At 36.2% G+C, this 67,027-nt stretch overlaps 6 protein-coding genes across 6 annotated transcripts; 4 read left to right on the forward strand and 2 right to left on the reverse strand.

Annotated features, from left to right (window-relative positions):
- Window positions 1-11,399: 11,399 nt before the first annotated feature.
- On the forward strand, window positions 11,400-13,754 carry LOC113286236 (origin of replication complex subunit 2-like). The gene is made up of 6 exons (XM_026534901.1): window positions 11,400-11,553; window positions 11,666-11,772; window positions 12,049-12,181; window positions 12,270-12,564; window positions 13,037-13,264; window positions 13,395-13,754. Exons 1-6 carry the CDS (start codon window positions 11,419-11,421, stop codon window positions 13,589-13,591), a joined length of 1,095 nt encoding a protein of 364 aa, XP_026390686.1. The 5' UTR covers window positions 11,400-11,418; the 3' UTR covers window positions 13,592-13,754.
- A 921-nt stretch (window positions 13,755-14,675) lies between these two features.
- Window positions 14,676-16,058, forward strand: LOC113289488 (probable carboxylesterase 2). The gene has a single exon (XM_026538751.1). It carries the CDS (start codon window positions 14,724-14,726, stop codon window positions 15,765-15,767), a length of 1,044 nt encoding a protein of 347 aa, XP_026394536.1. The 5' UTR covers window positions 14,676-14,723; the 3' UTR covers window positions 15,768-16,058.
- Window positions 16,059-21,272: 5,214 nt separating this feature from the next.
- On the forward strand, window positions 21,273-22,481 carry LOC113289490 (probable carboxylesterase 2). Its single transcript, XM_026538754.1, has one exon. It carries the CDS (start codon window positions 21,407-21,409, stop codon window positions 22,403-22,405), a length of 999 nt encoding a protein of 332 aa, XP_026394539.1. The 5' UTR covers window positions 21,273-21,406; the 3' UTR covers window positions 22,406-22,481.
- Window positions 22,482-22,568: 87 nt separating this feature from the next.
- Window positions 22,569-26,246, reverse strand: LOC113289489 (uncharacterized membrane protein At3g27390-like). The gene is made up of 9 exons (XM_026538753.1): window positions 25,801-26,246; window positions 25,511-25,619; window positions 25,237-25,420; window positions 25,008-25,141; window positions 24,054-24,342; window positions 23,859-23,965; window positions 23,608-23,773; window positions 22,994-23,442; window positions 22,569-22,901 (listed from the first exon to the last, which is right to left on the reverse strand). Exons 1-9 carry the CDS (start codon window positions 25,883-25,885, stop codon window positions 22,748-22,750), a joined length of 1,677 nt encoding a protein of 558 aa, XP_026394538.1. The 5' UTR covers window positions 25,886-26,246; the 3' UTR covers window positions 22,569-22,747.
- A 23,928-nt stretch (window positions 26,247-50,174) lies between these two features.
- Window positions 50,175-52,877, forward strand: LOC113291560 (B3 domain-containing protein Os01g0234100-like). The gene is made up of 7 exons (XM_026541082.1): window positions 50,175-50,273; window positions 50,394-50,428; window positions 50,540-50,690; window positions 50,784-51,008; window positions 51,403-51,493; window positions 51,596-51,748; window positions 51,837-52,877. Exons 1-7 carry the CDS (start codon window positions 50,175-50,177, stop codon window positions 52,583-52,585), a joined length of 1,503 nt encoding a protein of 500 aa, XP_026396867.1. The 3' UTR covers window positions 52,586-52,877.
- A 116-nt stretch (window positions 52,878-52,993) lies between these two features.
- Window positions 52,994-58,170, reverse strand: LOC113289491 (probable quinone oxidoreductase). The gene is made up of 18 exons (XM_026538755.1): window positions 57,909-58,170; window positions 57,456-57,629; window positions 57,189-57,370; window positions 56,984-57,089; window positions 56,778-56,854; window positions 56,535-56,622; window positions 55,996-56,182; window positions 55,726-55,852; window positions 55,545-55,622; window positions 55,302-55,403; window positions 55,063-55,158; window positions 54,860-54,934; window positions 54,614-54,733; window positions 54,344-54,472; window positions 54,116-54,193; window positions 53,932-54,018; window positions 53,628-53,714; window positions 52,994-53,494 (listed from the first exon to the last, which is right to left on the reverse strand). Exons 1-18 carry the CDS (start codon window positions 57,961-57,963, stop codon window positions 53,444-53,446), a joined length of 1,899 nt encoding a protein of 632 aa, XP_026394540.1. The 5' UTR covers window positions 57,964-58,170; the 3' UTR covers window positions 52,994-53,443.
- Window positions 58,171-67,027: the final 8,857 nt, after the last annotated feature.

Below are 67,027 nucleotides of genomic sequence, written 5' to 3' on the forward strand. Positions count from 1 at the left end.
TTCTTCTAGGCAGAGGAAACGTTAATAGGGTAGAAGGAAGCTTTGAATCAGATGCCAAAATTGCTGCTATAGCGAAAAGGTTAGAAGCTTTAGAAGTGGGTCACACTAGTGGTAGATTGGAGCCTTTTTGGGAAGGCCAGAATAATGAAGAGCAAGCCAATGCTCTCTATAATAACACTAGGTATGATAACCGTCAGAAGTTTGACCCATATTCAGAAACCTATAATCCTGGTTGGAGAAACCATCCGAACCTTTCATGGTCTAAGGGCCAGAGTCAAGGTCAGTTTAGTAATTCTAATGCTCCCCCAGGTTTTGGTTACACTAAGAATTCATCAGGCCCAAAAAAAAACGACTAGCTTAGAGGAATCTATTAAGATGTTAGCAAAAACTCAGGATATGTTAGCACAGAGCCAAATTAGTTTTCAACAGGAAACCAAGCAGAACTTTCAAACTAATGCTCAGAGCCTTGCTAAGCTAGAACTTCAAGTCGGCCAAATAGCTAAGACCTTAAGTGAGAGAGATAACGGAAGGCTCCCTAGTCAGACTACCCCCAACCCTAGAGGAGTTCATGAAGTAGGTGCAAAACCATCGAATCAATTGAATGCTATTAGAACCCTTAGGAGTGGTAGAGTAGTAGACAATCAGGTAACCATGCCCGATAGTGAACATACTGTAGTTCACCCCTCAGGATCTCATCCCTCAGGACCACTAACTGAGGGGACTGATAAAATTTCCGATGATGCCAATTCGGTTCCTGAGAGGTCTGATTCTGTGCCTAGAGCCCCATTTCCCCAGCTATTAGCATCAACAAAGAAGGAATCGAACTTTAATGACATATTGGAGGTTTTTAAGCAAGTTACCATAAACCTTCCTTTATTAGATGCAATTAGGCAAATTCCTGCTTATGCCAAGTTCCTTAAGGATATGTGTACGCGAAAGCGAAAACTTAGCGTCCATAAGAAAGCCTTTTTAGCTAGTCATGTAAGTTCAATCATTCAGAACACTACCACTCCAAAGTACAAAGACCCAGGTTCCCCAACCATTGCTTGTACAATAGGTAAACACCGGGTAGAAAAAGCTTTACTTGACTTAGGAGCCAGTGTGAACTTACTGCCGTACCATGTGTACTTACAGCTAGGACTTGGTGAAATGAAACCTACTCAGATAACACTGCAGTTAGCTGATAGGTCTGTCAAAATTCCTCGAGGTGTTATCGAGGATGTTCTTATTGAGGTCGACAAGTTTATTTATCCAGTGGATTTCGTGGTCCTAGATACCCAACCTGTCCCTGACCCAGAGAACCAGATACCTGTGATTTTAGGTCGCCCATTCTTAGCTACGTCTAATGCGATCATAAACTGTCGAAATGGTGTGATGAATTTATCCTTTGGTAATATGACTATCGAAATGAACATTTTTAATGTCAGTAAGCTACCTTATGAGCTAGATGACACATGTGTTAAAGAGGTGAATATGATAGAATCCTTAGTTCAGGAGTCATTACCAAACATCTTGTCTGAAGACCCATTAGAGAGTTGTCTATCCCATTTTGGTTTAGATTTTGACGATGATAGTACCATTGAACAAGTGAATGCTCTATTAGATTCTACCCCTGTGTTAGACACTGATAGATGGAAAGCTAGGTTCGAACCATTACCAGCTTCTGAGACTACCTCAGTTCCTTCCTTAGAAGAGCCCCCTAAGTTGGACCTCAAACCACTACCAGATAACCTGAAGTATGTGTTCTTAGGCCCATCTGAGACTTTACCTGTGATTATTGCTGCCGACTTGGATAGTGATCAGGAAAGTAGGCTAGTAAAAGTACTTCAAGATAATAAGGAAGCTTTAGGGTGGTCTATAGCAGACATTAAGGGTATTAGTCCTACCGTTTGTATGCATCAGATTCATTTAGAGGAAGACTCCAAACCGTCTAGGGAGATGCAACGTCGACTGAACCCTAACATGAAAGAAGTAGTTCGAAAAGAGGTGCTTAAGTTGTTAGATGCGGGTATTATCTACCCAATTTCAGACAGTAAGTGGGTCAGCCCCGTTCAGGTTGTTCCCAAGAAATCAGGTATCACTGTAGTCCAGAATGAGGATAATGAGTTAATCCCAACCCGAGTGACCACGGGATGGCGTGTCTGTATCGACTATAGGAAATTGAACAAGGTCACAAGGAAGGATCACTTTCCCCTTCCTTTTATCGACCAAATGCTAGAGAGATTAGCTGGATATAGTTTTATTGCTTTTTAGATGGCTTTTCCGGATATAATCAGATCGTTATTGCCCAGAAGACCAAGAGAAAACCACTTTTACCTGTCCCTTTGGTACATTCGCGTATAGACGCATGCCTTTCGGGCTTGTAATGCCCCTGCGACTTTTCAGCGTTGTATGATGAGCATATTTTCTGATATGGTAGAACGGTTTTTAGAGGTCTTTATGGATGATTTTTCAGTGTTTGGTTCATCTTTTGATGAGTGCTTGCATCATTTGACATTAGTGTTGACTAGGTGTAAGGAAAAATTTAGTGCTTAATTGGGAAAAATGCCATTTCATGGTTAAATCAGGAATTGTTTTAGGGCACATCATTTCTTCAAAGGGTATAGAGGTAGACAAAGCCAAAGTTGACCTTATTAAGACTTTACAGGTCCCAAAAACCGTAAAAGACATTAGGTCATTCCTAGGGCATGCAGGTTTTTACCGTCGATTCATTAAGGATTTTAGCTTGATTTCTAGACCTCTTTGCAATTTGCTTGCAAAAGATGTTAAGTTTGTCTTTGATGATGCTTGTTTAGAGGCTTTTGAGAAGCTTAAAAATTTACTCACTACCGCTCCCATAGTCCAGGCACCCAACTGGAACCTACCCTTTGAGATTATGTGTGATGCTTCAGATTATGCTATAGGCGTTGTGTTAGGTCAACGAGTAGATAAATTACTTCATGTGATTTACTATGCTAGCAAAACTCTGAATGATGCCCAATTGAACTATAAAACTACCGAGAAGGAACTGCTAGCCATCGTGTTTGCCTTGGATAAGTTTAGATCCTACCTATTAGGTTATAAGATCGTAATCTATACCGATCATGCTGCTTTGAAATACCTTTTGTCTAAGAAGGACACCAAACCTAGATTGATTAGGTGGATCCTATTGTTACAAGAATTTTCTCCAGACATTAGAGACAAAAAGGGTGCTGAAAATGTAGTAGCAGACCACTTATCCAGGTTAGTTGTTAGTTCCCCTAGTGATGCCCTTCCTATAAGGGATAGCTTTCCTGACGAAAATTTGTTCTCTGTTTCCCAATCACCTTGGTATGCAAATATAATGAATTATCTTGTTACTGGCCGTACCCCTCAACATTGGGGTCAAAAAGATCGTTCTAGGTTTTTAGCCGAGGTTAAGCATTTCTTTTGGGACGATCCTTATTTGTTTAAGTATTGTCCCGACCAGATTATTAGGAGATGTGTACCTGAGAGTGACCAGTCCAGTATTCTCTCCTTTTGTCATGAACATGCTTGTGGGGGTCATTTTAGTGCTAAGAAGACTGCTGCTAAGATATTGCAGTGTGGATTTTACTGGCCTTCACTGTTTAAAGACTCCCATAGTCACTGTGTTTCTTGTGATCGTTGCCAGAGGTTAGGAACCATTTCCCGTAGAAATATGATGCCTTTGAACCCTATTTTAGTGATTGAGGTCTTTGATGTGTGGGGCATTGATTTTATGGGTCCATTTCCTAATTCTTTAGGTTATATTTACATACTTGTCGCTGTAGACTATGTGTCTAAGTGGGTTGAGGCGGTTCCGTGTAAAACAAATGACCATAGGGTCGTAATTAAGTTTTTGAAAGAGAATATACTTACACGTTTTGGTACACCGCGAGCTATAATTAGTGATGAGGGTTCACACTTTTGTAATAGATCGTTTGCTCTATTAATGAAACAATATGGTATTACCCACAAAGTAGCTACCCCGTATCACCCACAGACTAATGGTCAGGTAGAGGTTTCCAATGGGGAAATTAAGCATATTTTAGAGAAAACAGTTAATCCTAATAGGAAAGATTGGTCGTCGAGGCTTACTGATGCCTTATGGGCTTACCGTACCGCGTTTAAGACACCCATTTGAATGTCACCCTACCGTTTAGTATTTGGCAAGGCATGTCACTTGCCTGTTGAGTTAGAGCATAGAGCCTATTGGGCTATGAAGCAGTTAAAATTTTCACTTGACAAGGCAGGAGCTCATAGAAAGATCCAGCTCGATGAATTGGACGAGATTCGTAGAGATGCATACGATAGTGCTAAGGAGTATAAGAACAAAATGAAACTTGTGCATGATAAGAATATTTTACAGAAGTCATTTTCTCCAGGTCAAAAAGTTCTTCTGTATGACACTCGTATGCATCTATTCCCAGGGAAACTACGCTCTCGGTGGACCGGTCCTTTTGTGGTCCGTACTGTTTTTCCTCATGGCGCTATTGAGATTGAGACATCAGATGGTACTAGTTATTCAAAGGTTAACGGTCAGAGATTGAAGCCCTTTTTAGAGACTTTTCCTACATGTGATGTTGAGGAGGTCCCTCTGGAGGACCCTGTTTACCCTTGATTGACCATCGAGGCGATTTGTATGTTGTATAATATTTTTGTCAGTTTTTGGTTTCACTTCACCCAGGTACTATATTTCCAAACTCTCTCTTTACTATTTACTCATGTTACTTATATTTTTGGTACTGTTCTTTCATTCGAAACATTGAGGACAATGTTAGATTTAAGTTTTGGGGTGGGGTAGAAACTTTTTGTTTTAAATAAACTCCAGAGCCTAGAAATTTATGCATATTAAGGATAGCACTAACCAACCTAAGTGGATTGAAGCATTTTGGTTGTAGGAGTTGAGGAACTAATCTGATTAGATGGAAACATCTAGAAGAGTCTATTCATAAAAGCACAGAGCTCAGGTGTTAGAAATAACATGATAGTTTCACCATATCTCGTTGAGTCCTTTTCACTTCTATTTTTATTTTATTTTGTTTTTAAACTATGTTACTCTAAGTGATTAGGTGGGGCTCACGATTCAAGTTGTTACCAATGCTAGGGTGAATTAGAGTGATTGAGATACCATGAAAGAAAAAAAAAGTTGAAAAAGAAAAAGAGAGAAAAAAAAGAGATAAAAAAAAAATTGAGACCAGACCATTTGACCAAAAGGAATAAATTCAATAAAGTCGACCACTGGTACCCTTGTATATGCCAGCTGTGTTGACCTAGAGTTAGAATTATCAATCACTGGTTCCCTTGTATATGCCAGTGTGTTGATATTAGTCAGACTAGTATCTCAATCCATTAGGATAGGTTCATTTTGGCGGAGGCCTTCAGACAGATATGGGAAACGCCGTTCACTTAGTAAACATCAAAACCATCTACGTTTTTCTATATCCATCTCTTAATCTATCCATGTGATTGGTTTGACTCCGAATATTGATGTCCATAGTGCAACTATCTGAGTAGAGCTCTGTCATTTTATATGAATTTTAGTATGCTTGAGTGCAAACTCGTGTACAATAATTGGAATTTCGCATCAGGGTATTTCTTCCTGTAGTCAATAAGTATGCCAACCAAGGAGATTCTTTAGTGCTTTCCAAGGTTCTGCGTAGATAGCTAGGGTCTGGAGTATAAAGGTTTTGTGGGTATACCTCTGGTAAGCCCTCCCGAGACTATAACTCGGACACTAGGGCCACCTAGGGGTTTAAAGGCTTATTGCATACGCTAAATGCAATCGACGATGCCTGCGTCAGTGAGTTAGGATTTTATTTTTCAATTTCATCTTTGCTCGAGGACTAGCAAATAATAAGTTTGGGGGTATTTGATAGACACATTTTTGTGTCTAATTTTTCTCGATTCTATAATTGATAGTGCTCATTTTTGTACTTATTACGGTGTTTTATGTGTGTGTAGGTATTTTTGGCCAATAATCATTTTTGGAAAAATCGGCTCGAAAAGTTGGTAAAAGCGCCCGGAGGACACATGCTATTCGGACTCTCACTATGGATAAGGGGTACCCAAATTACTAAGTGGCACCCTCAGGACACCCTCAAGGCAGATTCTATTCGCAACCCTGCTCTGGATAGGGGGCGCCTCTTCTTCACAATTCAAATGAAGCTTTTTGGCGGGAAGCTGTTGCAGCAGCGAAGCAGATCTGGAGATCGGATTTTGAGCGATTTATAAGGAGATTCAATGGCTTATTTTCGTTGGACTGGACCTGTGATATCATAACAGCGTCGCTGTGATTGATTGGACCCAACCAATTGGGCTAGATAGGCCGGGAGAAGCAAACAGAGGAGGTGAAGTTTATCGGAGTTGTTATCGTCTTTTGGGTGAGATTATGTCGGAGTTTGACGTGGATATGGATTGGGATTATCTTGATTCATCGAAACAGGGTTGGTAATCCCTTTTGATTCGAAAATAGATGAGGAAATCATCGAGTTGGATAAAACAGGGAGTTCCGTGTATTCTCGGATATTTTGGTTTATGTATGGAAGTACCAGAGGATTTTACGTTATGAATTGAGTCCTTATTCAGTCTACAGGGAGTACTTGAGAGTTTGGAGAACCAAGTTGACGCGTAGATAAGCTTGGAAGGGAAAGAAATCCCGAGACTTGAGGTGGATAAAAAGATAAGAATAACTGAGGATTTCTTGAGATTCAATCGACCTGTGGGCTATAAAAGGAGTTCAGATAGGTCATAGAAGGAGTACGAACAGTTTGGGGTAGTTTAGAGAACCAGAGGAGACAAAAATCACGAGTTGCAGGAAAGATGTTCTGCTGGTGCTGCTGAAGAACACGAAGAACATCAACCCACGCCCAACTGTCGCAGAACACTGTCGTTGTTCTACAGCACTTCGCTTCTATCGTTACTGTAGCAGTCTTATTCCTTCTGTTTCTCTTGTAACAGTCGATCTGCAACACATATAAACGTTGTGATTGAACTGTTTTACTCCCTTTGAGTCTCTTCACCTTTGAAAACACCTTTTGAGCAATGGAAAAATATTTTGAACCTGTTTTTGATATGAGGAGATAAACCCCATTGCTGAGGCGATAGAGGAAGCTATTTTCCAATAAAGAGTGGTATTTTCTATTTATCTTATTTATTACAATTATTTATATGATTATTTTCCTTGTTTGAGAATTGTTTTAATGATTTTTATTCAACAATTGTGATTTCCATTGATGGTATATGCTTGGACTTAGGTTTTTGATATCCCATGCTTTTGATTTACACTTGTTATTTTAAAAATCTACTTGTTGCAACATCTTAGAATCAAATTAAACGAAAAAATTGAATAAATATAAATATTGGATTTAAATCACTTTGAACTTGGAAAATAGTGGAATCTTAGCCTCAGTGTTCTTTTAATATTGATAACAACATCATCTTTGTTTGAGTTTTCTATTTTTGTTTTAGAATTTAAGTCTATATTTTATCATTCGCAAGTCTGAGAATCGAACCACTTTTATCACTATCTACAATCACATCAATTGCAGATCCCCATGGAGAAAAGCATTACTCACATCAAGTTGAGTAATGGTCCAGTTGAATTGAACTGCAAGAGAAAGAACAATCCTCACATTTGTTGGTTTGGCAACTGGGCTAAATGTTTTTGTGAAGTCAAGTCCTGGTTGTTGATGAAACCCCTTTGCCACTAGTCTTGCTTTATATTTGTCCAGTGAGCCATCTGCATTATATTTGATCCTGAAGACCCACTTGCAGCCAACTACATTTTGCTCAGGAGAAAAAGGCACATAAGACCAAGTACCAGCATTTAGTAAAGCTTCATGTTCCTGAAAAAGGGCTACCTTCCATTTTGGATTCTTTATTGCTTGAGAAAAGCATGTTGGAACTGGAGATGCTTTATCACTTAAGTAAGCTGCAGGCAATAAATGTTTAGTGGCAATCATAGTTTTTGGTTTAAACACACCTCTCTTAGCCCTAGTAATCATGGAATGATCATTTTGAGGAATGACTTTAGTTGTAGTAGTGGGAGTGGAGGTAGTGAGTATTGGAGGAGGAACTGACTCAGGAATTGAAGGAGCAGTAGAAGCATCACAAGTAGGAATGATGGATGGAACAGTTGCAGAAATAGTATGAGATGAAAAAGTTTTGAAAGGAAAACTAGATTCATTGAATAAGACATGTGTAGAGATATATACTCTGCCAGTGGTGAAATTATATCATTTATAACCTTTGTGATAAAGATTATAGCCTAGAAAGACACAGTGCTTACTTCTAGGTTGTAACTTATTTGATGTATATGGTTTCAGCCATGGAAAGCAGGAGCAACCAAAAACTTTCAAAAAATCATAATTAGGAGACTTATGAAAGAGAAATTCAAAAGGAGATACAAAGTTTAGAGCTTTTGCTGGTAATATATTGATTAGATAATTTGCAGTTTGAAAAGCCTCTACCCAAAACATGGCAGGGAGACCAGGTTGAATCAAAAGAGTTCTACCAATGTCCAAAATATGTTTGTGTTTTACCTAAGCAACACCATTTTGCTCAGGTGTTTTGGGACAAGAAAAATCATGAAGAATTCCTTTTTGAGTAAGATAATCTTTAAGAAGATTGCCAGTAAATTCACCACCATTATCAGTTCTAATACATTTAACAGACAAAGAAAAGAAGTTATTAATGAAGACTTGTCTGAAATCAGATTTATTAACTAGTGGAAAGATCCAACAATACTTAGAGTACTCATCTACAACATTAGCATAGTAGTATGAGCCTGAAAGAGAGCTGACATGACAGGGACCCCATAAGTCCATATGAAGAAGCTCTAAAGGTTGAGCAGCAACAGTACTAGAAAGACTAAAAGGAAGTTTGTGCATTCTTCCCAGTTTACAATCATTACAAAATAAAGGTGTGCTAGAGACTTTAGGTAGTTGTAATTGATGGCACAGTCTTTGCAAGGTTTGAAAAGATGGATGTCCAAGTCTTTTGTGTAGAATATCACTGGTGATGAGAGAACTGGAGTATGCAGCATGAGCAATGTGTGAATTGAATTGAATAGGGTAAAGACCATTTTTATGTGGCCCTTGCAAAAGGATCCTCTGAGAGGTCAAGTCCTTCACATAAAAACCAAAAGAATCAAAAGTTAAAGAGCAGTGGTTGTCTGTGGTGAATTTGTGAACTGACAAAAGGTTTTGAGAGGCTTTTGGCACAACAAAAATGTTACTGAGAGTAAAGGAATGATCATTCACATGTTTTAATGAGTGGCCAATATGAGAGATGTGCATACCTTGGCCACTAGCTGTTGAAATCATCTCAGCACCATCATAAGGAGAAGAAGTAGTCAGATTAGCATCATTAGAAGTGATGTGATTGTTAGCTCCACTATCTGCATACCAGGGAGAATCATCAAAAATATCTGCAGCTGCTAACATTTCCTGAAGATTTGCTGGTGGAGGTTTGCCTTGATAGGAGAAATTAAGCCTTTGGTGACATTCAGTAGCATCATGATTCTTGCCTTTGCAGATTTGACAAGGTTCAATTTCAGAAGTAATGCTTCTTCCATAGAAAGGTCTTGAGAAGAAATTAGGATTTGGATGTCGATCACCTCGACCTCTTGATCCACCTCTATGAAAAACTGATTTTGAGTATGAAGGTCTAGGAGTGTAACTAGAAGTAGGTTTGAACTGTTGATAATGTTGAGCCGCAAAAGCTTTGGCTTCAGAATCAGTTTTGGTATTGGTTACAGCAATTTCTTCATTCATGAGCAGATTGAACAGTTCCTTGCTTGATACTGGAGGATTACGAATTCTAATGGAAGTAGCAAAGGAATGATACTCTAGAGGCAAGCCAGATAAAATAGTTACCACCATTTCAGTGTCTGAAATTTGAGATCCTGCAGCTGCAAGTTGATCTTGAAGGCTTTTAATCTCCATTAGATATTTTGATACAGAACTACTCATTTTGAGAGATTGAAGCTTGGTACGAATATGAATCGCATGAGTTGCAGAAGTATGAGAAAATCTTTCTTGAATGCTAAGCCACAATCCTCTAGAAGTAGCAACACCAGCAACATAACCAACAGTTGAATCAGAAATTGTTGATTGGATCCAAAGAAGAAGAGTTGTATCTTCAGCAATCCAATCTTGATATTCAGCTAGTTGATCTCTTGTGGTTCCTTGATCAGGACATGGAAAAGAACCATCGATGAACTTTTCAACCTGGAATTTCTTGAAAAGTGGTAACATTAAAGCTTTCCAGGTGATGAAATTATCATCCTTGAGTTTCAAAGGGATTATATGAGCAATAATATTGAGCGGAAGTGTGGAAATGCGAACATTAGGTCTTTGATCCATTGAAAGAAATCAAGATTTGAGATAAAATTGAAAAACAGAAATCAAGATTTGAACAAAAAACGAAAGTAAATCAAGATAGAAGCTAGTATGATGAACAAAACAAATCAAGAATTTGAGGAAATCTTGATAGAAGAACGAATTGAAAAGTTTAAAAAAAAATCAAAAGTAGATCTGAGAAAGTTTGCAGGAATTGAAGAAACAAAGAATACCGGAGAAAAAATAATCTTCACCCAAGAGATTATCTGTGAATCACTGTTGCAAGAGAAAAAGAACACAGAGTTTTGTTGAAGATGAAGAAAAAATCACCATTGAAGGATCAAAAAGCTTAAAAAGCTTAACCTGCTCTCGGTACCATAATGACAGGTGAAAGAAAAATGATATTTCATCTTAATGAAAATCAGTGAATTGTACTTACGAGAATTTGTCAGGACATTACATTTATATAGACAAACCAATCTACACTATACACGTGTAGTCACAACAGAGATTGGTTGCAGAAAATATAAGGACACACACTCTAAAGATAAGGGCACCATTAAAATTGACCCATGCATACAGGGAAGCCAATCAGACAACGGACAAACTAGCAAACGAGGCGATCGATCATCAACAACAACCAATTACATCAGCAACAAGAATTTGGGACAACATTTGTCCATCCTTTTTTCCAAATATTGTTCTAGATGATAGAAATGGAGTAACTTATACCCGCACCGTTAGAACTGTACTTCCTAGTTGAAAATAAATAAAAGCTACCTTTCAAAAGAAAATGTAAAAAATGGCATCCGAAAGCACAATTTTATGTAAATCGATGTCTTTAATCAAAAAACTATTGAATGAAAAGTTTAATTTGTTTCGGAACAGAATGACAGGCGTACCCGCATGCGTCTAGACTAGTTTATCACAAGAGCGAGCCCATATTTTAACCCCCGCCCGCATTGTACTGACATTTCAAACGGGTTTACGCTCACCCATCGGGTCTTCAAAAACGCGGGAAAATAAATAGCTAACTAGGGCACATCCCCTCTTTTATCACCACTCGTCGCTGAATCCCTCTTTCTGCTTCACAATCATGGATATCAACGATCTAGACGACGATGAGGAGTTTGGATTCTCCAGGAATTACTTCCTGGCTAAAGAAATGCGCGGATCTGGGAAGAAAAAATCTGCCCAAAAATTATCTGACATTGATGTAGTTGATGAGCAGGTCTTTACCCTCTTTTTAATTTCTGAGCTTTTCTTTTATATGCTAATGTTTTAATTGCTAATATTTATCTGTGGTTATGATTGGTGATTTTGGTCTGGGAACGAATGTGCAGGAACTGAGAGTTGCAGTTTCTAATATTGAGACTAAACATGAGAAAGAGATTGATAAGTTGCTAATTAGTTACAAAAGCTTATACCCAAAATGGGTTTTTGAATTGAGGTATAAAGTTCGATTTTTTTAATTTCAATTTTGTACATTAGATTCAAATTTGAGTTTCAACTGTGTAATTCATCCCCCATTTGCACCTTGCCACCGCGAATGCACAAACAAGAAAAGGCACAGTGCCATCCTAGATTCCTTGGTAAGCGGGGGTAAATTGCACCTGGATTCAGTCTCCTCTCTTGTCTGTTTTGCGATGGTGCACCTGTATTTGTTCGATGTGTTTGGGGGAGTTGTTAACTTATTTTTATGATGAAATTGGTTAAAATGTTTTAGGTGTGGCTTTGGTCTTTTGATGTATGGGTTTGGATCTATGAAGGCTTTGCTTGAAGATTTTGCTTCTACAGAGTTGACAGATTGTGGTGTAATCATTATCAACGGCTATCTTCAGTCAGTCACTGTTAAAAATGTAGTACATTTGAGCATTTAGGAACCAATATTTGTTTGTTTCGTCAAAGGGATTTTTCATTTGACGTCTGCAATTCTTTTAAGTGTAGGTTGTGTCCACCCTAGCTGAAATTCTCTGGGAACAGCTAAAGACCAGACGTAGGTTTTCTGCGGGGAGCACATCTAAAGTTCAACAACCTTCCAGTTCGCAATCCATGGAAGATCTTCTTGCATTTTTAGACAGTTCCAATGCAAAGGAAAATGACTGCTTTGTCTGCATTGTTATACACAATATTGATGGACCTGGGTTGCGAGACAATGAATCACAACAGTATCTTGCACGACTTGCAAGCTGTTCCAATGTTCGTGTGGTTGCATCTATAGATCATGTTAATACAGCACTGTGTAAGAATTCACTTGGCACCACGTTCATGTGTTTTTCCCATTGTTCTATAATTCATTTTATACCAAATCTAACAAGCACTAGGTGTTGGATCCCAGATATATTCACTGTAACATAAAGGTTATGCCTTAGGTACTACCTCCAATCTGACTTTCTAACTCCATAGCATAGATAAATTGGCATCTAGAAATTTGTACATGTAGCATCATTTGTTGGTTTGCATGGCCGTTTATCTCACTGGTACAGTACAGTGGATCTTATCATTATTGGTGGTCAGCGTGTCCTGTTTCAGAATGTTTTAATTGGGTTCTTTTGGTTTCCCGACAAACCAGAACATTTGATTGATGACGTTTGGAGATGTAGTACATGAGGTTAGGGTACAGTCTAACTACCCCCTAGAATTACTGGTTCTTAAAGTATTGATTGTCTCTGTTATTCCTTTGTTAATTGAGTAGATATCTGTTTTGGTTCCAGTATGGGACAAGAAAATGGTCCATACACAGTTCAACTGGTGCTGGTATCATGTCCCGACCTTTGCACCATACAAAATTGAAGGGGTGTTTTTCCCCTTGATTCTTGCCTGCAGCGGAACAGCCCAAAATGCTAAAACGGCTGCAATTGTACTTCAGAGTTTGACACCAAATGCGCAGAGTGTGTTCAAGGTTCTTGCTCAACATCAACTGGCCCATTCCGATGAAGAAGGTAAGCATTTTGATGCATAATACTTCTGTGCTACTAATTTCCCGTAGAAAGGTGAGATTGAGATTTACTGTTTATCGTTCTAATATAGATTTACTGTTTGTCGTTCTAATATACCTGTGTTCTTTCTCAGGAATGCCAATAAACAACTTGTATGCAACCTGCCGTGAACGTTTTCTAGTTAGCAGCCAAATGACGCTGAATTCCCACTTGACGGAGTTTAAAGATCATGAGTTGATTAAGACTAGAAGACACTCCGATGGGCAGGATTGTGTTTACATTCCTTTTACATCTGAAGCAATTACGAAGCTGTTAGAGGAGATTGGCTGAATTTGTTATCTGTGAGTACATTTTACACAACAATATAATCAGGTTCTTCAAGGAACTAGTACTTAATTTGTTTTGTTCTTTGTTTTCAAAACATGGAAAGTGATGACCTGCCTCATAATGTACACTTGAACAAAGTACAATCTGATAGACTAGTGTTTGTCAACTATGCATCTTTAGTGCTTGCTACTGCAATATTTGTTTCAGCCATTTTCTATGTCCCCTTGGTCTTAAAGAGATAAAGATGGTTATATATCATTGCACTTGTTGAGATGGCAGTCACTTGATTTCAGTTGACTTATTTAGTATCGATTGGCATTGCTCCAAGCCTCACACTGCCCAACTCTGGGTTGTGTTACAAAAATGAACCATTTTTGCCATAAAAAAAACAGTAAGAGCTGCTAATCACCTTTTGTACAGTGACTGCTCATTAAACATTTCGAGGATTGTTTCATCAAATCCTGCCTTTGGCTAGGTGGAACTGATTGTTCTAAGGTGAACATAACAGATATGGAGGGAAAAGTTGGCATGTTCTTGGCTACAGCATCCCCTTTACAACAGGGTGTGTGACGACCCATTTTCAATCCTGTGTGGCTAACAAATCTTTTGAGATTGGGTTGCCATTGGGCTCTAGTTGTTGTTGTTGCTGAAAATGACAGTTTTAGTTGGAGATGGTTTTATCATGAACCTCTTGACAAGAGTGCCTGCGGAGGAGCTGTGGAGTTCATTGACTCACTGAGATGGGTCATGTGTCCCATGAGTTCCTTATGTCCAATGTGTTCCATGAAATTGGTGTGCACATGATGAAACGCGGTTTGTCTTGTGGGAATCAGGTCAAACAAGGTTTGAATCTTGAATACCAGCCCTATATTAGACTTCAAATGTTGAATAGATAAACAATATTCCAAGTGTTTCCTCACAGCAGGCAAAAGTAGAGTTCAATAGTAAATTATTCTGCTAGCCACTAGAAAAAGAACCATTTTACAGCCAATGAAACCCATAAAAAAAAAAGCAAAATAGAATTTCACATCTTATGTTTGCAATGAGATTTGCACGTTGACTTTGTTCTTGCATAAGTATACCGATCTCATTTAATCATCTTGATATTGTTCTTCTTCTTCTTTTGTACATAACAATGGAGGCAATTAATTCTGGATTAGCTTATGAACTTTTACCTTATTTGAGGGTGTATAAAAATGGTCGAGTTGAGAGGCTATCGCATTACCGAGATGAATTTGTTCCTCCATCGATTTTCAGAGATTTGAAAATGAGTGTTTCATCAAAAGATGTTGTAATTGTACCTCAAACTGGTCTGTCTGCAAGACTATATCTTCCCAAGTCAATCACCCACGCAGAGGAGCAGCAACAGAAGAAGAAGCTTCCCCTTCTCGTTTATTTCCACGGCGGAGCATTTTGCACCTATTCCACCTTGAATCCTAGATACCACGATTATCTAAATTCTTTAGTTGCAGAGGCAAATGTTGTTGCCGTCTCGGTGGAATACCGACGAGCTCCAGAGAATCCTCTCCCTGTGGCTTATGAAGATTCATGGGCAGCCTTAAAATGGGAACTTTCTCACTCTCTGTCCGATCAACAAGGCCATGAGATCTGGTTAAGTGATCATGCTGATTTCAATCAAGTTATTTTGGGTGGTGACAGTTCCGGTGCTAATATCGCACACAACATGGCAATTCGTGCTGGAATTACACCTGAGCAAATTTTCGGTTTGAAGCTTTGGGGGGTTGTTTTAGTGCATCCTCACTTTTGGGGGATGGAACCAATTGGTGTAGAGAAATTAGACATGGATTTGAAGCAAAGAGTAGACAAGTTATGGCTTACGGTTTGTCCAACAACAACAGCCGGTAATGACGACCCGCTGATCAACCCTGCAACTGACCCAAAATTTTCGAGCTTGGGATGCAACAAAGCGTTGGTATGTGTTGCAGAGAAAGACTTATTGAGAGACAGAGGATGGTTTTATTATGAGACACTGAAGAAAAGTGGTTGGGAAGGTGTCGTTGAGATTATGGAGTCTAAAGGAGAGGGTCATGTGTTCCATTTGCATAACCCCAGTTCTGAAAATGCTCTGAAGTTACCGGGTAATGAAAAACCCATTTCCTTGATGTCAATTCTTCTTTGCTTCTTCGATAAATCAAGTTCTTTCTTGTTCACATCTTGAAAATCAGCATGTGGATAGATTGAACTCCACCTCCTTAGCACCATTTTCTTGAATCAGGTGATATTTAGCTTTCTTTTTCTTGTAGTAGTTGCAGTATAGGAAATACCAGGATCGAACAAAAAGATCAGCATACTATTTTTGTTAACATTATTGTATCCAAATATAGAGATACTACTGATATCTTTCTTAACAATAAAAGAGTTGTTTGACTGACCCTTGAATAAGGGAGAAAGATAATCGGTTTCACTTTGAGACGAATAAGGAAAGTACCTTCCAAGTCAATTTTTCCTAAACATACGGGTGTAAGTTAGGAAAGTATTCCAGGAATGAGTCATTGTGAGCCTATGACCGATCCACAGTAGACGGAGAAAGGAACGGGTAATGGTGGATGAACAATGTAAATGAAAGAGAAAGGATTAGTCAGGAAATCAGAATTTCAAACTCTATAGTCCACTAAACACCACTGTTTATCCGGGAATCAACAAAAGAGATAAAACTATGACAAGGATGAAATCAAACACCACTGTTTTACAGAAGGGGAGAAACTCCAGTACCACTGCTACAAATGCCACCACTGGTTCAACAAAATATCCACCTGCAAATCAAACGATTAGCAAGACATTAGTACCCAGTTTATTAACCAAAAGAATATCTTACACATAAAACCGATATCAAGCAAAATATAGTGCAAATATCAATAAGGAATAAGATCAGAAAAACTTATTTTTGCACAAGATTCATCCACATGAATCAACGATCTAGGTAGTTAGATCATAAACCGGTGAAACGGAAGGTCATTAAAACAAATAGGAAAACAGATTAGATTATGAAAAAACAAATAATGAAAGATTTAGAAAAGATGATTTTAGATATCAGATCTCACGGTCACGATGACTGTTCATCTCCCCTCTGTCATACTGCTCAATCAAAGCACACCGATTTTCTTCTTTAAATGTATGTACCATTTCAAAAAAATGTTTCATCCAACTCAAAATAAGCTACTCCCTCCGTCCCACTCCTAAGTGACCTATTTGATTTTGGATTTTGTCCCAATGATAAGTGACCTATATCATTAAACAATGAGATATTCCGGAATTATCCTTTTAGTTAATTATAAAGAATATACGAAATATGCATAATTTGATAGGCATGTTTATATTCGTTACGTAGGTGTTTTAAAATGCTTTTCAATGGTATGAAGTTTGCGAACATCCGTGGAGTATTTTGAGAGGTAAACCATTTCTAAATTTCGATAGTTATTATTCATAAGGGTATAATTGTAAAAAATGCTTAAAAGTAATATTTTACTTGCTTGCCTTAAAAATTGTGCAAATTTCAAATAGGTCACTTAGGAGTGGGACGGAGAGAGTATTAAACAAAATTGGTATGCATTATGGTCACGCGCTATGGATATCACGTGTAAATGAGGAAACATCATATCCTTTGACGTTATAAACTGGAGGGAAGTGCATAATGTCAGTTCTTATTTGTCAATGCTAGAAATAACCTATGTTATAACTGCCTTTATTTAATGTGTGATTATTGTATAAGTGTTTGTTACATGACGTGCATCTGTTAAATTATTGGTGGTGTACTTATCGAAAATATTATATGTTTCCTCCGCCTTTTGAAGATCCTATTTCAACCATTAAACTTCAACGAATGATTTTCAAAGGGATAAATGGTTGTGTTATAGGTCTCAAATTATGCTCAATTTTGGTAAGAATGTAGAGTCTTATAAGAGAAACGTATTATCAAAATATTAGATTTAAATTCATTGTCGTTTGAGTTTTGTATGTTAGTGTGCATATAATACTGTCCACGGATCCACCCTCTTCGTTTAATACGGGGAATTTAGTAATATTCTTACTCTCATATAAATACGAAACTTGGTAAAGTTTAAATTAGTAGGTTTTAATATGAATTCATCAACTTTAGGATGTGCGCAGGGTAGTTATGACACCCAAAAATTCCTCAAAAGTTCCCACTAAGCATTGAACACATGATGTTTGTCAAATGAAAGTTCAACATTGGAACGGAAAATGTACTCAACTTTAGATTTTTTTCACCTTTATTTCAAAATTATGATTAGTTTACATAATTGTTCAAAATTATACTTTATTTGAATTAACTTATGTGTACACCATTATTCAAATTTTTTATTAATGATACCTTATTGCCAATCACCAAGTGGTCTGGTGGTTGGCATTGTTAGAGCACTGCTCGGTCGAACTCGCATGCGTTGCTATCTCAAGCATGTTTGTCAACGTTAGTGATCAAAACTATAAGTCTTGATTTCTAATCTACTTATAGATGTCTCAGACTAGGACATAGTTGTGTAGTTGAGCCTTAGACTTCACGCGTTCATCATTTGAAGACGAAGAACTACTAAGGAGAGCTTGTGAAACTTCATCAACAAAAGGTATGTGGAGACTGAAACTCATCTATCACTTGGAAAGTCTATTTCTACTCTATCTCCTATATAGAGCCATAAGTCGTGTTATGATATAGTTTTCTATATTACACATTTGAGATTCCGAGCTGAGTTTAACTCGCTTAAATGTTTCTCGGAATATGTGTTGGCAAAGCTTTCGCTTTGACCAAGTTCATCTTATATTCTTGACGCAAGTCAAAAGATGATCATGTGAAAATTAACGAGTAACATCTTACATGGTTTCTGTGATACAATCATTTGGTGTAAACCAACTGGGGCTATCTCAGTTAGCTAGGGTCGAACTCTCAAGTTGTTAGGTCAGAGGTTCGAATCCGGTCGCGGATCGTGTCAAAAAAAAATTCATTTGGTGTAGACTTGGAATGTTTCGTTATGATTATTCCAATAACTTGAAAATTGCTTTGATGCTAATAGTGTGTGAAAACGGTTATTGTCATCCTCTAAGAAAGTTTCAATGATTGAAATAAGAGTTTAGCAAACTTAACCATTATTGGATATGTCATGTTGTGTACTCTTGCACATATGTAATCCATGTCCGGGAACCATAATATGCGTACCCGTACGCATACCTGTTGGCTTGAGAAATCCTGGAACCTAAGTATGCGCACCCGTTCGCGTATTGGTGTAAGGTTCATGCCCGAATATTTCTACTGGGATTGGAAGTACGCGTACCCGTTTGCGTGCTGGTGAAACCCAATCTTGGTCCGGGTATTTCAAGTATGTATACCCGTTTGCATACTAAAGGTTAAAGTTCTAAAATCGGTTATGTTCATGAAAATAAACATTTATAAAATAAGGTATGCAATCTTTGCAAACCGTGGATATAATGTTCATGGATTGATTCGAGTGAATCAAACCGATTTTTCTTCAATTGTGTTCTTGTATACTTCTATGAGAATATAGCAATTGAACAACCCTTTAACTAGTTTCATTTGAGTCATTTGAACTAGTTATGCTTAAGATGAACAAGGTTGATATGAGAGTGATCATATGGCTAACCTCGGTTAACTATTGTTGAGTCAACATGGTGTACACGTTTAGGTACGGTTACATAAACCTAAATGAGGGTACATTTCATTTGTGTGTAACAAGCTAAGTCCGATCTAACGGTTGAAAGATATTAGCTTGGTTGAATCAGGTTTTTCATCTAACGGTGAATATTGAATGCTTTGTTACCAAGGTCACTTGGATTGCAAACCCTGATTTGAAAACTATATAAAGGAGAATTCTAGCAATTGGGAAACTTAATCCCCACACTTCTGTGTGTTACCAGTTGCATAAACTAGAGTCAATTCTCCTTTAACCTTAGGTTTCTCTCGAGACCCTGTAGGTTAACGACTTGAAGACTTCATTGGGATTGTGAAGCCAAACCCAATGATTTTCTCTCAAGTTGCATGATATGATCTTGTTGTTTCTATCATGTTGAGTACAATTGGAATAATTGGCTCGAGATTAATATCTCCGGTAGGCAAGATATAGTAATCACAAACACCTTCGTCTCATCGTTTATGATTCCATAATATTTTGTTTCGCTAGTAGATTAAGATTATTGTGAGGTGATTGATAATACTAGGTTGTTCCTAGGGAATATAAGACTGGTTTATCAATTGGAACCTGTTCACCTTGATTTATCAAAAGACGGAACAAAAACTCTTGGGTATTTCTGTGGGATACATATTTATTCATTCTATATACTTTTCTGTGTGAGATAAATTTGTTTATCAAGTCTTCGACTTTGGGTCGTAGCAACTCTTGGTTATGGGTGAGATCAGCTAAGGGAATCAAGTGCGTAGTATCCTGCTGGGATCAGAGACGTAAGGAACGTAATTGTACCTTGAATCAGTGTGAGATTGATTAGGGTTCAAATACAGTCCAGTCTGAAGTTCATTGGTATTAGGCTAGTGTCTATAGCGGCTTAATACAGTGTGGTGTTCAAAGATGGACTAGGTCCCGGGGTTTTTCTGCATTTGCGGTTTTCCTCGTTAACAAAATTCTGGTTTCTGTGTTATTTCTTTTCTGCATTATATTTTGTTATATAATTGAAATATCACAGGTTGTGCATTGTATCGATCAATTAGGAAATCCAACCTTTGATTGTTGATTGAGATTGAATGATCTTTGAACATTGGTCTTTGGTACCGTTCAAGTTTACTTCTCTTATATTCAATCAGGCTCGCAATTTTCTATTTGCTAATTGCAGATTGAATTGAGAGATAGAGATATAAACTTTTCTCTAGATTGAGTCTGACTGTCTAGTTGATTCTATAGAAAGTATATTAGAGTAAGTTCTCTCAGATTTCCAAACGGATTTTTGGGTGTGGTTGTTGTACCCCCGCATTTTCAATTTGGTATTAGAGCATGCAAACACATTAAAGACCTTAAAAATCTGTGTTTGTAGCGATCTGATATGGACAGAAGTGTTATCTCTGATAAACGCATTGCCAAAAATAAAAGCTTTGTTCCTATGAAATCAATCAAAGAGAAATATTTGTCAATATCGAATATAGATGAACCCAGTGTTCCAATGAAACAGACAGACATTGAAAAGTGTTACCCTGACTACCTTACTGTCAAGTCTGACTCTGAAGTTGAAAGGAATGCATCCAAAGAGACTGTAATGATTCTAAAGCTTGTTAGAATCATTACAGTCTCACCTTCTGAGAAATTTATAACCTTTATCTGTTCCTTCAAAACTAAAATAGGAGAAAAAAACCATTCCAGTAGTCTGTCTTGGGGAACATTTAGATGGTTGACTTCGATGCCGTCAAGCATTAACAAACCTCCTGCTCCAGCTGCGATAGAGTCCAGGAGAGTCCGCATTAATGAATAGCTAGGAAGGCCAACACCGACAAGGGTGATATCAATACTGCCCTTCACCCTGCTCCATCAGTGAACATGATGAAATTCTTGGTTTCTTTTATGCATCAAGACAACTAGAAACTGATTTGCTTTAATCAAAGCCCATTTGTTGGGCTTGACAAAATTTGCTCATGTATTTCTCTTTTTTCTAGAAGAATTGCTCAGATCAATAAATGACCACTTACTGCAATATGCTATAACATGTGCTACATTACAGCGGCAATGACATGACAGCATTATCACCCAACCCCACTTTACCATAAACTTCATCCAATCAGATCCCATCTAGTTTCTTTCATTTCATTTTTCTTCATCTTCTGTAGAAATAATGGAGGGAAGCAATGAATTGGCTTATCAGCTTCTACACTATTTGAAGGTATACAAAGATGGTAGAGTAGAGAGGTTACCAGGCTACCAAGATGAATTTGTTCCTCCATCTATTGTTAAAAATTCAGAATCAAGCGTTTTATCCAAAGATGTTGTAATCGTCTCTGAAACTGGTGTTTCTGCAAGACTGTATCTTGCCAAATCAAGCACTCACCAATTGCAAGAGAAGAAGAATAAGCTTCCACTTCTCATTTATTTCCATGGTGGAGCTTTCTGCACAAACACTTCCTTCAATCCTAAATACCACAACTATGTCAATTCATTAGTTTCAGAAACAAATGTTGTTGCCGTCTCGGTGGAGTATAGACGAGCCCCGGAGCATCCACTCCCCGTCGCCTACGAGGATTCATGGACTGCCTTGCAATGGGTACTTTCTCATTCTACTGCTACCACTAGTAATGGGCAAAAACCTGAGACATGGTTGAATGAGTATGCAGATTTCGGTCGAGTTTTCTTGGCTGGTGACAGTGCAGGTGCTAATATCGCGCACAACATGGCTATTCGTGCTGGGATTAGTTCTGAACGAATTTACGGCTTGAAATTTTTGGGAGTTGTTCTAGTGCATCCTTACTTCTGGGGGATGGAACCTATAGGGCTGGAGCAAAGAGACAGAAGTTTAAGGGAAAGAATAGATAAGCTATGGCTCACTGTTTGTCCATCGACGACAGGGAATGATGACCCGCTTATTAACCCAGCTACAGACCCCAATCTTTCGAATTTGGGATGCAACAGGGTGTTGATTTGTGTTGCGGAGAAAGATTTGTTGAGATACAGGGGACTGTTTTATGGTGAATTACTGCGGAAGAGCGGGTGGAAAGGTGTTATAGAGACCATGGAGACAGAAGGGGAAGGTCATGTGTTCCATCTCTTTAACCCCAGTTCTGAGAATGCTGTGAACATGCTCAAAAGGTTGGCTTCTTTCGTCAACCAAGATGATTAAGTTCTAAAAAGAACATGTAAATTTGATTTTGCTAATCAACTAATAAAATGAAAACAAACCGCAGATTCTCAGTGTCTTTCCATTTGTTCACCTGTTCTTTTGTGAGTTACAGGCAAAAGTTGAATTCAACCACTTGAACAAAAAGATAACCAAACCAAATTTCCGAAAACAAAAGCTTTTCTCTGACTATGAAATTACAAGGCTAATTTTTCTGATCGAACTGAAATTACAAGGGTAATGGAAGGATATCTTCCCTCCTCCTTACAATCATATAGAGGAGACCCCAAAAAGACAAAACAATTTGTAAGAATATGCACAAAATTATCTGAGTATGCTTTCACCCTATACAAGCACTATGGAAGCAGCTGATCTCGGAGACATGGATCCTATTGAACTGCTCTTCTCTAAAGAATAAGCGACCAAAGTTTTCACTACACGGCTGAATCTTCTTCTATAGGTTGGAAACTTTGATAAACTTCTCGTCATTCCCATCAGCCTGCAAGTACATCGTTATCCACCAGTAATATGAGAAGAAGAGGCGTTAAAATTTTAAATACACAGTTTTGAAGATGTAAGACTAGTCCTTACCTTCTGCTGATACCTTGAATTTGAGCAGTCCTTAGAGCATCGTCGGGAACAATACTGCCGTTGTCCCAAGTTTCCATACGCCGAGTATCAGTACCAAAAAGAACAACCTTCTCCAAAAACCTTAACTCCCCTTCTGAGAGATTTATAACCTTTATCTGTTCCTTCAAAACTAAAATAGGAGAAAAAAACCATTCCAGTAGTCTGTCTTGGGGAACATTTAGATGGTTGACTTCGATGCCGTCAAGCATTAACAAACCTCCTGCTCCAGCTGCGATAGAGTCCAGGAGAGTCTGCATTAATGAATAGCTAGGAAGGCCAACACCGACAAGGGTGATATCAATACTGCCCTTCACCCTGGACCATTCATCAAGGTCAGCTGGCAATATAATGTTAGCATCCACCAGTTCCTTTCCCCTCAGTACACAAGACCTCATAATATGTTCCCATATCTGTTGTATTTGAAATATAAACCACAACCAATATTATTCATCGGGTAAAAAAACACAATGTTGTGGTAGTTGTTATTTAATGATAAGCAAATGGCATCAGTACAAAAGTTATCTCTGATGGCATTACATAAGAATATACATGAAACTGAGAGAAGTAAAGCATACCTGCACCATTTTTACTTCTTGTATTGTCTCCCTAACGGATCTCGATGGTGCTAAATTTGCAATAAGCATTGCAGGTGCTTCTATAACAGCAATGAACTTGCCAGGACGACTACTTCCGACGGAAAAGTCTCCTGCGTGAGAGGACTTTTTCGACCTGTACCGGGGCCTGTGTTGAGCAGTGACATGGGCAATTAAAGAGGGAACTTACAAGACAGTTCCAAAAGGAAAACAAATAGTTCGCAGAATTTTACTTTGGAAGTATGGACCCTTCTCTTAGGTAAAGCAAATCATTTGTGTACTCGTCGAATTCGGCAACCATCGCAACTATATAAGCTAAACCTCTCCTGAAAGATCTTTCCTACACCATTGAACAGACTGGAAAGTTGAGCTTATTACAAGGAATACCGACTGTTAAGTAAGAAATGAGAGCTGAAGCTAGAATAAACCTGATATACAATAATTGCTCCATACAACCCAATGAAGATGCTTGAGAAAACAGACAATAAGATGCTCCCAACAACGATAAGTGGCCACAGAAGGATTGCTAAACCGGCGATAGGTATACAAGCTGTTTCAAGGAAGGGGCCTTCTCGGCTCACTAGGTCATGTAGCAACCTATACCAGCCCATGATAAGCAGGTATGGACTCTTTACCACTGCAATGATGGTATAAAGAGGAATCTCAATGATGAGTCCCATCAACCCCACGATGATACATGCGGGAACATGTACTGACCTGCACAAGGTTTCAAGGTGAGGGTGCGAGTGAGACTAAATCCTTTCAGCACACTGTTTGTACTGATCATAATGCAAATATAACTCTTATCAACAACCATTTCCTCTTTTTCTCTAACCATAATAAAATGATGAAAGAAGAAACTCAAAATCAGACACAGCCGAAAATCAAAGGCTATCATCCTAGCAGAAGTTATTTGAAATAATCAACACAATGCAACCTATTGACTATGATTCCCTGACAGGCTAACACCCTACGCAGCATACATCTGGTTCCTTTACCAACATTATATCGACTAAAGATGACACCATTCTATGGATTTGGGATCTGTAGATTCTGTATCCACGTCATAGATAATGGATTAGCCATCTGTACAAAGTTTGATTCTGTGTGAATTGAACTTGCATATCTTATAGAGCATATTATAGTACTCCTTGATTTGTCACCCATTAGTTTTACGAAACATTCCAAAGTCAGATTCTTCGCCATAAGGTCCAGACTGTCCAACAGAGAGGTCATAGCAATTTAAAAATAATTTGTTGACCCACTTGAGACAGCCAGAAAGGAAATTTTTCTAATTGTATCTTCTCAAAATGCTAACATCTGTACATTCTCTTAAAGTTGAATTTTCTATGACAACGAGTAGATTGAGTAGACATACATACCTCAGAGTTTGATGTTCGTCTGAAATAGATGCTTCCCTCAACTCCTTCAAGTAAAGCGGGTATGTATGATAACACATATCAGCGAAATCCCTGACAACTGTGCAACTCCCTTTGACAGTACCCCAAGTTCCATCCTAACCAATTCATCAATTTCTAATGTAAAATCTCAAACAGAATTACGACAACAAAAACTACTGCAAAAGGGGCAAGTTGAAGTTGAAAGTTTTACCACTAAGCAGTGAAAATATTTCCTTGATTCACTGTCTTGTCTGAAGGCCTCAAAAGTTGTGAAGAAACCATAACCCAATCCCACAATTACAGTGCCGGCGATTCCAAGAGCTAACCATAATCCAAATAATGCCGGTAAAGTAAGCAAGAAGGCGACCTTGAGAGGTACATCTAACCGATTAGTCCTGCATGATTTTGAAACAAACATCAATTAAAACACAAAAAGTTTGAGTTGCACTTAATGAGAAGTATAGGAATTGGAGTAAGAAACTAACTGGGTGAGCGTATAAACAGTCCAATAAACATGAGGAGGAAAGAGCCCAAGAATCACTCCACCATTTCCAAGTATTAAGATTAAACTAGCAAATGGGCCTACTAATACACCTGCAGCATCAAAATCATAGCAAAACATAAGAAGAAAACCCTTGCATAAAAATCAAAATTCAAGCTAAAAAAATCAAAGAAACCCACAATCAAATTTCTCTAAAACTGAATTAAAATGTAGAAAAAAGGGTCTTTCAGAAGACAAAAAAAAAAATTGGAGGAAAAATAAAGAGGGTTTTACCTTTGATAGCACCCAGAACTAAAGCAGAACAAAAAGAAAAGACAACATAAAGAATCCTCAACCAAACTTCCATAGAATTGAACATTTTTTTGGAACAGAGAAGTACTATTCAACTGAACCCACCACCATCATCTGAGAAACAGAAACTGATAGAAGAAGAAGAAGAAGAAGGTGTTGGAGATTGTAACGGTCAAAACGTCACGATAAAATAGAGGGGAGAGAAACGTGAGTAACAAGAAGAAAAGCAACCAGAAGAAGGAATGAAGGAAACGCTGTAAAGGACAATCGCAAGATATATAAATAATTGCAACTATTGATTGAGTTGTAATAACATATAAGCTGCTGCCGCTGATGATTTGATTTGATTTGTTTATTTAATGGTGTTAACTGTTAACCCCAGTTGTTAGCTGTGTATTTTTCTTCTCTCTCCAGAACAATCGACTGTTCCTTCCTATGTTTTGGGTATTATATGCGGGTCTTATTTTGTCTCTTCGTCTATGATCTGTTCTAACAAGACTAGAAACGCAATCAATGACTGACTCTGATATTTCATGTGTCATCACGAGAAGACAAGACCAGACAGAAAAAGAGCGCTTAGTGCCATCCTGTTCGCCTATGTTGGCCCTACTGGACTGGCTTCTTTGCGTGCCTCGAGAAATTACGAAGAACACTGTTTAGTGGAGTTGTTAAAAAATCTTCTAAATATAGCATGCCTCTTATTGAGCAGATAAAAGAGTATGCATTTTTTTTTTAATTTACCCGTTGGGTAAGATTTTTGATGATTTATAAAGGGATATCAGTTTTAGGGTGATTCTTTGCAATGCAATTTTGTAACATATTTCGTCCAGTTAGAATTTAAACCTCATTAGAAAAAGAAATGTCAGAAGAATATCTAATCTAAAATATAAAGTGATACTGACCATATAGAGGAATTTCCAAGTAGATTATCGGGGATGGTGAGTGATTGTGCGCACTCCTCTCGTTTGTGATCCAAATATTCCAAACTATTATTGTATTCAGTCATTAACAACCTAATAATAATCAACAGGTTATGAAACTTAGTAGTCAACCATGAAAATCAATTACAATTTGCCTATGTAATCAACAATTCTTCGTCAACCAACTTGAATTTCCCAGAATTTACCAACTACTCCTAGACCCTATTAGATTTTATGAGCCCAATGAAAAAAAAAAATCACTAGTATTTAGTTTACTGTTGTATAATTTGTGTGACTGAACATGAGGTCCTTTTCCCTATAGGTGTTGCGTGTTGTCATGGTATTTTGTAACCGCTATGCTCGCGTATACATTTGTTTCTCTCAACCATACTGATAGTGGAAAAGAGCTGGTAAGAGCAACCACAGTCATGAAGGGGACTAAATACTAAAAGCCATACTAAAAGCTAAAAAAAATTGGGTATAGTGGAGGTGAAATGCAGTGGTGAAAGACTAAAATTTAATCAGGCGGACGATATAATAGCGCCCCAAGTTAAACGTAAGTATAACGAGCGTATGACAGTGAGGCGTGGGTATTGTGAACGTACGTATGAGACGCTGGTATTGTGCACGCTTGGATAGGGGCGTAAGTATTACAAACGCATGGAGTGAGACGGGGATAAAAGATGCGTTTCATGGGACGTTTTACACGACAAACACACAGGTCCCCATTTTGGGCGGATATATTAACCACGCCTGGTGTGAGGCGCAGGTATTATATGAGTTTGGCTGGGCGGAGCTAATAACTGCGCCCCATTCAAACGTTGGTTTTATTTCCGCCTGGATACAAACGTTCATTATACTTGCGTCTAATCTCAAACGCTATTAATACATGCGCCCCACTATATGTTGATTTGGTCCGGTTAGTGACTACATTTAGTCTCAAACCCTAATTTTCCATACCATATATAGCTTTAGTCCCTTCCACTGTGGCTGGTTTTTGGACCAAATTTGGGTATAGTCCCCGAATTTGGTCATGACTGTGGATGCTCTAAGGAAAGGTAACATTTATTTTAAGTGGAAATTAGCTGGTAAGGAAAGGTAACATTCATTTAAGCTTTATTGGTATTGTTTTTTTTCAACCAAAAGTATTTTGTAACTATTTTTTGACAAACTTTCTATTAAAAATTGTGTTTGGTAAAAAAAATTAAAGTTAATTTTGGAGACAAGCATTTTCATTTTATGCGTGCTTTAAAAACTACTCAGCACTAGCTTTTAAAGGCTGGAAAAACAAAAGTTGTGGATCCATATAATGTGATTTAATTGATTCTCAATTTTAACTTTGTTATTTTATTATAAAGACAAGTTTTATCCTAAAATATTATACACTTATCATTATATTTCTAGCTTTTATTTTATTTCTCTATTTTTTTCATTTTTCATTCTAAAATAATAAATAATAATAGTATAATTTAGTATTGTTTGAAGCAAACCATAATCGTAAAATTCTTTAATAAATAATAAAAATAATTGTAAAATAATACATTAGAATTAAAAATATAATTTATTATAATTGAAGTGTATTCAAAACTAATTTTAGTTAATACTAGTTTACCAAACATAATTTATACTTAGTTAATTTCACAGTGTTTTTAAAATTATAGTTTACCAAACGTCATGTCAATTTATTTTCACGGCACAACAACGCACAACACATCAAGAAAAGCACTTTTCTAAAACTCACAACAATACCAAACTAGCTAACACCTTGTTGGAAGAATTGGGGTAATTCAATTTGTGGAATTGAATTGAAAATACAAAAAATTAGCGTTTGGTTGTGGTAATCCAATTACTTTTGTTTTTATCCTGGAATCCAACTTCATTGCACTACTGGACCAATGTAGTGGAAATTAATCATTTTGGAGGGAATGGGATTCATAGGAATTGAAATTCTCAATAACGTGGAGTTGATTTGGGTTGTTTGGTTCAAGGAATTGGTCACATCCCCCGGAACTGTATCATCAAGAATTTAATTCCTTTAACCAAACATGTTGTAAATATGTTGGTGACATAAAATGTATATCGTTATCCTATTGGATGACTTATAGTGTGTTGGATGACTTATAGTGTGTTTGGATACTAAAAGATATTCAAAACAAGTGACTATGTGTTTTCCAGAAGTGGAAATATGAAGCGAGAATTAAAATATGTTTGCTTCATAAAAAGTTTGATTTTTTTCCATTAGAACTCATTCTAAAATTTTATACTCAAATTAATTTCTTGCCTTTTGATTTCCAGAAATCGAGAAGCTACCTTTAGAAGTTGTTCTTCAGACTCACTACGTGCTTCTAGATTTCATGTAGACCTTTATTCTTCTTTTTTCCTTTTCAAAAAATAGGTTTGAAATGTTGTTCATATATTGACGAAACTTCCGGATTTTTGCAGTAAGAAGAATTGGAATTGTTTACAATATTGGTCCAACAATCAGAATTCAGGTTGTTAAAGAATGTTTTTAAGTTTTCATAATTAATCTAGATATTCTGTTATTATTTATGCTTTTTCTCCCTTTTTATTTATTTTGTTTCCTCTGAGGGTTGTCCAAACTCTCTGCGGCCTTTCTTTTTTATCATAAATCTCTTTAATGGTTATAAAAAAAAATGCTGACATACAACATTCTGATTCCAGAAAAAAGCTGACATACAATATTTTGATTCAAAAAATTAATAATAATTAAGTTGCCTCAATAATGCCATATCTATCTTTTAAAGTAAAACTATTAACTTTATGAAAATAATACTCCTTATTAGCAATGTTGGTCGTAAGATTTGGGAGGCTATACCGATCGATGAAAAATGTTCTTACCTGCATAGTTTATGGCAACGGCTCTATCCAGATATCATAATAAGTCAGTTTGCTAGTGTGTATATAGAAGCACAGCACAATACTAATTTAATAATGTGATTTTCTCTGTTTTTAAAGGTTACATCCTTGAAATTTAGATCTCGAAGATTCTTAGGTCTTTGAAGGACAAACTTTGCAACAAGACACACATGAGTGTAGGGATTAAGTTTTTAGTGTTGTTGATGTCCAATGTACTTTGGCAAATCAAGGATGGGTTGGTTACTTAAGATGTGAGCAATGAATTTCTTACAGCCCATGTTAATTCTCAGTTGCTAAATCAAAGTTGTTTTCTAAGATAGAGAGAATTGTTTCTTTAGTAAAAACTTGACTTGCATTGAGGTCTTTCCATGGTTTGAATTTGTAGACAGTTGTTAGCTCAAGTGAATTTATGAAAAGAATTACTACCAAATATAACTTCAAACTTTCAAGAAAAGAACTAGACTTTCCAATCAATGAATTTGTCATTAAATAGAAATTTATAAGCGTGTAGAAAGTTTGTCTTGATAACTAAAGAAGAATGAATGATCCTAGAGATATAGAGTTATGGGATGTCTAATTGGATTTGAACCAATGACTCTTGCCGTATGAAAGCAATACTCTAACCGTTGAGTCAAGTAGGTCCTTACTATAACAAGTAAGTGACTCAACAACCTTGTGAGCCAAGTCATCTTTGGGTCCGAGAACTCATGGTTGAGTTTTAGAACAAACCAGGGAGAAATTAGAACTCGTTGGTTTTGTATATTCACGAACTCAAGATATAGGTTCGTGAAATCAAATGCAAAATAAGTTACATGCACATATAACCTTGTATTGGGTTAACAAACTCACCATGATAGGTCCGAAGACTAAAATACGAAAATATTTCCTTTGGGTTCGTGAATTCTCCCATTTAGGTTCGCGAAGTAAAATGCTCAAAAATCTCAGGAGGATTCTCTTGTACTAAGTTGCAAATCACCTTCTTAGGTCCGTGAAATCACATGACATTAAAACTCGGGATAATTTTTTTCTTTTATAAGTTGGCGAAGTCAACATAATAGGCTGACGAACTCAAAAGACAAAATTTCTCGTACAAATTCTTTACAGTAGGTTCACAAACTCATCCTTGTAAGTTCGTGAACTCAAAGAATTTACTTTTTTTTTATTAAGTTGTACAAGCTAGGTTCACAAACTCGGTTCTTAGATTTGTGAACTCAGGTAATTTAAAATCATTAGTATTAAACTGCCAAAACGAAATCACTCTAGAGTGAATTTGCAATCCTTTGAGATTTTCATTAATACTTGTGCTTTTCTCTTGAGATTAGTTTGGAGTTCTCGAAAAGCATGAGCTTGAAAGTCAAAACACCCCCAAACAAATGTGTGACAAGATTCTCTTCGATTACGATCATTTTGTGAAGTTCCAGACTTTAACTATGATATGATAGATAGATAGATATATGAAAACAAAATTCAAAAGAAAAGAAAGTCTTCGTTACTTACGTCGATTACTTTATTTAAATTGATATTGTCGTGTGATCTTCAAATCTGTCTTAAGTAATTCAAAAAATCCTAAGACTCTACTACCTAATTTCTTTCAAACCAAAACTTATTTTAGCAGGATAAATCAAGAAATAATTTTGGATATAAACTTGACAACATACTTGACATACCAGGATATGTAGGTTCAACTGATCATTCGCTTTCACAACCAAAGATATACGGAGGTTTAAGTTTAAAGGATTCAAAGTTATTTAACATTGATATTCTCTCCAAATTAGTACGAAAAATGTCAAATGAACCAAAATCCATGTGGGTCAGCTCGCTCAAAAGTAAGTATTTTCCAATAAAGGATCCTCTTACATATGATATTTTCTTAATGATATTTTTGGTCTGGCATAACATAAAAATGGTATGCAAATTATTAAACAATATTACATATAGGAAATTGGAGATGATACTTCTGTAATAGCTCTACAACATACTTGGATCCCCAAAGATGATCATAAAATAAACTACAACCAATATCAACAACAATGTAACAAGAATACCAAAGTCTCTAAGCTCATCTATGAACATAGTAAAAGTTGGAATGCGAATAAGTTAAATCACATATTTAAACAAGATCAAGTAAAGAAAATCTTATCCATAAGAATTCCCAGTGTAGATCAAGACAGACTGAGGTGAGTACTTACAAAATATTCTTCAATCTTCTTCGTAAATATCATAGTCAGTTTTCACATACCTATGTTGATTAAGTTTTCATTGACGTCATTGCTTTTCCGTCTTCAATTTTTTAGGTAGATTGATAATTTTTTATACTCAACTACCATGCTTTATCCATAGTTTGAGATCGACTGTAGTAGACTATAAATCAAGATGTAGTTTTGATCATCTAAATTTGAAAACAAGCTTGACATACCAAAACTTGTGAGTTTGATTAAGCGGTGCTCCAACAATCTCCTACTTTGTAATTTTATTAACAAAACTACCAATTATATATGGAAGAATCCTGCAGGTTGGAAGAAACTTTGTTATCCATAGCAGAAATTACTCTAATCAATAGCGTGCTCACTAACTTATCGGTGTACTATATTTCTCTCTTTCATATGCCTTGTTTTGTTGCTAAATCTCGAGAAGATTATGAGAATATTTTTGTGGAATTCAAAATATGAAGAAATTGTATTCGATTAGATGGAAGATAATATGCAGAAACAATAAGCACGGGTCTTGGTATTAAGAATTTAAAATGTATGAATGATGATCTTGTTACTAAGTGGATGTGGAGATATTATAAAGAACACAATATGTTATGAAAATCCATAATAAAAAAGAAATACGGTCTGGATTCTATTGGTTGCTACTCTAAGGTCCCAACCGGTCCTTATGGGAAGATGGTTGGTTTCTAAACGAACCAATATCCTCTCTTTTCTCGGGCATTATATGCTGCTTGCAGGTACAAGGAATCACTAGTGAATGATGTGATTAATGACGACATGTATATTTTACTTCAAAAACTGGATTTACCACGTCCTTTGTCACCTGTAGATTAAAGAGAATTAAATATTGCTAAAGAATGTTTACAAAATGTTCAAATGAACGGGGAAGAGATCGACATCATTATTTGAACACCATCCAATAAAAGTCAGTTTACTATTCGTACTTGCTATAATAAGATTACCATTACATCCTATGCTAATGTTTCTCATGAAAATTTCACCTTTATATGAAATCTTAAAGTTCCTCCCAAGATCATTTACTTCCTACAATATATTTTCCATAATAGGATATCTACAAGGGATAACTTACTGAACTGTGGTATCGATGTTCCTAGCACTTCTTTGTTTTGAGGATAGAGCGAAAGTACTTCACATTTACTTCATTGTTCTGCTACAAAGTAATTGTGGTCATATTTTACCACATAACTTAAATGCTTATATACTATATCTTTCAATGTTGAGTCTACTATCTTTTCGGGGAAGCATCTCTCCAGTACTAGTCAGTTTAAAATCTTTGGAATCAATTTCTCATAATATCATGTGGTGTGTGTAGGAGGAGCGCAATTCTTGTGTCTTTAATGTAAAAATATAAGCGAGAGAATGAAATGTACAACGTTTATATAAATAACCAATTAAAACTTGACGTTGTGTTTATGAGCCGTATCACTTAGTATAAGATAAACAAAATATCTACAACCGTCGTATGAAATTTAAATATTCAAAATTCCGAAATAAGTGGTATGGGATACAAACTAAATTGCGTGGATTGGATAATATATATATATATATATATATATATATATATATTTCCTCACAAGTAATCTATAATACGCTTTCAATTTTCATAGTCCATGATGTAAAATAACATTTTGATATGGGTATTTTGTTGCTGCTGACATTGCTACGGGACCACCATTTTATATCAGAGGGTCGTTGCACTGACACTTTGACTTGTTTACACAAGTTTCAGGAAGAATTAGTTGCTCATGCAATCAATTAGAAAAATCAGTCAACTCAAGTTTTTATTACAAAAGAATCTATGTTTGTTCTTATTTTAGTATAATTCCAGCTACTAACTAACTAACTTAAGCACATAGGTATTGGTACATTTGATATATATACAGTGGTCGACACCTGAAATGGTGGGCCAACGACATATGCGGTGTTTGCGTAACACTTCCCTTTCTCACCACATCACCTGTTCCAATTTTCCGCCTGCCCTCATATTCTCCCAATAAGATGTCGTCTTGTGATACCCGTTTCTTTCCCATATATTTACAGTTAGGTGATTTTAATTTATTTGGAAAACACAATAGATTTTATTTTTTTAGGATATAAATCCATTGCGGAACCAAACTAAACCTATGTCTCCTTGTGGGGAGTGCGGCTGTGGAATACTTAAGCCAGGACAATACTTTTAAAAAACCTTTCCTAGGTGATGTACTAAGTTGCGTCATGTTGTGGTATCATCGAAAAAAGTTGGTATGAATCTTTAGTCTTGATCAAGGAGTAATTCATTACGATCCTTATTCGAAACCTTTGTTAGTTTATGACCAAAAGGGGAGAATTATTCTGTAGAAATCTACTAAGACATATGGTTTTTTCTAAGCATTGTCTAAGGGGGAGTGAATGTAAACTTCAGATATTTCAAAAAGAGACAAGTAAAGACCAAGGGGGAGAACATGTCATCATAGCATTGCTTTGAAGTTTTGGTATAATGGACTCTGAAATATGTAAAAGTATTATGCTCTAGCAATAGCAACCATTGGGTAGATTGATTATTCATTTTAAATGTTGTAACTTGAATATTCTCATAAGTTGTTATTAAAGTACGTATCTTCGACAACAAGGTGTTGAATGAACACATGAATAACCATAAAAAAATCGAAAAACGAAAAATTAAAGATTTGGCGAAGACTGAATAAATCAAGAAGCATTATGGAGTTGGAGGTGAAAGTTTATTGGTTTTTTTTATTGGCAAAGAAGAAAATATTACATCAAAAAATAGGGGTACAAAAAAAAAGTACCATCCAAGGTGGAAGTTACAGGGAAAAAAAAGTACAAACAAAGATTTTATGGTGGTCTAAAATATAACTTTTTTCAATTTACCATCACACTTTGATAAAAAATTGTCTGCGAAGTCTTCAAATACCAAAGCTTATGAGTAAACAATGTATTTAACCATATCAATAAGACGAGCTGTCATATGAAAAACCAGAGCTTCACCTTCATCAATAAACAAAGTTCTAAAATCTACATTAATAAACAATTCTTCATAAACAAAATCTTCTTCTGTTGAGTTCATAAAACAGATGAATCAACTAAAAATATCTCATATCATAATATAAATAGGATCTTGCATGCCGTGGTATGAAACATAAAAACATACCAGACCATTACAAGATCCAACGATTGGGTGCGACATGTTTTCATCATAGGATTGGACAATATTCGAGGTACCATTGTTTCCAAATAACATCTGATAGAAATCTCCCATCATCGTGTAGTAATCTTCCTCCTAAATTTGCGTAACTTTTTCTTCTCTCACTTTTTGAGTGAAACCGAAAAGGAGTCCAATTCTTTTGTCTGCAAGGACAAGATTCCACTCTATGCACACACATTTGCTTGCCAAAATACTTTCTGTACTTGGGAGGAGGTGTAGTATCTCGGGAATTAAATCCGCAACATTTTCATTACTATTACTGGTGAAATATTATTATTTTTTAAATGTAGAAGCATTTAGGATTTCGTTTTTGTTGAATGCTACTAGAAAATACGAGTAAAGTTTATATAGACATCCAATGGATGCAATATGTGTCCCCACACAACACACCTGTTGGAATTTTCACGTATTTTGGTGTTTTAAAATAAATAAATAACTTTTACAATAACCATTTATATTTTCGGAGCCATTTTACTCTTGATTTGCAAACGCGTCTTGTGTGCAAACGCGTACCACCAGAAGCGAAACAGCATAAACCCTTGATTTGATTTAGATTTCATTTTCTTCTTTGAACCTTTTGTGAGAATATTGAAAATATCAAGTTTTATATGTAGAGAATGGTCAAGATAATCACCCAAGACCCTGAATACATGAACAATTACTTCGTGAAATCAGAGAAAAGGCTTTATCTCATTTTCCAATTCATGGTGACATCAACGGTAAGAAAGAAAAGTATTAGATCAAACCTTGACCCAGCTACTTAGTAGTTAGCTCGTAACACCAATTTGTTTTGCTTGAAAGAAAAACCTTTTTTTTATGAACAAATAAAGATTTTCAAGAAGTTAGCAGTGGTTGGAAATTCTTATACTAGTATTGTTAGAAGGATTATTGGATATTCAGAAGGGATGATTTGTTTGGAAGTTGGAAAATCTTATCAGGTAAATGGTTTTCTCCTACAAAAATTAAATCTTTTGTCTTCCATTAGGTTTGGGAAAAACTAAATATTTGGATCTTCGTCGTCATAACATATCACCATTAACAAATTTTTTAAGGCAAAATAATTAACACTTGTAAGCCAAAATATCAAGACCCTAACCTGTAACAAACAAAACATGTAAAACACTCTACCTATTTTGAACAAAAAATCGTCGTTAATATTCTTCATAACAAATTTTCCCACCAAAATCATTTTTTGATTTCACTGAAAAATATCTGTATCATAATAATTCTCTTTTCAAATTTTTCTTCACTCATGAATATTAAATAACCCAATTTTTTATTTTTATTTTCATCATAAAAGTTTTCTTCCTAATATAATTTTTTTCTCACAAAATAAATTAAAAACATATTTTTTTTAAAACAATTGCCTTTAGTAACTCTCCCCTTAACTTAAACTCTTTGCATCGGCTCTGATACTACGTGGGATTCCCAACATGGTACAAAAAAGAGTGAGATTGAATTTGAACACGTAATAGAAATTAGAATTACATTGACAAAACTTTGCATATTATCATGAATAATACAAATCTGCCTTATACATGAATAACAGAAACCTTAACCCGCTCATATTAATTTCCTAACTTTTAGCCATTAGTTCACTAACTTTAATAAGATCAAGTAAAGAAAATATTATCCATAAGAATTCCCAGTGTAGATCAAGACAGACTGAGGTGAGTACTTACTAAATGTGAATTTTTTATAACTAAATCAGTGTACAAAGAGCTTGACATGAATAAAAAGATACAACAATTCTCTAACCAAATGAAAGAAGGGAAGCGCTCAAACTTTGGCATATAGAAGTTTCTCATAAGATCCAACAATTTTTATGGAAGTGCAGCATGATATCCTTTTTGTCAATAAAAATATGAGTCAATACATAAGAGAAATCTGCAGTGTTGCCCCATGTGTTACTAGAACGAAGAAACCAACTCTCATCTTCTTCTCCACTGTCAGTATACTGATGTCATTTGGTTTGGTATATCTACATATCTCCATCTTTCCAAAAAGGGCATTAGTTTTTTTAAAGGATTGATTTATTCGTAGTTATCCAATAACAACTCAGTTGAATCTACTAACCGTTACTTATCTAATATTGTTGAATGTACTATTTGTCATATTCAGAATACTAGGTGCGGGGAGGTGTTCGAAATTAGGATGCATCACCTCCAACAACATCATTTATAAAATTAAAAACTACATAAATCTCTCCATTTAATCAATACAGTGACATGCAAAAGTTTACAGAAATAGAAAAATAGTAAATACCTAAGTAGACTAGTTAAATAGTAACATTGATTCTTTCATTGTGTATGAATACTCTAACGTTCGATTTGCTTTGATAATTCATAACTGTGCGAGGAGGTTCACCGGGGGAATGGCTTTCTCAGCAAGAGCCAGAGATATGATGCAAGCTTAAGATATATATATGGTTCTCCTTAGGGACTCCGAGATGGATTAAAAAGTTGCACTTTCAAAGAGTTGTTCTACAAAGTGATAACCGAGATGTGGTGAAAAGCTATAAGGTAACGATATGAGTTTTATTTGGGAAGGTCAAAGTTTAGTGTTGGAGTGTTAGAATATTTTTAGTAGTTTAAGTCAGTGTATTGTCTCTTTTCCTAAAAAAATTATCTTGCAACCATGCAACAGATAGTTAAGCTTGTAAAAAATGCTAGGAAAAGATTAGAAGTATAGTATGGTGGAATGAACTATTTAATATCATTAACCATGTCATGATACATGAAGGTCTAATTAGTGTTCGAGGTGGTTTGTGCTCGTTGGTGACTCTTTTAGAGTTTTTGTATTATATTTTCCTTTCTCTTTCAATGAAAATTTCCTTTGGAAAAGAAAAAGAGACAAAGTGGTGAAAGCTTAAGGAATATGCCTTAAAGGTGTGTAAACATAATGTTTTGGCGTAAGGGGTATGGAACGTAAAAGGAGAAGTGGCTAGTATGTGTAAGGAGATGGAAACTTGCATTCAAAAGGTGGATGCAGAGGTGTCTGGAGTAACGATATGAAACAAACATTGTTGGAGCACTGCTCGGGCGAACTCGCAAGTTTTGTCATCTCAAGTTTGTTATCAAAGTTAGATGCACAAAACTATATCTTGATTTCTAGTCTACTAAATCCAAGTCCCGGATTAGGATTAGAGTATGGTAGTTGAGTGTCAGACATCACTGAATAACCCTTGGATATTGAGGACTGAAGATCAAACGAAGACATTTGTAGAACTTCATCGACAAATAGGTATGTGAAGATTGAACCATTTTATTTACTAAACATTACCATTCTATCTATATGAGACTATATTGTATGATTTCTAGTATATTTAATCCTGCAACGAAGAAGCTTCGAGTCTAGTTTTCCTGTTAAACATCTCGAAATATGATTCAAGCAATGGATTTTCATAGATCCTTAGCAATATAATTAGTTTGAAACAATTTATTGTTGAATAACTATCTTTGTCTCAAACTTACCCAAATACCGACATTTTATTTCTATGGCAATTGAGAATGTTTCAAAGTATGAAAAAAGATGAAATATAGGCACAAGGTAGGTACGTATACCCAGTATGCGTACCCAAGTCAAATGAGTTTCGGGACAAGAGAGGTACACGTACCCTAAGGTTCTGAAATTCGTAAAGGGGGAAGGTACGCATACCCAATATGCGTACCCCTGGGGCCCGATTTCATGATTAGCTTAAGGGTACACATACTTGTTACACGTACCTTAGATTCCCGAATTCTTGTTTTTGTTTAAGTTAGCTCCCTAAATTCACGAGTTGGTTCATAAGTACGTGTACCCATACACATACCTACCTAGTACGAATTAAGCAAAAGTTCATAAACTATTTTCACAAATATGTTTGGCATTGCTACAACTCCCATGAACACATATTAAATATCTTAGATCACTAAATTACTTTGGTGTATGTGTATCATGATTCAAGTTTTAAGTGTTAAATGAACACGATTATGCTTATATGTCCACTAGGCATACTTTCCATGAACTATCATCATACATGGTACCCTGGACCATAATTTATATTCTTCTATATAATTTCAATACAAACTTGTCACATGCTTACATGAACTCCTAACAAGAGTTTCATCTGAACATAGAAAGTTTTTGCTTGATTATCACGTTATCTTAGCTTGAATTCAAAGCAACCTCTAGTCTTGAAAGTATATAAATAGAGAGACTCAAACAAGCAGGAAATTAAATCTCAGACACTTATACGTCCTAGTTGTTTGCTAGAGTCATCTTATTAGACATGGGTTTCCCCTGAGAAATATTATTATGTTTATGACTTAAAAACTTCACTTAGGGATTCGTAAATCCAGGTTCGACTATCATTACCTTCATAGTTCATGTATCCAAATCTTTTTTTTTTCCAGTTTGTTGAGGTTTTCTTCAATCTTCTTCATGAACGAGATAAATATAAATCATAAAGTTCTTTTCGTCTCAGAAATTATGATTCCTCAAGATATCTAAAACTATAATTTATTGATCAGTTTAGGATTTTTGTTGAGATGTGGTTAATAATCCATGCTTCTCAGCTAACTGGGTGTAAGTGTTTTGGATTTGTGAGGTTTGTTAGCTTTATCTATTGCAAACAGATTTCCAAGCCTTGATATATTCGATCCAATGGCAAATCAAATAGAGTTATCTGTCAGAGGTATATTGGTACCAAAAGTATTCACTGAGGCTGAAACAACTCTTAGGATGTAAAGGACGTTAGTTAAGGGAATCAATTGCGTAAAGCCTTGCGAGTCTCAAGAGACGTAAGGAGCACGACTGCAACTGAATTGCTTGGAGGGTGAATTCAGTCTCAACTACATTCAAGTCTGAATATGATAGTACATAGGCTAGTGTCTGTAGCAACTTAATACAATTTGGTGTTCAAATTTGAACGAGGTCCTAGGAGTTTTATGCATGTGCAATTTTCCTCGTTAACAAAACTTCTGGTGTCTTGTGTTTTTCTTTTTTCACGTTATATTATTTTATATTTATAATAGAAATAATACAGGTAGTACGTAATCAATCTTAGTAGATAAGTCCATGGTCAATTAAGAAACTCTCTCTTGTAAAATTTGTATCTTAAAGGTTAAATAACAAGTTTCATACTTGGTAGATCTATATTTGGATACGACTAGATTGATCTTGGATATTGATATTTGATATAGTCCAAGTACTCTTCTATACAATTAGGTTGACAGACTTTATAATCTTGACTTTCTAATTGCAAAGAGAAAGAGATATAAACTTTATATGCATTGTTCAAGGATCTTTAGTTAGATCTATTTGCAATTGTATTAGTTTTTGTCCATACAAGTTGCTGAACGGAAAAGTTTGTGGTATACTTGGCACCCTTTCTTTTTATAGTGAACCGATAGATACTCGGTGGTGGAATGAGAATGTACAAAGGCGATCAAGGATAAGAAGGAGGTATTGCATCATCACAGGAGTGAGGAGAACATACAAAAGTACAAAGTTGCAAAAAAGATTGCAAAGCAAGCGGTAAGTGAAGCAATGAGTCGTGCATATGAATTTTTTTTACCAGAAGCTAAATACAGGGGGGGATAACGTTTATAGGATAAACAAACTATGCGAGGGAAAGACGAGAGACTTCAACCAAGTCAAATGCATCAAAGATGAGAACAATCGACTTATGGTATAGGACGCCGAGATAAAGAACATATGGAAAAGAATACTTCAACAAGATATTCAATTGATAAGAGGAGAACACCAAGATCGATCTAAACTTTTGATGACACAAACGTAGGATTTATTGGGAGGACCCAAAAATCGAAGGTAAAAGAGGGATTAAAAATGATAAAAATAGGGAAGGCATTGGGGCCTGATAACATGCCTATTGAGGTGTGGAAATTCTTTGAATATTTGGGGATAACTTGGCTAACCAAATTACTCAACAAGATTTTCCAATCAAACAAGATGACGGATCAGTGGAGGAGAAGCGCTTTAGTACCAGTATTCAAGAACAATGCATAATTTAAAATTGCACAAGTTATAGGGGAATCAGGCTTATGAGTCATGCAAGGAAGCTTTAGGAGAGAGTAAATTGAGCATCACTTGAGAAATGGGACAAGCTTCGCATATAACCAAATTAGTTTTATGATTAGGAGGTCAATTACGGGGACGATATTTATACCAAGAAAACTTACATAAAGATATCGGGATCAGGAGAAAGATCTACACATGGTATTTAACTATTTGTTGACTTTGAGAAAGCGTATGCCAAATTAAGTCCAAATTCATATGGTGGGTTCTTCAAAAGAATAAAGTCCCTAGTAAGTATATCAGCCTCACCGAGGATATGTTTGACGGCGATGTGACTAGTGTTCGTTGATGCGACGGTGAAACTAGTGACTTCCCTATTAAGATAGGATTATATCAAGGTTCAGTGCTAAGATCTTACATTTTCACCTTGGCGATTGATAAAGTTACAAGAACGGATTCGAGAAAAGATTCCTTGGTGCATACTCTTTGTCGATGATGTGGTTCTAATTGATGAGGGTAGAATAAGAATTGATATGAAACTAGATTTTTGGAGGCGGACTCTAGAATCTAACAGTATAACTAAAACCGAGTATATGAGATGTGGGTTTAGCGTTGCTAGTCGAAGGATGTGGAGGTTGTTAGAGCATAGCTCGGTTGAATCCACCAAGCTTCGGTATGTCTAGTTTGGTTGTCATATTTTAGTGAATCAAAACTCATTTTAAGAGTTGATTGATTATGTACTAGAGTCAACTTCGTATAGGTTAGCTTGAAAGTATTAGGATATGAGACATTACAAGTATTGATAAGACTTGAAGAAGTGAAGAAGCTACAACGACAACATCATCCTTCCACTTGAGGTTAGTGATATTTTACTTGAACTGTTTCATTCCCTGGCATATCTTTCAAGTCATGCATCACAAAACTGCGAAGCATGAACACTCTAGATAAACATAGTATTAAGGAGTACAATATGAAGTTTATTGCTTAACCATTAAACTTTGTAGATAAAACATCGACATAATCGTTTAAATGCTATTGTGATTATGTATGGGTATGAGGTGAGGATTTCATACTAGGAAACAATGTATTACGTGTGTTTTAAGGAAGTAAGTTCATAAACTTGTTTATGAATCGAAAAGGAAATCGCCAGGCGTTATTGGTATTGTTATTCATTGCATATCTTGTAAACAACCAATATGTGTTATTTAGTATAACCGCTAATGACTTGTTTGTGTTCTTCGTAAAACTATTCGCAAAGGCCCGACTTATGTATTGGTATGACTTTTATTAGTGAAACCGATCTTAAGTAATCACCTGAGATGGTATGATCGAGTTTGTGATTTGTGTATGACTGAATATGGTCAAAGGGGAACCTATCCTAGTAAGAGGTGCAACACATCACAAAGGAAAATCGATCCTTGTATGATGTGCAACAAGTTTGTAGCAGAAAGGGGAATCGATCCTATGGACATGTGCAACACATTTTTAGAAAAAGGGGAACTGATCCTATGGACATGTGAAACACATATAAGTTAGATACCATATATATGTGGGTAACCGATCCTAGTACCTAGTCAACCGGATTTTGGAAAGCTAGTGTGACTATGTATAGTACTCACATGGAGGTAGAACCGAAACTTGTTTTAGTAGAACCGTTAAACCATGATTTGTGATTGAGTGTTTTTATAGCTCCCCCAAAGCTAGCAGCTGACTAACACACCTATTGACAAAACTTCACAAGCTAAAGTACAATTCAATTATTCTTAAATAAACCTCATAATTTCAATTACAATTATAAACTATGCCTACCTGCAATTGCAGTAGTTGCAAGCTTTCACTAAGGCCAATGCTAATAGCACTACAATCGGCTTCTGCTCAAACATCTCATAAGCACACTCAAGTTCAGTTCAACACAATCATTAGATTCCTTTCCCATACTTGTATCTCAGACAGTTCCATTACTCTATCCACACTACAAGACCTGTACCTTCACCTAATACATCTCAATTACAATCACTTCATTACCACCAAAAACTCAACAACAGGCTCAATTCTTAGCATAACAACTCAATCTTAAACGCTACCACTCCCTGCAACATTACTAACATTGCTTACCTCTATATATCAATCTTAGCTTAACACAGTCAACACCAGCCACCAACAGTTCATCTTTAACATCCAACCAACACACCTCTTCCTTCAGTTCTGTAGTTTCCACTCCAACTAAGACCAACACCATCATTAGAATTCAACTCAACTACAGTACATACCACCTGCCTCAATCTCAATTCAGCACCATCATTACAAACTGTAATCTTCATTCCCAATTCAACATCAACTCCTTTATAGTTCAGTTCCACCATACTCTAGCTATAACTTCCACCACATATTCATTTCCCCCTCAACATCATTACCAACTTCAGGACGTTTATAACATTAATTAACTCAACTACAATTCAACACAAACCTAACCTACAACTGCAACTTAGTCTCATTCATTATACAGAAGTACAGAACCATTACCTGTATTTCCTTCTCAATCCACAAACCCAATCAATAAACTTCAGTTTCATCGCATACTCGTTAACATCCATAACTTACAATCTCAACATTGGAATTGAACTAATGTAGTTATCGAAAAGAACAATTACCTCAAATCTGAGTTACCCAACAATTGGATTCAATTTCTTCTTTGCCTGACCCAGATCATGAACTCACCTCAACACAACAATAACTCCTTATCCTCTTTTTCCTAATTCTAGTTCACAACATCAATTCAAATCCTCAACCCAAGCAAACCCATCTTTTAAATTTCTCCTTATCCACACTCTTCAAATCAGAAACCCTAATTCCTAAGTTCTTCCCCAGAACAGCTCCAACATCTAATTAACTTCACCATGTTCCTCAATCGACCAAACCCATCTCTAACTCAATTTGTATCTTCCAAATCAAGCCCCTCTTCCAAAACTTCAACTGATTCAATCATGGCAGAACCCTAGTTCTTCAATTCAATCATCAGAACAACTCTACAGCTTCAATTAACATCGACCCTCTTAATCCCCATCCCATAAATCTTCAATCGATTTCATCTCTCAAAAACCCTATTTTTCATTCTCTAATTCACCTATTCTCCCGGACAAGAATCAACTACAGACAACCACGGCACCACCATAAACTATCCCATGATCTTCTCCACCTTCTACCGATCACAAAACTTCCACTCGATTCCTCTCAAACTCGCAGAGAAGAAGAACATAAGAAAGAAAGAGAAGAAGAAAGAATACTGAAGAAGAAAGAAAGAAGAAGAGGAATGAAGATAAAAAGAAAGAGAAACGGGAGTTATCTTCTCGATAGATAAGACCAAATGAAGTTTATGGAACACCCGTTAAATTGATAAGGGAAGTCCCAGATTGTATAATGTCAAAAAGACTATTTTGCCCTCCTCACTACTCTGATGATATCTTCTTCGTCTAGTATCCGAATGACACGTTCGAGTAGTCAATTGTCTGGTTCAATAATACTGCTTATCCTAGTGAATTTTACGGGCCCACTGGGCCAGAAGCTTCTCAAGCGCAAGCATTCACCTTTCTAGTTCGAGACCAACGTCTTGGGGCTAACGTGGGATCCGCTCAAGGACCTACCGGTTTAGGTAAATATCTAATGTGTTCCCCAACAGGGGAGGTCATTTTTGGAGGATAAACTATGCGTTTTTGGGACCTCCGCGCTCCCTGGTTGGAACCTCTAAGGGGTCCAAATGGCTTGGACTTGAGCAGGCTGAAAAAAGACATCCAACCTTGGCAAGAACGGCGTTCTGCGGAATATATGACCCATGCTCCTTTAGGTTCCTTAAATTCCGTGGGTGGCGTAGCTAATACCGGTATAAGAAGACTGGTTGGATTCACTCAGTTTTTTGATAGACGAGTAATTGATGGAATTACAAATGGAGTCGGTATTACAAGTTTATTTGTAGGAGAGGGGATCAAAAATGTAGGGGGCGGAAGAATATCTTCTTATCTATTCTTCTATTCATTTTTTTATTAATTTTTTTATTAATATTAATTTACAACAATTTATGATAGAGGAGGTCTTTATCTTCTTTAAGTTTAAGTATTTCTAACTTCGAATTTTCTTCCGAACAAAGGGAAGGGGAAGGGTCTTCTTCGATGGATCCTTCTTCCTGTTTAGTCCCCTTCGTTTCGGAAATTGTTTCGATTTCTACATCTGTTTCTCCCTCACTTTCCCCCATTTCTTCCGTTTCGGCAGTTTCTTCTTTTAGTTTCTTAGTAACAATAGGCGACGGCATTCTGCCTAAATAGTAGACACAGGTGATAAATAAGAGAATACTAAAGATTCGAGCCATAGAATTTCTCAATTCTGACACAAGGTACTTATTCGATCTAATAGAATTATTTTTCCGTATCCAGAATAATACCAATCCAACCCATTTCATGAATAAAATGTGACCAATTAACCAACCAACAAAACTACTTGTTACAAATAACATCTTGTTGTTGCATCGAAACATATAAATGTTGACTAATCTGGCTAATGTTGAACTCGGTAAAATGAAATGGTTGAATAATTGAAAAATGAGATTATTCAGGAATACACATTGAATGCTGATATTACGCATTGAGTTTCTGGTAGTAGATCCATAATCAAAAACGTTTTTGTGGTTGTTCCAGAAGAAATGAAACAAAAGATATGGTAGAACTAGGACAGTTATTGTATGAGGTCTACCCAATGCTAGATGGAGAGGCGCATAATAGATCGATATGAACATCATGAGTTGTCCCGTAATAAAACCCGTTGTTGCTGATACCTCCTTCTCGGTTCCTTCTTCCATAACCCGAGCTCGGAGAAGGAAGAGATAAGAGGGCCCTATGGAGAATGTGGTCAGAAATCCATAATGGAGTCCGACCACAACGACCGAATTTATTATCTTCATGCATAAGGATAATAGATTACCTAGTAGAAAAGATTTCAAAATCATCACAAACCCCCCTTTTTTCTTTTCTATTGCAATTTCTCGATTATTATATGATGATTTCTTAACTTTCCATATATAGAAATAGAAACAGATAGACTAGAAACGACATCTCTTATGTCAATGACACCAAAGGGATATTAAATGAATGGAATTGAGATATGGATGGAATTGGGATATGGATGGAATATAATGAAATAGAGACACTTTGAGGTTCCCTATGAAATGAGGCATGGAACGAAGCCACTACGAAGAAGTTCCGGGAGTTACGAAGAAAGCTTCGGGCACATATTGGTCATGGGTTGAGAATGGGAATTGAACTCTATGAGCTCGAATTTCCCGTTGTTCCTCAGTAGCTCAGTGGTAGAGCGGTCGGCTGTTAACTGATTGTTCGTATGTTCGAATCCTACTTGGGGAGATTTTATTCATTCTGAATGAAAGAATTCAGAATGAAATGAAAGGGCTCGCGTTGACCGTTAGGAGTAGGTAACCGTTCCCTGTCTTTCTTTCTATTGCATTCTATCCCATCGTATCACATTCTGTTCTGCGATATTTGAGAATCGCCGTCAATACCTCGGTGTAGATTCGTGATAATCCTTTGTTCCATAGCCCTGGGACTATTTACAACTAGCCAATTAATCATTCTCAGATGTACTAGTACTAGCAGTGCATCAAAGATGCAGTCATCGATTCTCCCGAGAGGCTACAATTACCGCGTAATCCTTATACAATTGACTGTCAAGACCTCCTCACGTACTGAGACCTATTCAACGGTACTAATGTCGTAGTTAGATCATTATTAGATTAATTCATATTAATTAACGTTCATGTTAAACTAATCGAGTTATTATCGGCTAAAACGTCTCTTGACCAGTCTAATAGCGTTGATGAGCTTGAGGGTCCTTACATTTTCTTAATCAATCGCATAGTTCTTGAAAGTCAAATGAACCAATTTTAAACTTTTTTGGAAGTGTGGCAAATCAGTTTCAAGGTTTTAAGTATGAAAGAGGACTTACAAAGTAAGGATGTCGGCATACTTTGAACACTGCAATAAGGTTTATCTTTTATTGTTCAAAGTTATTCCTTAATAGCTACAGGAAGGAAAATCCCATGATCGAAATATAAATAAGTTAAGAATCTTTTAATTAAGGTTGTTAATTTTATTTTAGGAAAATGAGAATTAGTAATGTGCATTTACTAGTTGAGATTTTCCAAAGAGATTTTCGGTCATTATTTTGGACAGATCATTTCCAAGAATTATGGAAACCGAATTTGGAATATATTGAATATCTTTGAGAATATTTTCGATTTTGGAAATTCCTTGGTGTCCAAACTTCCTTGTCTATAAATACTTGAAGTTTGCATTTCTAGAAAACTAATCCTTCATGACAGCAAACTTCCTCGGTTGTGTCGTTACTGGTGTAGCCGCCTATTCGGAGAGGGAGAGTAACCTAATTAGGCGAAATCTCTTACGGCCGCGCAGTTTATAGTCTTCTTTGGGATTGAGAAGCTCTACGAGTACCGTTGGTAGGAAACTAGATAATTTAGGTTTATCTTGTGTTTTTGATTGATTTGATTGACTAACGGTGGTTGAACTTTGATTGCACCTAGTTTGTTTATGATTGAGAATCTTCTCTTCTGATATAAGATTCACTCAAACTAGATCGAAGTTTTGACATGGATCTTTAGAATGTTTTTAGTGCTAAAGACGATCTTGTGATAATCCACTGTTAACAAACTCCATTCTGTGCGTAATTGATCACAAGAGATTCAAGTTGTTGTGTGCAGGTGTTTATTGAAGATCTAAGAAGAATTGAAGACAAAGAAGATGTTGAAGATTTCTGATTTGGGGTTCATAATCTTTGGTGTGCGCAATACTTGTTTCGGTATAAGAGGATCAAACTATAATCGGCTTATCCTTATGGTAGATTGATTGATTAGTTATGTAGATCGACATCAATAAAATACTTTGTGATTAAAAGTATTGATTGAAAAATCTTAACGATTACCTTTGGTGATTGAACATAAGATAGATCTAAGAACCTGTCGAAGGAGTTTATGTTAAGATAAACAGAAGAGCCTTTGTCCGACTCATATCACTTGGTTGAATAGAGTTGATATCAAACATATTTGTTGTTCCTTTACTGTTTGGAATACGAACCAAATGAATTGTTCTAAGTACGTGACTTATTCATAAGTTGGAGGCGTGGGAATACAAACGGAACTAGGTGAACTATAGGTTTAGTTGCTTGGTCTCAACTATACGAAGTTAGGTTTAATTTTGTGTAGCGGTCTAATCCTGAGAGTATTCAATTATGGACAACGTCCCGGGGTTTTTCTGCATTTGTGGTTTCCTCATTAACAAAATCTTGCTGTGTCATTTACTTTATATTTCCGCATTATAATTGTTTTGTTATAATTAAAGTAATTATACAAACGTTAATTCCTGTTTACCTGATAAATCCTATTGTGTTTGGTTAAGTCCGAACCTTTGTATCAAGTAAACATACTTTGTTGTTGTATTGTCTCGATCTAGTATCCATAGACGATCACACGAAGTGTGAACCGATTAGTTGTATTGTCTCGACTCGGTCCATAGACAATCACTTTCGGAGAAAGGACTTACAGGTAGGAAAAGTTTTAGCTTTAGGTATATTTGGGCACCCTCGCCTTTTCAGAGGTCACTTTGGCAGGACAAGTACTGCTTACAAATGACACCTTTCAATATTTAGGGTTGATGCTGAAAGATGATGATGAAATTGATGAGATGTTAACCATAGAATTCGAGTTTGGTGGGTTAAATAGCGACATGCATATGGCACCCTATGTGATAGAAAAATTCTGCTAAAGTTCAAAGGTAAGTTTTATATGACGGGTATCAGATCTGCTATGTTATATGTTGGCGAATGCTGGCTATCAGAAAACAATACGCCCAACAGATAATAAGTGTAACAGAAATGCGTATGTTGCATTGGAATTATGGCAACACGAGACGTAACCGGATTGAGAACGATGATATAGTGATAAACTTGGAGTAATGCCAATAGAGGAAAAGTTTATTTAACATCGCTTGAGATAGTTTGACATCTCCAACAGAGAGCCTACGAGGCACTTATACACACATGAGCTATAAGTCGCATCCCATATACAACGAAGAGCAAAGATCGACCAAAATTGACTGGGAGTGAAAAGAGACTTAAAGAAACGGAAGATATTGAAATAAATGACGTTGGATAGGATCGCGTGGGAATCCACGAACCACATACCAGAACCATGATATAAGAAAGATAATTTATGATTTGGATTTCGTTTCCAACATATCCGAACATGTTCCAAGATTAGAGACTATTGTCCTTTACGGATATATAAAATAAAAATTGGATTGGATTATGTTTCTAAATCAAAGAATAACTTATTAATTTGCTATTATTAGGAAACTTCTTATCCCTCTAGTTACTAAACGGATAATTCCTCCAAAAATAAAAACGATCCTCAAAAATATATGATTGCTAAAAATACCTACCAATCTTAACGAGGCAGATACCATTTGGGTGATCCAATTGTCAATTATTTTTTTTTTCCTTTTTTTTGTCTTGTATGAAATGATACCCGTCTAACTATTGTTGGTGCGGGCGTTTAGCAATCCTGCAAAAGCCCTTCCACCCACTTCTTCATGGCCCCTGTGAGGGTGCACCATTTCATGGCTGAATGGAACTAAATTTAAATAGGTTTAAAACTCGTGTCTTTAGGTATTTCTGGATCCGTGTCAAATTTGAGCCCTTTTAACTTTTTTATTTAGAAGTTTTACCACTCACCGTAAAACGAGGACCTCGAACAACACAACTGAGGGTAATATTGTCCCCTTAAAATGTTACGGCATTACATGAGTTCAATTGTCATGTCAATGAAAAAGTAAACTTTGGCGGTCTAGAGTCTCTAGACTCTAGAGTACAGTTCATTTCAAATTTCAAACGGTTGGGTTTCCAGTAACACTCACAGAATCACAAACAAAAACCCTAATTCTAATTGAGAAATATTTGCAGAAAAAGCAAAACACATTCAAGATGGACACCCAAGAGTCAGCAGCGGAGGAAAATATACTAAGAATAAAAAACACTATGGAAACAGAGGAAGAAGATGAAGATGGAATAACTCAAACTCAGTTCTCTCAACAAAGTTCTATCACTGTTTCAAACCCTAAATCTCAAATATCTAAGGTTCATCAATTTTCAGCTCTCTGTTAAAGATTTTGCTAAAACTTTTATTTTCTTGATTTCTTTTTCTTTTTTTACCCTACCATTTTTCAGAAAAAATGTACTAATAATCATGTTTGACAGGTAACGGTTGCTGATTCAGTGAAGGGGTCAACAGGGTAAGGTTCTTGAGAAGATATAATTTTGGAATTTAATTTTGTTAAAAAAAGTTGTGTTTTTTAGAGGTTTTCTGATATGACTGGTGTTCTCCAATTTCTATTGTCTTGTAGATCTGAAAATATGAGTCATATGGTTGAGATTGGTAATGCTAAATTGTTGACTAAAGATCAAGCTGAAGATATTCGATCGAGTTTAGACCCTGCATTCCCAAGTTTTGTCAAACTTATGCTTAAGTCACATGTTACAGGGGGATTTTGGCTGGTAATTGCTATTTGCTCCCATTAGTATTCTACTTGTGATGATTCATGTCTTGATTTGAGTGTAATAAGTTATGGGCTTGAATATTTGACTTAGCTGCCTTTTGTTGACAGGGGCTTCCCTCGAAAATTCTGTGCTAAACATATGTCAATAGAAGACATTTCAATGACTTTGTTGGATGAGGAAGGGGAAGAGCACATTGCAAAATACCTTGCTGGAAAGTGTGGACTGAGTGGTGGATGGAGAGGGTTTTCCATTGCTCATAAGTTAGTAGAGGGGGATGCAGTGGTTTTCCAGTTAATCAAGATTAATAAATTTAAGGTAATTAGATGTTTCTTTATTGTAGTTATTAGACCAATTCCACTTTTTTCAGTTTCAAGAATAAAATAAGCATCTCAGTTAGTAGCAACAATAGAAAGTAAGGAGGTTCCTTTATATATATGTTTTCACCATGGATTCTAGCATGATTGTTTTCACAGTTATGCAAGAAGATTGATTATGAGGAAAAATTCTGATCCGGTGGGTTGACTGCGTTCAACTTTGCTTTTCTTTGACAAACAGCTTCACATCTGTCTATTAGCAGATGCTAATATATGGAGAAGGCAGTGATTGCTTCAAAATCAGTTCTGTTATCATCACATTGTTGGATATGAGTCACTACTTGACAATGCAATAGGTTTCTCATATTTTCCCAATCAATTCCATTGTTTTATAGGTTCACATTGTAAGGACGACTGGACTAGCAGAAGTTGAAGGTGCTCTTGGCCTTTTACAATTAGAAGCTTGTGCGCAGAAAAGTTCGCTAGGTATCTTTTTGGGGTATCTCCTTCTGATTGTTCAGTCTGTATCGAACTTCAAACTTTTGGTATTTAGTTACTTATGACTGTGTTCTTTGATGTTTAAATTAGGCGAGGCAGGCAATGATATGAAGCTGACCAGAAAACCCGTTGTAGGGGAACACCCAAAGCGTCTTCCTTTAGCCGTTATTCAAGGCAAAAATGAAGTTGATGGTGCTCTTGGCCTTCTACAACTGGAAGCTTGTGCGCATAAAAGTTCTCTAGGTATCTTCTTCTGATTGTTCAGTCTATATGGAACTTCAAAATGGTGGTATCTAGTTACTTAGCTCATGTTGCTTGATGTTTAAATTAGGCAAGGCTGGCAATGGTATGAAGCCGACGAGAAAGCCTGTTTTAGGGAAACGCCTAAAGCGTTCTCCCTTAGCTGTTATTCAAGGCAAAGATGAAAACATTAGTCCCCCGCTATCAGTTACTGATCAACCTGAAAATGGCAGTGAAGAGGCAGATTCAGATTTCTTGGGAGGTATTAAATTTGCAAGCTCCGTGACTGCGTTTCAAGATATAAAGAATTCAGAGAGTTTCACCATAATCGTGAACGATTTGATTTTAGATTCGGAAATGTCCAAACATGTAAGGTCTAACTACCACGAGCTCTGCTGCAGTCAGAATTCCTTCCTGCATGAAAATCTTGTGCCAGGCCTCAACTGTAAATTAGTTGCAGGTATCATTTCTGAGACTATGAACATTGCTGATGCCATTAGATGTAGCAAAGTTGCAGGTATCATTTCTGAGACTATGAACATTGCTGATGCCATTAGATGTAGCAAAGTTGGCAGTACTTCAAGGGATAATTTTGCAATATGGAGAAAGACTTTGGAAGCATTTGAGCACCTTGGCATGAATGTGGGTTTTTTGCTTCCTCGGTTGGATGAGCTTGTGAAACTGGCCTCTGAAACGGAACAAGCAGTAGATCTGAAAAGGTACAGAGAAGCTATAATTGAACGAACACGTGCAGAAGAGGAGATGAAAACTCTTGACATGAAGCTGGTTGAACTAAAAAAGATGCATCGAAAATGTTTGAGAAAGATATCAAAACATTGAAAGTGAAGGCAGAGAAGTATGAGTCGGATTTTGAAGCCGAGGCCAATGCTCCCTGGTAATTTTACTCAGTAGGTATGCAGGCTAAGCCAGGTACGTTGGAGTGATTTAATCTCAAACTGTTTGGTAACCTATGAAGCAAATCCCAAAATTTTGGCAGCTTACACGGATGTTTTGGCCTAGCGCTGTAAGCTTATGACCAACAGCGAAAGCTTCTAGATAGAAATCGGCATTTCAGAATTTTGATCTTTTTGCGTGTAAAATTCTCTTTTTAGCCAGACAGTGTAATGGAAATTTATGAATACAGAAGTGCTGCAGTTCTATCTGGTGATAAAGGAAGATAAGTCAAACATGGAATTTTCATATTCATAAGCAAAACTGATAAACAGGTCCATTCTAATAGGTGCAACATATGAACTAACCTTATTGTAAAACTTACTGCCACACAATTTAGACATGATTTGTTGTTTTTTTCCTGCCTTTATTTTCAGTATAACAAGCTACATCTTGCATTCTTGCTCTCAGTCTAACAATCTGTTTCACTGCTGGAGTTTGGTATTAAAAAATATATACAACATGAAAGAGGATACAACAAAACTGATATGAACAAATCCAGTTTATTAGTTGGAACAGATGAATGAACCTTACAGATTTATAAAATTTACTGACACGGTTTAGATACGATCTATCATTCTTTCCCGCCTTTATTTGTCGTACAACAAGCTACATCTTGCTTTCAATCTCACTCTCCGTTTCACCAATAGAGTTTGGTAGCATCCAGTATGCCCAACATTTTGGGGTTTTTCAATTCAAAATCCAGAGGAAACACGGCTTTCAAAAGATTTATTTAGCATTGTGATTTCATAGCTTCGCCACTTGCTGGGAGAAGCTTGGGTCGATGCAAACAACCACCTGAGTAACAATAAAGTGAGGTATATTGAGTAAACCTAACATCATGCAGATGCAGGACAAACATAACTTGCAAATGAAAAAACAAACGATTGATCGCTAAGAAGATTAATTATAATACTTGAAACTTGTATACCTTGCCAACACTTTTACCGGAGTGGAGATACTCAACAGCATCTGCAACAGATTTGACTCCTGTAAACTTTTTGGGGTCTAAAGAAACCTGTTAAGAAACAAAGATCAGCAAGTTAGGCTAGTTTTTTAAATGGAAAACCGATATAATTGTGCCAGGCACTTTCAACAATTTACTGATAATTGTAATCAACGTTAAACCAAATTTCTGACAAGAAAGTCTGTTCTAGAAACACTAATCTGAAAGGATTGCTACGAAGAGGATACAGTTTAATTTAATAAAATATGAAAAGAACAAAAATTAGCACCTTAAGCTTCCCTGAGGAGAAGAGATGAAATAGCTTGTCCAAATGTTCTTGCCATAAGTGACTATATTGAACCAGGAAAAATCCCGACTGCACAATAACAGATTATTAAGATAGTTGATCATGAAATGCATAAACTGGCAATAACGGGAAAAAGCAGATATTAATTTCTCACTACTGTACATACCACAGTTTGGCTCTTCGCAAGTATCTTGTCACATAGTCCAGTATAATTTGAAGGCTGCCATCCATGTTCTCCTTGATACTAAAAAGCAATATTTCATTGGTTCATTAGCAAAGAAATAACTTACACTGTAAACACTTGCAAGTAGCTGTAAGCAATCACGTAGAGAAGAATACTTAGATATATACTTAGATATTTGTATCGATGAGATGATGGTTAGAATAAACTAACCTGAGAAATCATTCCAATTACGACGAGCCGCCCATAGACCGCCAATGCATTGAAGCACAGGTCAAACATTTCACCACCAACAGATTCATAGACAATATCAACACCTTTGGGAAATTCTTTCTTGAGGACCTAGAACAAGTAAAGCAAAACAAAAAACAAGTTGAAATAATGTGAAGGTGTATTTACTAACCCTTAGTTCTTAAACTTGAAAATACTGTCCCAACTGAAATATTCAGCACGAAAGAAGTTCAAGATTATGATAACACATACAGCTTTCATGTTTTCACTTCTGTAATCAATGACATGATCAACCCCTAAATCTTTCAAAAGTGAAGCCTTTTTCTCACCACCACATGTAGCAACCACCGTATTTCCAGCTAATTTTGCAAGCTGTACAAGTAGAATTTCAGATGGTTACATTCTTCGATTAACACAGTAAACATAAATTGAGTTTCAGGAACTTCAGAAGTTTACTGCAAATGAAATCAGATTACATAAACTCAATCAGGGACAGACCTGTACTGCAAACTGGCCTGTCCCTCCTGCAGCAGCAGTAACAAGGACCACCTTTCCATATTCCATGTGTGCTGACTACAAATTGCAAAAGAAGCTATATTTTCCTCAATCATTGTTAAGAAGCGGTAGATGATACATAATTTGACCAACAATACTATTATTGATTATAGTAACAAACTCGTTACTAAAATAAGTGGGCATACCTTCTCCAAGGCAATTGATGCAGTGAGTCCAGAAGTAAGCATTGCCACAACCTCGGGATCTGGTCTAGGCACAGGAAGTACGTGTTTTGCAGGAACCTGCAGTCGGGAGCACAAAAGATATAAGAGTTGCAAAATTGTACGAAGTTATTACAACTGAAACTCGGGAACAAAACAACATATCAAACAGGAAAATGGAAACAACGCCTAAAATGAGGGGAAACTTCTGTAAGAAATTGTACTTCTGTGAATTCTGAATAGCTTCCAAAAGTCATAATTGCAACTGGACTCCCTATTTTTAAATTACCGACTGAGTCCCCCACAGCAGCAATTAATCCCACACCCTGTTATAAAAGGCGATTAGAAAGAAACACAATTAGATAACCCTAAAAACGAAAAACTGGCAGTTGGATAGTAAAAGCATCAGTAACTTTTGGTCTTCTATTAGAAAAAAAAATTTATACTGGTTCTAGGATTTACAGCACCTCAAATCCACAATCAAGTGGAAGACGTGATGCCAGGTCTTTGTCATTACTGAAATATCGGCCCGAGCTGTAATTTACCTGCCAATCACATAAACTTGTTAATTACAAATAATATAGTGCCCTGATATAATGCAAAATGACGTTATAATCAATTCCTTTACGAGATGACTCAGAAACTTACATCACTGGCATTCACACCAGCATAGATGATTTTGATAAGGACATGATGTGGTTTGATAGGCAACTTCAACTGTGTATGAACAATTTTAGTTGCATTTCGGAAATTGTGAGTTAAGGTGTGGACAATTCTGGACAGCAAAGAACAGTGTCAATGAGATGTTATTTGAAAGTTGCAGGTCAGGAAATTCTCATGACCCAACTAACCAACAACGGCGTCAGTTTTGAATGATATAACTTAAGAACTTTAGTGCGAGACTAGATTTCTACTAACAATTTCTCATAACTCTGAGGGACTTGTAGGTTAGGTGCAGTGTATGAAGATCCCCTTTTGAATCTTGAAGACCGTACTAAGTACTTGGCTTCTTCTGCAGGTGTAGGCCAATACTCCAAGCCTCTGCGCTTTGAAATCCATAAGCATGAACCAGCTCTACTCTCATCTTTAATAAGCTCAAAAGCACCTAGAAGCAATACAATATCAAGTTAAAAGTCACATAATCATCAACAGGCATATATTCTATAGTTTTGAGAGAGTAAGGCTGAGATTGTCAGATGGATATTATATCTTTGTTTATCAATGTCTTTCTTCTCCTTTACTAATTATGGTTCCTTTCGTTTCTGGTGCTTTCTGGTGATATGCAGAGATTTCGTAAGAGTGTGGTACCAGCAAATGACCCCATCTTCAGTCTTAATTCTTTTGAATTATTTTTATCATATGGGCAAATATTCACAGTTAACAAAGCAAAAGAACAGTTTTTGTTAAGTAGACTTCATCAAACAAGGAAATCGATTACTTTTTCCAAAGTGACATACCATTCACAACCATTTCCATAGGTAAGAAACCGCCAATTGAGTCAATGAACTTGGGGTCGATCTTTCGACCCATCTCAGTTTCTACAAACTGCATGTCAAATAACCAGAGTCTTAAGTAATTACACCAGGAGAAGACTGGCGCAAGTTTTAGTCCAGAATATCCATCCACAAATGTGAAAACAAATAAGTAAAGCACTTCCTTCTTACCGGAACCTGAAACTCTAAGAATCCAAAAATTATTACCTCGGGGCAAAGAACGTTGACACGAATTCCTTGACGTTTGTACAGAGCAAGTGATCTGGTAAACAAAACGACACCACCTGCGAAAGTATTGTCCCATGAGGAGCAACAAGTAAATGAAGTAGCACCACAAATGTGAATAGTTGAGGAAACAAGAGAGAGTATCATGTAAGTGGAAGTACTGTTGAGTGCAAGTGAAAACAACTGACCTTTAGTGCCAGAGTATATAGGATCAGCGTACATTGGATAAAGACCTGAGGCAGATCCCAGATTTATAATTACACCAGGCTTCTGTCCAGCTTGAATGGCTTGTATCTGTCAATAAATTATACATCATTAAGTAATAGATTACAGATACGATATCAAACTCCTAAACAAAGAAATTCAAATTTAAGTTTCCACATAAGAGCTTACTGCAAGGCGTGTGCAGTCGATGACAGCAACTAGGTTTACATCTATAGTGCGTCTCCATGAATCAGTACCATCAGTTGTGTCTTGATTAAATGGTATCGGATTACTTATACCAGCACAATTGATACATATATCCAACCCTCCATATGTTGCCAAATGCTTATCAAAAGCAGCAGAAATTTCTCCTGTTCATAACAAAAAATTCAGCAATTAACCTTCATAACTTAAAGGATTTTACGCATGGGCAAATTAATATAGCAACCGACTTACCAGAATTTGCAACATCGCATCTAACAAACATAGCCGGAGGAAATTTTAGGCCTGAATGGAACTTAGCACATTCTCTTTCGACAAGTGAGGCCACTTCCTTGGCATTCTCGGCAGAGTAATCAATAACAGTAACAAAAATTCCTTTCTTTCCTAAAGCAATGCTAAGTGCCTTACCTGTATACCCACAAAAACATAAAATTCATAGATACAGGCCCATAGACATCAGAACACCATCAATTTACATTCTATTAATCATAAACTTAAATTATAAGTTCAAAGAGTCAGTGTTACAGTGTATACTTGCAATCCAATTACAAAATTACAAAGGAAATAGGAGTTTGAATTACTTATCACTTATGAAAGTTGACTCATGGGTATGAGCTAATACGCATGATCTGATGAATAAATAGGAATATATAGAGTGGATTAGTGAAAAGGAATAAATTAACTAACCAATTCCAGAACCTCCACCAGTGACGAGAGCTGATAAACCTGGCTTTAGCTCCATTTTTTTTCTTAATTGTCTATCACAAACTAAATCTGTGCTCTGTTCTTGCTGATGAAAGATTTGAGATTTTTTTTCATCTGATAAACAGATCTTTCAGATTCTGTACTGCTGCGAGGGAAGTAAAACTAAAAATGGATTCTTCTTAGGACGGACGGCCTTTTGTTTGGTCCGTAACCGTAAGAGAGGACTGCAACTACGTCAGCAATTAAAAAGGCTATACACATCCGATTAATTAATCGATAATATTGGACGACTAACACGTTTTTCAATGTTAAAGAGATCATAGTTTCTTATCGCGTGCTGATGCAGCTGTACAAGGCGTCCGACCACAGGAATTATTGGGCCGATCTACCGGAGGACCCGAAGGGCCCTATCTGGAGTTTCTCTTATGGTCATATTTTCTTGTAGGAATTACTGTTTAGTCTGATTTTTCATGACCCAATTAATGGCTAGTCCACCAGTAAAAAATTTTACTTCCTAGTCCAAAAACTTCGTGGAGATTATAAAGTGTATTTTCTAAATGCCTAAAACACCCTTCCAGGTCTAATTAGTATCAACACATGTAAATATTACTAGTAGTATGTTGCTACATACTAGTAATATCAATATGGTGATACTACATATTAATATGTACTATACTAGTACTAACAAAAATATCTTACTAATTTGTTACTAATAAATTAGGTAACTACTTTACTATACTAACTAGTATACTAGTTACTACTACTAGTATACTAGTAGTATGCTATATACTAGTATTAACATGTAGTATTAGGGATGCACAATGGGTAGGGTGGGTAGGATATGGCCTCTACCCGCCACCCTACCCGTTTATTGGAGGTTAAGAAAAATTTTACCTGCCACCCTACCCGCCATTAAACGAGTAAGATCCTACCCAACCCATTCTCCGGCGGGTCGGGTAGGGTAGGGTGGCGGGTATAACCTTTTTTTTTTCCATGACTTTCTGAAGTCTGAAGTTCAGACTCTGAACAAGTTCTATTCTCAAGAAACAAAAGTATAACCATAAAAAATGTACAAACAAAAGTATTCTCAAGAAAAGAGTTCTATTCTTTTTGAAATAGACGATGAATCCCAGCCCAATTCCATGTTCTTCACGTGACCTTGTTCTTCATATAACAATATCATCACCAAAAGCTCTTCATATTGACCTTCTTCTTCAATCATCATCTACGATGATGGAATAAGTACTAAGATCACCAAATAAATCTGCATACAAGTTATCTCTTGTTAGATTCAGTCATAATAGTGAATGATTTGATGCAAAGTTCAGTCATAATACCAACATAAGTAATAATATCACAACAAGTTCTGTATCTGTCACTTATAGCAAGTATGTCTCTTGCTATAAGTGACAGAATATCAAACCTTGCAGCATTGCTTTTCCACCAAGTCAATATATCAAACTTTGAACCTTATTTCTTGTCTTTTGTTGGTGAGTAAATCTGCTCCGATAAGTATCTTTCCACCTCTGATTTGTCAAAATCCTTCATTGTAGACAACTGGGTTTTACGTTCTTCTCTATGGGCCTTATATCTTCTCTTTCTATGTAACGTAGAACTAGAACTAGAGCTCTCTTGACTAGGACTACCACCAGTTTCACCTACACATTCTGACGAGGCTAACACACTTCCTACACCTGCATATTATGCCTTATAAGCTGTATATAATTCATTAAAATCCTCTTTCACTTTATCTAACCAATTTTTTTACCAATCTTTGTTTCATCCAAGGAATATCATGCACAATCAAGTCTTCTAGTATTACTTGCAGTCCACGTTCTTTTTCTCTTGGATCAAGAAGCACAGAAATAAACAATAAAGGATTCATGTTTTTATACTCACCCCAATACTTGTTGTATTTAAGTAACATCTTCTCACCCATATGGCTTAAGTGAGGATCATAATGAGCTTTTTGCCATTCATTTAACTCTCCACGTACATCACAAATTTCCGCCAAAAATGTATGCGAAGTGACATACGTAGAACCAGAAAACTCAACAGTGGCTTCAAAAAATACCTGTAGATACAATACTAATTGTTATCGACCATTGCGTCCATAGAGATGGATGTTGTCATAGCAAAACTTGCAATAAATTTGCTCCAGTTGATAATGCATATTAAACCATGTAGAGTAATAATACCCTGTGTTGTAGTAATTCAATTTGCGGTAAATACGGATTCGTTGCTCGGACTTGAATAGATTTAAAAACAAAAATATGTACAAAATTGTCACAAGATCAAGAGGAACCAGGACTCAGGATTCCAATGTGTTTCATATTCAAGTGGCTCAGAAAATAATCCTAGGCGATTATAGCTCAAAATAAAACAAGTATTAACTCTATGTTTGCCAAATTAGATTCCATAAAATATTACTTGTATATTATAAGCATGGCACATCAAGAATCCCTAGGACTAAGCATGTTCCATCAAACAAAATCACAAGTAATTAATTGAAATCATAAATCAATTAAAATCGGTGCAAAAAGTGAATTAAGAATTATTTAAATAACCACATGGCTGAAAAACAACTTCCTCCATCATCCCAGTATTGGGGTTTAGCTACTCATGATAATCATGTTCTCAAAATACATACTTGATGCTCAAAATATGATTAAAAGAGTGAAAAATATAATACAGTGAAACTACGACCCTCTTTAAGCGTCCATAAAAGAACGATACCTTATTGCTGCTGTTGATAAGCGACGCTGGTATTCTGCTGTTGAAGAACGACGCAGGTCTACTGCTGCTAGCACTGTTGAAGAACGACGGTCCTGGAGGGTCCGTTCTTCGTCTTCTTCTTCCTCCTCGAGCAGCAGCAGGAAGCTTTCCTGCAGCTTCCTGTTCTTCGTCTTCCAGCCTCTCTGCTGCGTCTCTGTGGTCTCTAAACTTTCCCAAACTCTTTGATAAAACTTTCTCTCACTTCCCACCAGCCTTTATATACCAATAGGGTCCAAATAACTCGATTAAATCCGAGTTTATCTCCCTTTTTTCTTCACGTGCAGTTGAGAGATAAATCTCTTTTCTGTTGCTTTGTACGCGTCTTCTGGCAATTTCTTACGCTCCAAACTTCTCCTAATCCTTAAACAAGACTAGATACACTTTACTTCAACGTAAAACTCTCCCAGAATCTCTAAAAATATATTTGAAAACTTCACAGAGAACACGTATTCTGTTTGGACTTTGATCGCTTCTCCCAGCCATTCCAGCCCAAGTTGATCGATAAAATCACTTGCATACGATCTGTTTATTCTTAACAGGCCTATCCCAATTGATTTCAGGGATTTAATCTCCCTCAAAACTGCCCAGAAATCCAACAGAGAATTATCAGACGTGAACTTAGTTTTCCCGCCAAATTCCATTATTTGAACTTTGAATGTGGTGTCCCCTTAACCAGACCTGGTGTCCCTTTAGCAGCTGCTTGGAAATGGGTCACCCCTTAGTAATTAGGTTACCCCTTATCCAAAATCAAGGGTCCATATAGCAAGTTTCCTCTGGGGCATTTTCCGCACTTTTTTCGGGGTTCCTCCGGGGTATTTCTGGGGTACTTCCGGTACACTTCTGGGGCGCTTCCGGCACTCTATCAACGGAGGTTCAAACGCCGCATTTTCAGCCAATTTCGCCGCAAATCCTTATTCTTCTGAAAACACCTACAAATATATAAAATAACCAAATAAGTACAAAAATGGGTGCTAACACTATATACAATTGAGATATATTAGACACATAAATGCGTCTATCACCCTGCAGGGCCTGTACCATTCAAACTATGCTATTCTAACAAGACACGGAATCACAAACACAGACACTTGGAATGAGCAATCAACAAACACTGACAAGTGACAAACGAGGTAAGATTCAACGAGTACTCATGTGAAAACCTTTTATTGTATAACCTAGCCTCCCTAGTTGTGCAGTCACATAGAAACACCACCACAGATAGGAATAAATTTGACTATGTTCTATTATCCTACAAAGATTCAGATGCAGGATAAGTTCAGTTACTCTCGTTCTTTGTTGGTTTAGCCCTCCACGTTGCAATAAACAGAGAGCCCTTCGTCTTTCGTTCACTTAGAAAACCTAAATTCATACCAAAAGTCCAAAATGTGAATACAAAAATACTAAACAACTGAAGAGCAGCAATTTCTTTTAAAGACATGGGTTCAAAGTCAAATAATCAAAATCTTACTGAAATTGTTTGAAATATTGAAAATGTATACATTTAAAGACATGGGTTTTAGCTAGAAATCATGAAGATCCAATTTATCAATCAGTTTACAAATGACCAAATCCCTAATTTCTGATCGAGAGAAACAACTAAATCAATCACAGAACCAAAATACAACATCTAATGAGATTTTCAAGTGAGAATATGAAAATAATAAGAACTGCAGAAATGGGTTTCTAGATTTATACCTTGACAAGAAGTTTCAAGTAGATATCATCGGATTTTGGTGCTATCCTTTTGCTTCTCTTACTTTTTCCTCCTGCGATTAAATCGTTACTCTACAAAACAGAAAACCATTGAAATGATATTAGCAGTGAAGATGCAGATACTAGAAGGTAGTGTGGCGAGAGGGAGACCATAAATCAATTCAAAGGAGATGATTTTATAAACATGCAGAGTATGAAATTAGTAGACATATCAGAGTCACCAATTAATCAAACAAAATCCAATTTACCTGTTGTATTCCTCTTTACACGGAGATGGAGGAATAACAGGAGAAAGGGGTTTCGTTAAGAATTCAATCGAATGAGTACTCCACTTCTTCTGATAGATTTGGGAGGAAGTATTTTGTGTGTTCGATTAGGTATGGGGTGTGCGTTTGATTTGGGAGAAGAACAAAGATAAGAACTTAAGAAGGAAGAGCAAAAACATGTTAGCTTTTTACCCCTGATATCGATGAAAACAACAAAAATTTACGCAGGAGAAAAAAAAATGAAAGGACTATTTAGTATTTTCAGATATTAGGCGGGTAGGCGGGTAGGGTAGGATAATTTCGAGTTTTACCCGTCACCCTACCCATTTAATGGCGGGTAATAAATCTTTAACCATCACCCTATCCGCCGTTTGACGGGTAGGATAGGGTACGGATAAAACAGTGGCGGATAGGGTAGAAATGGCGGTTAAGGGTAGGATATGTGCACCCCTATGTAGTATCAATACATAACAATTTTTTGATACGTAGTATCAATACATAAGATATTACATATCAATATATAACATACTACATATCAATATGTAGTATCAATATATAACATACTACATATCGATATATAACATACTACATATTGATATGTAACATCAATATATAACATACTACATATCAATATGTGGTATCAATACATAACATAACAGTATTGAACATAACATATTGATACTACATATTAATATGTAGTATCAATATATAACATACTACGCATTAATACGTAGTATCAATATTAATATGTAGTATCAATATATAACATATTACTATTACTAGTATACTACATATTACTACTAGTATACTAGTTGCTACTAGTGTACTAGTATACTACATACTACTACTAGTATACTAGTTAGTACTAGTATGCTACATACTACATATGTTATTACTACATACTACATATGTAGTAACATATATATTAATATACATAATATTATATGTTAGAGTTAGTAGAGTAATTTTACTCTTTTCAAAAAAAATATGGACTAGCGAGTAAATATGTTTTCCCGCTGGACTAGCCATTAATCCGGGTCGGGTTTACTAGACTAAACAAGAAAGTTCTCTATTTTTTTTGTAAGATGAAACATAACGCAAATGTACAATTTGAAACAAATTTTTGGTTTCTAAGTTAGCTCGGAAATTTCTACATAATTTTGAATTCAAAATCTTTCTAATGGATGTGTAAATCTCTATAGGTCTTAATATAATCATTCTATGGAGTATCCAGAAGTGGAATTCAGTATGTATTTCGTAGCGAGCAATGCTGTCCCGCACCATTTTGCGGGTAGCTATCCCGCTCAAGCGGCTTCTTTACCGTTAGATCATGCTAAAACCTAAATCTAACAGCAATTGAACCCTTTAGGGAAAATGGTGGGTCCTTTCCTGAAAGTGGTGGGTCCTTTCCTGAATGTGAATCTAACCGTTGATTTGATCATCTAACGGTAAAGAAGTCCGCTTGAGCGGGACAGCTTCCCGGAGAACGGTGCGGGATAGCATTTGTCTTTCGTAGCTGAACAAAAAGCAGTGTTGTTTCTAGCAATAGTTCAAACCATTTTCTTAGTGATGATGGTCCATGTTAGTATTTCAACAATGTTGTTATGTCCTTCAAAACTCAGTATCCTTTCAGAACAAATAGTTAACCCATTATATCATCTTCATTATCGTCACCATCAAAAATCTTACATCAACAAACTCGCAATGTTCATCTTCAATAAACTAGTCAACTTGACCAGAAATTTTAAAATTTTTTGGCTCCTAAACTTCAGTTGATCACCGTCCGTGATATGTCCATAAAAAAAAAGGTTACATGCAGTTTTCTTTTTTGTTTCCTTATTCTACAAAATACTCTTTATATCTCATATTTGCCCGAGATTCTTGCTTTCAAAATAGCTACATGCACTATTTTGGTTATGTATCCTAAAAAATATTATGTTACTTTCTCACAGTCAAATCAAAGTTATTACTGGATATTAGGGATCTCAACGCTATGTTTAAGGAAAGATTTAACAAGTTGCCAATATCCAAGATAAACATATCATGTTGAGTCTTTCAAGCCTTCCAACATTTAGATCTAAAACTTTCTGTCATCAATTCACATTAACAATATATTTCTTCACATTAACAATATATTTCTTCTCTCATAACAATCGTATCAACTAACTTTCACGTCAATTGAGAAATTCTAATATGGAGGTTCCAGTTAATCAAAGACGAACATTAGGTTCTTTCCAATCCATCAACGAAGCTGCGGAAGAATGGACTTTTGGATAATATGCAAGCTTATGGAGAAAGATAACATAAAGATGAAAACTATAAGGGAAGGGATCAACTTACTTCGGAAGTGGTATCGTAATAAAGAAATATCTTGATTATTTGACTGATAATGATCCCACAAAGATCAACTTGTGAATCACTTTTAAACAGAAAATAGACAAGTTCTGCAAACTCCTTATTTACAAACTGACTTATCTCTTGTGCTTGCAAATATATAAGAATCATGGGGCATAATCTCATGCTTGTGAGATTGAATAATGAAGAAGAACGTGATGAAATGATTGCAGATGGTCCTCGCTTAACTGATGGTATCTTATTTGCAAAAATACTATTCTCATATCCTTCTAAAGGATTATGTCTTTAAACACCAAAAGTTATGGGTACCATTCAAATATCTGAAACTCGGGCACATGAATGTATGAATCATTGATGAAGCTATCAGCTTCATTGGAAGGAAACTTGAAATTGTCCGAAAAACTACAGACCCAGATACGAAAATACAGTGAAAGCATCTGTTGAGATAGAACTCAAAAAACCTCTCCATAGAGGTGGATGGTGGAAAACTATATCTGGTGAGAATGTTTGGATCAGAGACCATTGGGATCGACCAGAGAATATTTTTCCTAAGTGTTTTGTAATTGATCATCTGGAAGATAGTTGTGCTCACACAACTTATATTCTTTATCCAGATAGCTTGTCAGTAGCTAAATATGATGCTTTCATCAGAGAGGAGGTTGATGTTTATGAAGGAAACGATGAAAGTAGTTTGATCAATTTAATTAAAGAAGATATGGCTGATGAGGATGCAAATGAAGGTCAAAAGGACGTTAAAAGAATGGGAAACTCTCCACTTAACCAAGAACCATCAATGAACCCTCATAACATACACATCCAACCACCTAAAACAATGCAAAATGATGAAACTACTAATATAGATCCTCATGATAACTCAATGATGAAATCGAATAACTCAGCTGCAAATACATCTGACCCCATGAATGATTATCATGGAGACTCAACTCGGGTATATACTAAAATCCTATTTTGTTTCAATATTTTTGGTTACTTAGCTTTAAATATTTCATTAAATTCATATCTTAATTTTATCAATCATTGCATGTTTCTCAACATGAAAATAATTGCATGGAACCGTGAAGGTTTTAATGATGTCAAAACTAGGAGTCATTTAAAGAATATGTCTAGAATTCATAACCCTGGCATAATTTTTCACAAGAAAACAAAGGTAACTCAGACAAGATTCTCAGTCTATCTAAATGTCTTGATTTTCCTAATTTTGCTTTTGAACCTTTTATAGGTCTCTCTGGCAGGATTCTTCTCTTATGGAAAGGTAGTTTTGAATGTGATGTAGTCTACTCTACAAAGAATATAAGACATTATTTAGTAAGAAATTATCCTTCTTATCCACAATGGAACCTTTCTTATATTTGTGGTTCTTGTCACCCTAAGAAAAAGAAAATTTAGTGGATTTTTATTAGAGAATTAATACTAGAGGTTTCTCAACCGTGGGTGTTGACTGGAGATTTAAATGTAATCCTTAATCCTACTGATAGATGTGGTAGTAATGCTCCATGTGGTTCCACTTCGCCTTCAATAGTTAAGTGCATTTATGATGCTGGTCTAATTGATTTAATCTATAATGGAAAACCCTATACTTGGACTAGTAACAAGCATGGTAAGTAAAATTAAGACTAGGCTATATAGAGTACTTGGACTAGTAACAAGCATGGTAAGTAAAATTAAGACTAGGCTATATAGAGATCTAATGAATGATGATTGGATTATTAATTTTCCAGACACTAAGTTGACTCATTTAAGTCAATTAAAGTCTGATCATACACTTATTTAATTGATTTTGTATTAGTCTGATGAGTATTTTACCAGAAACATGAAAATTTTCTCTTGTTGGTTAAATAATATTTCTTGCAAATACCAAATTATCAAAGCTTGGGGGGGGGGGGGGGGGGGAGGGGGAGTTCAATGCAGTTCAGCTTACAAGGTCAATCAAAAGTTAAATATCACTCGTAAAGTTCTTATCTTGTGTAACAA

This window comes from Papaver somniferum, chromosome 6, assembly GCF_003573695.1.
Source record: "Papaver somniferum cultivar HN1 chromosome 6, ASM357369v1, whole genome shotgun sequence".
Lineage (NCBI taxonomy): Eukaryota > Viridiplantae > Streptophyta > Magnoliopsida > Ranunculales > Papaveraceae > Papaver > Papaver somniferum.

What these genes read in the sequence shown, in the direction of transcription:
- LOC113286236 (XM_026534901.1), top strand. Translation starts at nt 11,419, where the DNA reads ATGGATATCAACGATCTAGACGACGATGAGGAGTTTGGATTCTCCAGG. An exon ending in AAATGGGTTTTTGAATTGAG is followed by an intron (nt 11,773 to 12,048) that starts GTATAAAGTTCG and finishes AAAATGTTTTAG; the next exon opens with GTGTGGCTTTGGTCTTTTGA. An exon ending in AGTCAGTCACTGTTAAAAAT is followed by an intron (nt 12,182 to 12,269) that starts GTAGTACATTTG and finishes TTTTAAGTGTAG; the next exon opens with GTTGTGTCCACCCTAGCTGA.
- LOC113289488 (XM_026538751.1), top strand. Translation starts at nt 14,724, where the DNA reads ATGGAGGCAATTAATTCTGGATTAGCTTATGAACTTTTACCTTATTTG.
- LOC113289490 (XM_026538754.1), top strand. Translation starts at nt 21,407, where the DNA reads ATGGAGGGAAGCAATGAATTGGCTTATCAGCTTCTACACTATTTGAAG.
- LOC113289489 (XM_026538753.1), bottom strand. Translation starts at nt 25,885, where the DNA reads ATGTTCAATTCTATGGAAGTTTGGTTGAGGATTCTTTATGTTGTCTTT. An exon ending in GACGAACATCAAACTCTGAG is followed by an intron (nt 24,343 to 25,007) that starts GTATGTATGTCT and finishes AACCTTGTGCAG; the next exon opens with GTCAGTACATGTTCCCGCAT. An exon ending in ATTCAAGGTATCAGCAGAAG is followed by an intron (nt 22,902 to 22,993) that starts GTAAGGACTAGT and finishes ATGTACTTGCAG; the next exon opens with GCTGATGGGAATGACGAGAA.
- LOC113291560 (XM_026541082.1), top strand. Translation starts at nt 50,175, where the DNA reads ATGGAAACAGAGGAAGAAGATGAAGATGGAATAACTCAAACTCAGTTC. An exon ending in CTAAATCTCAAATATCTAAG is followed by an intron (nt 50,274 to 50,393) that starts GTTCATCAATTT and finishes CATGTTTGACAG; the next exon opens with GTAACGGTTGCTGATTCAGT. An exon ending in TTACAGGGGGATTTTGGCTG is followed by an intron (nt 50,691 to 50,783) that starts GTAATTGCTATT and finishes TATTTGACTTAG; the next exon opens with CTGCCTTTTGTTGACAGGGG.
- LOC113289491 (XM_026538755.1), bottom strand. Translation starts at nt 57,963, where the DNA reads ATGGAGCTAAAGCCAGGTTTATCAGCTCTCGTCACTGGTGGAGGTTCT. An exon ending in TATATACTCTGGCACTAAAG is followed by an intron (nt 56,855 to 56,983) that starts GTCAGTTGTTTT and finishes ATACTTTCGCAG; the next exon opens with GTGGTGTCGTTTTGTTTACC. An exon ending in CCTCAGAGTTATGAGAAATT is followed by an intron (nt 55,853 to 55,995) that starts GTTAGTAGAAAT and finishes TTTGCTGTCCAG; the next exon opens with AATTGTCCACACCTTAACTC.